The sequence below is a fragment of the Quercus lobata genome, chromosome 5 (assembly GCF_001633185.2).
Source record: "Quercus lobata isolate SW786 chromosome 5, ValleyOak3.0 Primary Assembly, whole genome shotgun sequence".
Classification (NCBI taxonomy): domain Eukaryota; kingdom Viridiplantae; phylum Streptophyta; class Magnoliopsida; order Fagales; family Fagaceae; genus Quercus; species Quercus lobata.
In genome coordinates, this window is record NC_044908.1 from 9038979 (window position 1) to 9111067 (window position 72089).

General features: G+C 34.9%; 1 protein-coding gene across 8 annotated transcripts; it reads right to left on the reverse strand.

Moving 5' to 3' along the window:
- Positions 1-3758: 3758 nt before the first annotated feature.
- Positions 3759-44803, reverse strand: LOC115989521 (midasin). 8 transcript variants are annotated; one of them, XM_031113220.1, is made up of 72 exons: positions 44471-44803; positions 43833-44146; positions 43412-43496; positions 42969-43249; positions 42644-42853; positions 42257-42426; positions 39871-39980; positions 39630-39749; positions 38901-38979; positions 36803-36922; positions 36629-36725; positions 36448-36544; positions 36205-36339; positions 35909-35965; positions 35645-35821; positions 35424-35549; positions 33541-35325; positions 33156-33223; positions 32858-33053; positions 32638-32742; positions 32224-32517; positions 31589-31782; positions 31444-31498; positions 30017-30167; positions 29716-29789; positions 28112-28259; positions 27669-27767; positions 27416-27516; positions 27212-27301; positions 27067-27132; positions 25525-25689; positions 25200-25407; positions 24206-25095; positions 22524-24032; positions 22212-22413; positions 21999-22067; positions 20412-20500; positions 20081-20332; positions 19060-19195; positions 18896-18981; positions 18688-18773; positions 18247-18388; positions 18070-18159; positions 16708-16831; positions 16169-16323; positions 15565-15678; positions 15009-15179; positions 14693-14872; positions 14424-14609; positions 14145-14246; positions 13835-14059; positions 13611-13727; positions 13004-13085; positions 12783-12910; positions 12531-12695; positions 12088-12163; positions 11891-12003; positions 11282-11361; positions 11074-11187; positions 10443-10511; positions 10189-10345; positions 9750-9916; positions 9546-9655; positions 9201-9433; positions 8841-9086; positions 8279-8497; positions 8014-8172; positions 7709-7933; positions 7283-7552; positions 7045-7188; positions 6564-6770; positions 3759-6452 (listed from the first exon to the last, which is right to left on the reverse strand). In XM_031113220.1, exons 1-72 carry the CDS (start codon positions 44573-44575, stop codon positions 3969-3971), a joined length of 16455 nt encoding a protein of 5484 aa, XP_030969080.1. In that variant the 5' UTR covers positions 44576-44803; the 3' UTR covers positions 3759-3968. The 8 variants fall into 8 exon arrangements, with proteins under 8 accessions (XP_030969080.1, XP_030969079.1, XP_030969077.1 ...); XM_031113219.1 differs by having other exon boundaries at positions 16708-16828; positions 21999-22064; positions 35403-35549; XM_031113217.1 differs by having other exon boundaries at positions 21999-22064; positions 35403-35549.
- Between the last annotated feature and the right edge of the window lie 27286 nt (positions 44804-72089).

The window sequence follows — 72089 nt, forward strand, 5'->3', positions numbered from 1 at the left end:
AGGGATTCTAATCATAGTATACTTTTGACAGTTCTTTCATTGTAGGATTAATGACATAGTCATGACACGAAGCTTAAAGGTTGACCTCATTTACGTATTGTTGATATACTGGTGGAATGTAAGGAAGATATTAATAATAAGGCTCCTCCTCCAATGGCAAGAGGACTTGTCCGTTCTTCGACCATATATCCTCCTCTAATGGTAAGCAGATTCATGCTATGCATGGCAATAAATAATTATTTTGTAAATGTAATATAATTTATAATTTTTTTTCCAAAATTTGTTGAAGATAATTTGTTCTCTTTAAAAATTAAATTATTTCTAAATTTTTTTTTAATCTTTCTATCTCTATCAATACATCATTATTTTATTTTGAGTGTGTTTCAATAATATTATTATTCCTTTATGGGGTGGTTGATACTCCATATTCTTCGAAATTAAGTTTCTATGTTCTTTACTTTTTTTTGTAAAACTAAACTTTTTAAGTTTTAAATAAATAATTCAAAATTTTCATTCTTTTCAAGGAGATTATCATGAGAATCAAATCTCATAACAAAATTACACTTAAATATTACTAAATAATTGATAAACACATTCAAATGCATAATCATGATTATGATTTATATATATATATATATATATATCAAATTTTCATTTCCAAAATAACTAAGTATCAATTTAAATAAAAATCAAACTAAAGCAATAAGAGAGATAGGGACCACTAGTGATGGGAAGCTAAAAAATACAACACCAAAACTGTATTAACCTAAAATAAAGTTTTAGAAATCACAATGTTTCATCAACCAAAAGTAGAAATGCTTGAAAAAAAAAAAAAAAAAAAATCAAGAGAGAGAGAGAGAGTAACCACTTTTCCAAGAGAGAATAATAAGAAATTTATAAAAAATAAAATGAAAAGAAAAAGAGTAAAAATTAAAAAAAAATGTATTAATAAATGCCGAATTATTGAAGTCATGATATGTAATAAAATAACAAATGTTTGAACCAAAAACTCACAAACTCTACGCAATCAAAAGTCTTTCATTAGCAGAAAAAGTCATAATAAAAAAAATAAAAAAACAAAACAAAACAACAACAACGACAACAATAACAACAACTTTTAGTAGGTAAAAGAAACACGATATATATATATAAATATATATATATATATATATATTGTGTTGTTTCTATAATTTGTAGGCTTTGAATCATTTGATTCTTTAATTTCTTGTCATTTTGGAAAACATCTATATTTTTTAGTTCTTTTTTTTTCTTTTTTGCAATATTTGGCAAATTTTAATGGCTATAGCTATTAATTAATTTTTTTTAAGATAACACTTTTTTCTCTTATGTTTCTCTATTATGTAGTGACACACACATACAGGTGTGTGTGTGTGTGTGTATATATATATATATATATTTTTTTTTTTTTTCCAATAATTTTTAGTTAGTAAATTTTTTATTCTTTAATATTTTTGGCATTTCAAAAGTTCAAATGTTTGAATGTCTAAATTTTTGAGTTTTTTTTTTTTTTTTTTTCATTGCAATATCTAAAAACATTTGGCAGATTTTTGCAAGCCCATTGTATATTCAAACAATGGTTTTTTCAAAAAAATTAAATTTTAACATAAAAAAAAATGGGGTAATTTTCGTAATGATATAGTTTCATAATCAATTTAAGATTTCCAAAAAAATTATTTTAGTTTACTATACATACAGGTTAGTTTTCATGCGTAGCATGTCCGGTTTACAACTAGTTATTACAATAACTAGGCAAACAAAAGAAGTCCATGTAATAAGGCTACAAAATCCATCTCATTCCAAAACATCTAAATTTTTTAGTTCTTTTTTTTTTTTCAATATTTGAAACTATTTGGCAAATTTCAATGGCTATAGCTATGAATTAAATTTTTTTTTTATAAGATAACACTTATTTCTTTTATTTTTCTCTATTATGTAGTCACACACACAGAGGTGTGTATATATTTTTTTCAATAATTTTTAGGCAGTGATTTTTCTTATTCTTTGATATTTTTGGCATTTCAAAAGTTCGAATGTTTGAATGTCTAAATTTTTTTTTTTTTGATTTTTTTTTCTTCGCAATATCTAAAAACATTTGGCAGATTTTTGCAAGCCCATTGTACATTCAAACAATGGTTTTTTTTTTTTTTAATCAAATTTTAACATAAAAACTTGAGTAATTTTTGTAATGATATAATTTCATAATCAATTTAAGATTTTAAAAAAATTATTTTAGTTTACTAACATACAGGTTTGTTTTCATGCGTAGCATGTCCAGTTTACAACTAGTTACTTATAACGATAGCTAGGCAAACAAAAGAAGTCCATGTAATAAGGCTACAAAATCCATCTCATTCCAAATTACAATAACTTGTTTTACATTCAACAATTGAAATCACTGGCATGTGGCATAATTTTTTTTTTCTTAGTAGAGAAACAAGGCAACCACTATCCATAATTTTCTTTTTCTTTTTTATTTAAGTTTTTTCTTTGTAGAGAAACAAAGCAACCACTATCCATAAAAAATAGATTATGAAAATTTGAAAATTAATATAACAAATAATACATGCTTTTGCTACGTTGAAAGTTTTGAGGGGAATTCACAAAAGCCTAATTTAGGCAAACCATAATTAATACAGATATCCAAAAAGCTTTAAAGACCAATTAAGCTAGCAAGTAGCAGAATAGATAGACGGACTTCACTCATAATAGGAAGGGAGAAGAATGAATGGGAGTTGGCCAACTAGGGAGCACAAAGTCGAAGACATTGAAGAGGGCGTGAGGGCAATCGTCTGGGAGATCGCGAACCACTTCCAGTGTGTTTCTTCGCAAGTTGCATGATACCACCTTAGAATTAATCCTCAAATAAAAGATATCCCGGTCATTTGGATGACATGCTAGGATTAACAAATCATCAAGATTTTTCTTGACAACGTTTGTGAGTCAAGGAGACTTTTCCGAAACTATTTGATTAATACACAGTTGGTGCTCTAAGCACCATTTGCCTCCTTCTCCTCCTTCATCTTCATCACAGTCATTGAGGTCCCAAACGCTTAAAACATCATAATAGAAGTTTCCATAAGTGAAGTATGAAAGCTGGGATAGCCTCAAGGCACCATTACATAGTCTAAGGGCATGTAAACCGAAGCTAGGGTTCCATTCTAGGGGCATCTGAAAGCATCGACAGCATCCACTATTGTAAGGATCGAGCCCAACAACGAAGTCCTCACCACACCAAAAAAGCAAGCCATTATAAGGAACAGCTTGAAAGCTGATCGTAACCAGCAACTGCGCAGCATAAGAGCAAGTCATGACACGAAGCTCGAATGCTGATATCTCGGTATTGTGGATATATTGGTGGAACGTAAGGCAGAGATTTAAAATAAGGTTCCTCCTCCAATGGCAAGAGGATATTTTTGTTCTTTGCCCACGGAGCTTCATACTGGAGGAGCAAGGTAAAGGGGCAACGATGATGATCCAAGTCCATATTTTATAAATGGCCATGACAGACCAAGCCAGTTATAGCAATGTTAATGTTCCCTCCCATTGCTGTGTCAAAAATTTAACTTAGAATTCGTTGGAGGTGAATATTATATTGGGTCCAAAGATTCCTTCCATAGTAGCCTCCGGTCCACCCTTTGACGAAATCACCAAAAAAATATAACAATGTAAATGACATTACAAGTCCAACAATATTACCAAAAAAGACCGGCTCCAAAACAAAGAAAATAGCCAAGCAATTTGACACAATAAATAACCTTTATTATTGATAACATAATTTTGTTAAGCAGCATTTGAAATACTGTACAGGTACAGGCCATCTAAAATTATAACATCATTTTTTTTTTTTTCTGGTTTTGAACACTACATTATACCGCACCTAGTGCCCGTCAAACTTTGCACATTTACAAGTAAAATTGTGTCACACTGAACTCTTCAATCCAACAAATTTATTCCCTCCAATACTGCATAAGCTCAAACCACTGTCTCAGTAAGTCAGAAAGGGTTCTAGGAAGTGCTTCAATGTTCCTTAGCACAATGTAATATGGGAAGGGAAAGGAATCCATATACTTTGAAAATTTAATGCTTCCACCCTCAAAGGATGCTTCCATGAGGTCCATGATTGACTCTTGCGGACTATCTAGAAGTAGAAATGCAACCATACGCTTCCGACTCAATGCATCTCTAACACAGCGCTTCAAGTTTTCCTTCTCATGGAACCGACCATCTGCAATGATCAAGACAAGCTGTTGTAATGGGTTCTGTCCAGATGGAAGTCGTGCCTTTGCCACAGCTACATCCAACATGTTGTTCAAATACGTCAACAGATCAACCACCGGTTCATCCGCAATGGTATTCTCTTGTTTGAAGGTCAAGCTGGAGATCATCTTGATCCCAGCCTCTCCAGTAAACGACTGATCAAAATCATGCAGTAACCTAATGTTCCCCTTCTTTCCAAAGCTTGTAACAGCCAAGTTTCCCATTTCCAGTTGAGACATGGCACGACAAACAGTTACTAGAGCCTCAATGGCAACATCACCACAGCAACTCTCAGACATACTACGGGAATCATCCACAGCAATAACAACTTGATAATCACGTTTGTTAGGTCGGGTCCGCCTCAGCCATATCTTATCTTTCCTGTAATGACTTGCAATGTATGGAATTACCTTCTTCATGTTAATACGCTTACCAGTTTTATAATCCCCTTGGAGCTTGCTGGCAAGAGTGGGCTCTAACACAAGACGCAATTGTTCTGCCAATTCCTGGGATAACCTTGTTGTCTGCAGTTCATATCTCCTCCAAAGAGCAGTAGCATTATTGTTCACATCATTGGAAACTTCGTCAGGATCTTGGGCCTTTCCCAGCTCATCATCAACAGAAAGTTTGCTGAATTGATGTATGCCTTCACTCAAGTAAGACTTCTTGACAGAGACCAAACTCTCTGAAAGGCTTCCAGGATTATCATCATCAAGACTTTGAACCTCTTCAGATCCCTCATTAGGTGACTTCTCCAAATCTGTGAGCTGCATATGCTCTTCAATCTTACTTCTTTGCATTGAGGCAGAGCTCTTGAGAGGGGGTGCTTCAGAATTTTGCTTCTCAATCTCCATATCAGCAAGGTCATCCCTATGCACCGTAAGACCATCTTCATCCAGCTTATTTCCATTGACATTTCTGTCAACCTGCTCAGATGTTGCAGGTCCCAAGGCCTGTGCTGTCCCTTTCTCAAATTCGGATACAAATCCATATTCATCTTCATTTGCATCCTCGATCTCATCTTGTGACTCTCTATTGTCTGCTTGAAGATCAACAGACACTTTGACTCTTTCTTTCCACTCTTCAAGTGCATCCCCAACATTCCGGTAAGGATTAGTTTGGGTTTTTTGAGTAGATGAAGGTTCATGTTGAGGGAACTGACTTTTTGGTTGATCATCAGTGAATCTCCCACTATTTGATGAGTCAGCAACCTCAATATCCATTTCAGTAGTATTAGTGGAAGGTAAGCCCTTTGAAGGAGCAAAGTCATTTTGAGCATCATTGCCGCTAGACCAGTTTGATTGTGGCGCTATATTTCTTGAATCTGGTGCCTGAGAGTCACCCTTTGGTTGTGTTGCAGATTCTGCATTGGGCACATGATCAGAAATAAGATCAGAAATTCCTGGCTTGAACATATCATTACTTGGTTTGGTTAAATTCTTCTCAACATTCTCTTCATGATCTCTACCAGGATCATCCCTTTCAGGACTTCCACCCACTTGTTCTGCCTCTGCCTCTCCCATAGTTTCATCTGTGGCATTTGTATTTTCTTCCTCATGGTTTCCCTTCTCATCAGACTCCTCATTCTCCACAGGATCTGCGCCCTCCACAGAATCTGCAACCTCCTTTTCATCTGTGTCCATATCTTCATCAGAACACTGATTTGACTCATCAGGATTTAACCCTGTGGGATCAGCAAATGCTTCTTCTTTGTCCAGTTTCATGTCTTCTATGTTCTCTCTGTCAGCAAGATTGTCCTCACTTCCAATCTCATCATCTTGTTTGTCAAGTTCATCAGAATTAAGCTCTGCAGGTTCATCAGCATTAAGCTCTCCAGGTTCATCAGTAGTAGCAGCACTGTCTTCCTTGGCCCTAAGCTCCCTAGAGCTTGTATCTCTATCCCTAACAGAAGACCCCGATTCATACTTCTCATTTGAATTACTGGGTGGTTCATCTTCATCCTTATCCCAAAGTTTCTCATCAACTGCTTCACTGTTAGCACCGGTTTCCCCCATTGCAGACTCTAACTGCTCGTCCTCACTATCATCATCATTGTTATCTTCTGCAGAGTCCTCACTAACGCTCTGTGCATCAGCTGCAAAATCCTGTTCCATCTCAATCCCCTTCTCATTCTTATTCGGGACTTCATTTGAGGCATCTTGCTCTTCACCTGGCTGTAGAAGCATTTAATGGAAAAAAATGAGACAATCGAAGCATTAATGAAATAGAAAGAAAAAGGCATTAATACCAAGTTATGCAAACTCAAATATGTTTCAATGCTGTACCTTATCCAATGCCCCAATTAGCTGATCTTCATCGGTTATCTGATCACTGACATCATTCATTCCAGCACCTTCTCCCATACCAGTTCCATTTGCATCTTCAGATCTATCACGAGTACCATCATCCACCTGATCTTCGGCAGAGATGCCAAATCCTTTTGAAAATAAAGAAGCAAAAACACTTGCAAGCACATGGGTCACCATAGAAACCTGCATGGAAAAATACAGATTTTAGTTATTGTATTTCATAAATTTGAAGTTTGCTTCCATGAATAATTCAGAAAATTAAAATTGCACAGGTAAAATTCGAACCTAAAAAAAGGAGTCATCCTATTGTTTGAATCTTCATTTACAATAGAAAAAAGGAACTATTGTTTTTCACATGCACAGAAAAATTGGCCAATATGACACTCAAAAGAAAAATGTTTCTTCACACAAAATTAAAAGAAATGCCAAGTTTTGAGCAAAGAGGCAACAAACTTACCGTTCTATACATAGCTAAAAGATCCTGCAGGAGTGCATCACCAAAGTTCAAAATTATGTTCACAGAGACATGTAGATGCTTAAATTGTGCTCCAATTTGGGAATTACTGCTAATATCAATGCTAGAATGATTCAGGAGTTTTTCCTGAGCACAGCCAATCAGATGATTAACCAGATTAGATATATCTACAAATGGGAAAGACCTGACAATAAATCAAAGCATGCAGCAAGTAACTTACCGCAAAGAACATAGTTTTGAGAAGCTTATCACATAATAGATCCAATCTTAAATCCACTACAAATGAGTTAAACAGAAATTCCCAAGAGGTAATATTCCCCACTGACTCTTCTGGAAGGTTTTGACCAGAACTTGATGAACCTAATCTCCGCAATGCATCAGTGATATGTTCAAAAGTACTGTTAAGGGCTTCAATAAACCCAGAACTATTGCCCTCAGTATGTTCATTGATTGACGGCAAGGAATTATACTCTTCCTCCATCAATTCTCCCTGCAAAAATTTTTAAGTAACCTTTATAAGTTCTATTTCAGACAGAAGATTAGAAGATTGGACAATCTAGTTACATTCCCGCTCAGAGCTCAAGCAACAAAAGAAGCGTAGAAGAAGACAAATAGAAAGGAGGAAAAACAAAACAAGAAAAGATACCTTTCTAAACACCACTTCAAAATGACTGAACAAAACTTCTATAACTGAGCTTGAATCCACATCTTGCTTTTGGAAAGCTAAGAGATGCTCCTCAAAATTCTTTATGGCCTGGAAGTTTTGAGACACCAACTGTTCCATTTGTTTTGTAATAACATAACAGTGTGAGGTACCAGCTAGTGTTGCTGTAGATCTGTTTTGGCCAAGAAGATAATAATCCAATGCTTCCTGTTACAGAATTATCATCAACATTGTCCAAGAAATACTGTCTTCAAAGAAAAACACAATGAGGAACAATAATATTGCACCTTAGATTTCTGAAAATCAGGAACAAATTTTCCAATGAAAGCAAGAACCCTATTTGCTGCAGTTTTGACACCATGACAAGTGTTCAAATGGGTATCTTCAAATGTTCTTAGCACCAGCGATGCTTCATTCAGCATGACACACAAACCATCAAACAGTTCCTGCAAAGAAAAATTCTCATATCTTAAGCTTAAGGGAAAGGTGAAACAAAATATCCGGAAAAATTATAACAAACTTGCCAAGCCACATTCCAGACTGAAAACTTACCTTCTGCTGCCACAGGCATTTCAAGGTGCCATGTTTATTTTTGATATGACACACACTAACAGTTTCAATATCAGTGGTTGGAGAATTTGGATAGAGATTTTCCAATGTAGATACAGATTCCCTCAAGCGCTTCAATTGCTTAGCAAAATCATTGACAGCAACCTGCTGCTTCTGCTGTATCTCAATGAGCTGGTTGAGAAAAGCCCCCGACCTATCAACCTACAAAAAAAACAAGAAATCAACACAGGAGGATTATATATACTCTTGGAACTAACTGTTTCTTAAATAATTGTGTAGAAACTGGACAGGCAAGCAAGGCCTGACCAGAGAGACAATAACAGTGATTTTTAGATGTACAAACTCATTAAAGTCTAGCATTCACCCCATAGGTAAATTAATCAGGTTTCCCATGTCAAGTAAGATATCACAAAGAAAAATGGAATTGTATCAAGTTGGCAACACTACCTAATATGGCAATGGAACATAAAGCATGAGAAATCAGTTGATTAAACGAAATCAAACTAAAAATGTCTTTTCAGTTGATATTTAGTTAGAGATCTACCTGTTCACGAGTAATATCCTTGTGGGAGTTTAGGCAAATCTGTTGCAGAAGCAGCACTGATGCTATGCTCTTAAAGTAGTACTCACTGGCGGTTTTCCATTCAGCAACCAAGGTCTCATGGGGAAAACTTTGAAATTTGCTGGCAGCGGCAACATCCAAAGCTCCAGGAGCCAGTCTACTTTGTGTCACAAGCAGATGCTGTACATCATATGATGGCTCAAGGAACCACCAAGATTTGTGTTGGCCCTATAAAGTGCCAGTCATGAAAAAGAAAACCAACATTTAGCCTTTATAATAATGCACAAACAATCTGAGCTATAGATTACAACAACTAATATCCCAGCATCCAATTTTGATTACCTCCATATATATAGACTTGTGCCTAGACATGCCACTGCTTTCTAACAGCTTTAGAAGCTCTGAAAAGGCCCTCCTCTTCCCCAGACTCTTGTTTGTGTCCTTCCATAGATCACCACAATGCACTACAGTTTGATATATATTTTCAATTGTGCACCACACATCCTTCCATTGTTCCTGGTACAAGAGGCATGTAGACTGGGAGGCCGAACATTGCCTTAAAATACTACCAACCTCTGCACAAAGTACATATTCATAAGACTGGAAATGCCAAAGTAGGAGACTAACGGAAGAAAAAAAGATATTAAGGAATATAACTCAGAAATAAGTAGGGAGGTAGGGGGGGACCTTCAGCAGGCTTAAAGTGTAAGAAAGGAGTATCAAAATCAGAATCTCTCTCAAGGTGCAACTCCTGCAAAGCATGATCTACTTTTTTTCTCCAATCAGCATAAAATAACCTAAACCAGGAAAAATGATGGTGAAGTTCCAGAATCAGGCATTTGGAGAAAAACTTAAGCACACAAAATGCCAGGAATGTATAAAAGCAAAAACCTGTCTTCATCACAGAATGCTGTCAGATCAAAAGGAGCATTGCACATCCCTATATTTTTTTCTGAAAATTCATTAAGCAGCTTTTGACCATTTAGTAATTGAGCATTTGTTCCCCTTTGTAGTGCATATTGGTTAAGAAAAGGCAATACAGGTTTTTGCAGATGGTCCTATACAAACAAAAACAACAGAGCATGTCATTACCATTATCTCCAAGAAAAGAGGCTAGATTATTTTGTGTCTTGAGAAATACGAGTACAAATTAATCACTAAATAAGAAATCACATTTGACACGAATGAGTTGGAAGGCTAAAAAAATGAAATAAAATAGAAATTTTGTAGGGTTCTACTCATGTGAACAGTCCACTGTTGACTATTACCAATCCAACAAAAGCTCATCTCATAGCATCAGTGATAAACCAATAGACCACATGTTACTTACATTGTACTTCTCTATAAGATCCCTGAGCTTATTCCGGGTACTTTTTGAGTTTTTAATTGACAGCAAGCTTTCTGAACGCTCCCATCCACATAGTTTCAGAAGTTCTTTTAGCTCTACCTCAATATTTCTTCTAATAGTTTTTATGTGCTCCAAGATGCTGGAGTAAAAACACATTATTACCAACCAAAATGAGTCCATAGATCTTTGTTAATTAAAAAAAATATTTAAATATATAACAAGAGAAAAGAACTCACGTTGGTAAGAATTGCACATAAAATCCAAATACATTGTACAAGATCTTCAGATTTTCCATATCAGAAGGGCTGGCATAATCAATTAACAATTAGTATACCATATATAAACAATAATTACCAACAAAGAACATATAATGGGCACTATGACCATTACACTATGTTTGGTTGCACGGAAGGGGGGTAGAGAAGAAAAAAGAGTGAGGGAAAGGAAAGGAAAATGAAAGGGGGGAAAAAAGATTATTTTACTGTTTTATCCACCTAAATTTTAAATTAATAATTACTTATAACAATATAAAAGTAATTTCACATTAAAAAAAATTTCCAAGGGTATAAAATTCATTTTATGGATTTGGAGGGGAAATAAAAAATAAATAAAAATTGGTGGGACCCATAGAAACTTTCCATCTACATTTTCTTTCTCCTCTTTTTCCTTCTAAATAATAAAAGGAAATTGTGTCTTTTTTTCCACTTTCTCCCCCATTCCCTCAAACAAAAGGAAGTGTTTGAGTCTTAGAGATGACATGTTAACTTTCACAGAAATGTATTGGGGAAAAGTCAGTTGATCTCCTACATGATTTTTCTTTAAATCTAAAAAGTGAAAGACAACAAAGCCACATTATTCACAACTCACCATGAATAAATATTCAGGCATCTACCAGTTTCAAATTGACCAAGGAAAGCAAAAAGAAGTTGAAGACGTTTCCTAAATTCACCAATGCTGGATGTGTTAATGAATTCCTCCAAACTGCAAGTCCCAATTGTAAATTACAAAATTATTCCATATACCTAATAAAGTAATTTCAAAATGAATTCAGGCTAGAAACTTAATTAGAACATGCCTTTGGATGGTAGATAGGTCATATCCAACTGTATCAACAGAATCTCTGGGTTGAAGAATTGTATATAGAGGACACCATAACTGCAACAGTAAAAAGACAAAAAATTAAATTAGTTAAGCAAAAGATAACACAGAGGTTCAAGATTAAAGACGAAAAGGACATTTTAGCCATTCTGCAAGCTTATGTTATATCACTTAAGTATTCTATAAGCTGTTTTAATGCATACACTGTGAAAGCTTAAACATTGGAATTAATCACAAGAACAGGAGTTTATCTTCCGATGTTACATATTGTTCACTTCTCTAACAGGATCAGCGAACCTGTACTTGCTTGATTGCACTGAAGCATAGTTCATTATGCCATGATTGTACACAAACTAAATTCACCCAGAGGAAAAAACAAAAGAAAATTGTTTACTTCAACAGTAGTTTTCCTCATTATAAAATGGCTAAAGTATTCACACTTTTTTGTGGGCAAGGAATAGTATTAACTATTAACTCTTACTGCTGTTATTTACCCTCGTCCTCTTTAGAGGTTAACAAATTTTACGCTCAACAATTGCACTGCAATTATATTGAGTCTTCACAAATATGAATAACTATGGCTTACCTTCGCAGCATTAATCTCATACTGATCCTGCACTTCATCAAGCAGGGCAGGCCAAGATCCAAATTCCAACTTTTTCCATGATGACATCAGATCAAGAATAGGCTCCAATTGATCTATAACCATTTAAAGAAAACCATAAAACGTTAATAACAACAGCAAGACCCAAGGAAAAGTGCTTAGTGGAAGCAAGTTCTAACCAGCTAGGGAGAATTTTGAGCCATTTTCATGTAATGCCTGGACCCTGTGAAGTAGAAATTGTAATCCAGAAAGAGCCTGCAAACAAGAAAAATCACATACTTATGCACTCATTGGAGGGGATAAGGTTTAGTATTGATGGATAATCAACTCGTTCATACAAACACAGACATGCAGATAGACAGAAGTTAAGGTTCCATGAGACGGATTTCAAAATTCAAGATTAAATTTAACAAATAAATTAAATAACAATCTATCAATTTAATTCACAGATTTAATACTCAGTGTTCTGTGCAACTAAGTGACACATACGATGCTAGGTTAAAGGTGCACTAGTGTTATTGGACCTATTCTGTCCACTAAAACTACTTTAATCACTTCTTGCATCATCCAAAGCCATCCATCAAGCAGTCCTGAAGAGACTGTAAAATAGTCATATCACTACCTTAGCCAATGGGGTGCTGAAAGGAATATTCACGAGCATCTTAATTACACCCATGATACTTTGGAGGCCATGATGATCCTCCCATTCATTCAAGAGGGAAAGAATCTGCTGTTGAATAGGAGAAAGCAGTTTCACCATTTTAGCCATTAGAGGAGCATTTGAATCCTAGAAAAGGGATGGTAATTCAGTTAGAAGATGATCAGATAAAAAGAAAACATTGCAATAACAAGCAACCAAAGAAGTTCGCAAAACCTTGTAAAAATTGTATTTGCAAGCAGATCTACAAGATGCAATTGTCTGCTCATGCTCCAAACAAAGACGTAATAAGTGCTCTGGCACAAGTTTAGCATCTAAACTGGACAAAAATAAACTTCCAAAACCTGGGGGTAAAGAAGAAAAGGTAATGAATGCTCTCTCCATGGCACAATATACCAAATATTCATTCAGAAAATTAGAAAATTCAACTAAATCACCTTTAATCATCCCTACTCCCAATCTATAGGAGTCAGTAAAGGAAAGCAATCTCTCTGCATCAGATATTTGGAAAGTTTCAAGCTGAATTGAACAAACAATATATTAGTGACAGCTTGTAGCATCTTGTTTAATAGACACAAACACAAACCCAAGAATAGGGTGCATTGAAGCCATAACCTTGTGTACCAAGACATATACAACCACAATGAAATATAAATACGTCACTGACTTCAATTAATACTAAGCTATCTCCCAGCGGTTTTACATTAGCAATACACAAAAACCACTAAAACATTCTTCTGAGACATCAATTTGTAGTGAAAAAGTTAAAGGAATGAACTAGTTATACAAAATCATATTCTGTTAAACAAGTTATAAATAAATACAGAATAAATTTCTATGCTATTATTATTATTATTTTTTTTTTTTTTTTTGGACTCAAAACTTGCAATCATAATTTCAAGAAATACCATATCTGTTGAAATTCATACTTCTTCTATAAAAAATAAATAAATAAATAAATAAAAATTCAGGAGCACAAGGTGACATCTCGCAGATTGACCAATATATTAAGTATTCTCAAACAAAATTTCTAATAAAACTTACAGCAACAAGATTATTTGAACCAAATAAATGATTGTGAATGTCGACCATGTTGTTCAGGATGGACTCCTCTATTACATCCCATTCTTCCTCCAAAGCTTCTTGTTCCTTAGAAGTCTCCTAAAAAGGATGAAAGGATTTTATGACCACCAAATACTAAAATATGATAAATTTACAATATGCAAATACTTGCATAGATTTGCATATAAATTTTATGAAATTACTACCATTGTAGTCAACTTTTCTTCAGAAAGCAATGCCTTCCATTCTGAAAAACTATCATTTCCCATTGACTTGCCAAGTGTTGATATATCAACTTCAATAATCCTCTCAATCTGAAATGCACGAGGCTTGAACTTGTACTGCTGAGAATCATAGTCCTTTTTGGTTTTTGCTTGAATTTTCATGCTCACCCAAAGGTTGGAAAATTCTTTAAATATTTTATGCAAAAGCTGATTCAGAACATATATTTTTTATTAGAAAATAATTGTGTAAGCAAATTCCTTTCTATTAGTTGCAATTAAAATAGACTCTGACCTTAAAGGACTCTTTATCCATCAATTGAGCATTAGCTACATGATGTGCAACACGGACAAGAACATTTTGATGAAGAGACGCTTTAAGTTGCATAACAGAGACCTGTTCCAAATGGGAAAGCAAATACATTGCATAAACACGTCAATTTGATACTACATAATAGTAAAATAGATGAAATGCTCCAAATAGATGAACTGTCAAAGAAGAAGACGTTATGATGGAGACATCAAATGAAACAATTTTATCTATTAAGAAAGAATTAAATGAAGTGCAGAACACCTTATCAACAGCAACACCATTTGAGAATGTAACCAACTTTTCTAGCAAGGTCATATCAGCAGCAGAGAAGATTGTGGGAATATCTATGTCATAGGAAAGAAGCTGAGGCTGTGTGCTGCTCAAGTTAACAGAAATCAACTTGGATGGAAATCCACGGGGAAATCTCATGAATGAATAGATAGTTCCCTGCAATACCCTCCAAGTCAGCCAATGATATGTTTAAAACATCCAAAAGAAAAAATAAATCTAAAATAAAACAGAAAAAATACCATAATGAGATCCATATCGTCCAGCTCAACCATCCTCAGCAAATCTTTCTGGAAGACACTTGCCAGAACCAGCGATGAGCCCAATTTCATTTCATAAACTGCAACTTGAACTGGTTGAACTACATCAACATATTCAGCATATTCCTCTGATAATCGGCCAACAAAACAGGTTGCTGTGTCCTGATAAACCAAGATAGAAACATGTGAAATAGGAATAATAATTTAAAATGCAACAGCAATGTGGAATGGAAAAGAAATGAATTGCTATCATACAAAATACATTCCTAACTATCTAATCATGCATAATTATTTGTACCTGCCAGTTGCACACTTGATCAACAATCTGTGGTAAGCCCATGGCTTCAATATTACTCACCATAACCTCCAAAGGTGTAATACATTTAAGAAGCCCATCACATTTTTTGAAAAATTCTTTGCAATCATGTTTTAACTTCATAAATTTCCCGGGATCAGAGCGGAACACAATCTGAGAACATGAAGAAACTTTTGTCATCAGATAAAAGACAAGAACTGACAAGAAGCATGTCCAGCCTTGGTAAACTAATATTTTTCTTTAGAACTTTATTGGATTGGATGTCTGTTTTACATTGTCATCCTCCATATTCGGTTAGTGATTTGATACTTAATAATCTCCCCTTGTATACTCCTTGTATACTTGGGTGATTTGAGTTTTTGATATTAGTAAGACTTTATTACTTATCAAAAAGGTATCATTCATACTCACAATCGCCACAAACATTTGATTTCCTCAAACACAAACAAAGTATCAATATTATCGTATACTATGAATTAGTTTATTTCATCTGCCAACGAAAATAGTAATACAAGAATAGAAGTGAAACTGATTAAACCTTTCTTTGCACCCTTCTAAGCTCCACTTCAAGATTTTCTAAAGCCAGTGTTCTTCTATTATCATCTTCTCTTGTAGAAAAGTGTCCTGCTAAGTAGCCACACTCTTGTCGCACCTACAACAACCCATATATTAAAATCTTTAAACTTATCACATCGTTTGGCTTCAAAGAAAAGCTCAACTACAAACTTCTGCCTGCACATGAGCATGCAAATTCATTCGCATATATTACAAGTTTTGAGTTTATGATCTTACAAAGAGAAATGAAATTAATTAAAACTAAACATGTCAGATTGACTTCAGAACTTGTGCACTCAACTTGTGGTTCAAATTAAGATACTTAATAACAAAAGAACCATAGATAACAACAAACACATGCAAATACGCAGCTAAAAGTAATAGTTGTGAAGAAATAAATTTGAGGAGAGGTGCTTGAAGAGCTTTAGATGTGGACAGCGATTCTATCTTTGACATTGCATTTGAGGTGCATAAATTTCACAATAAAGCCCATAAAAAATTAAACATTGTAAAACAACAAAAGAGCCCTGAGGCATGAAAGACCATTACAAAACACTTAGGCTGGTTAAATAATACAAGAAAGATACCTGGATTTCAAGCTTAAGGGATGCTATCTTCTCAGCCAACTGTGAATTCTTCCAATAGTACTTCATGGCCGGATCTAGATCATCAGAGCTAAGCAAGAGATGAAAACGTAATCCCCCAATCCGTAACCATGCACAACCAAGAATATAGTGGAAGTCTAAGAAAGAAAAAAGGATTGAAAAATTAAAATAAAAATAAATAAACTAAATTTAACAGAAAAACAAATTTTGCTTGGAACCAAAATAAATACAATTAATATTACTAGCACTTTATAAATAGGGGTCCGGTAACAAGTGCCCTTAGGGCATTTGTTAATGAACTATTTTAGAAAAGTTTTAACACCACTTTTACGGGAAATAGAAAAAAGCTGTTAAAAAATAAGATGTTTTTTTTTTAGTTTCCCATAAAACTTTCCTAAAATGGTTCACTAACAAATGTCCTTGGGGCATCCGTTGACAAAATCCTATAAATAAAATTGATACCCAAGAAAAATCTTGTAATTCTAAACACAGCACAAAATGATCAATAGAAATTTAATCACCAGTAGATTCACAGTGAAGATAGAGATCTTTTAGCAGTGGTTCAATGTACTTTTGCACCGACTCCTTCAATCTGCCATGGCTTGATGAGAGAATAAGGGAACTCATTTGCTGGAGGTCTTCCTGCTGTCACCAAAGAAAGAGATGGATAAAGGGATGGACATGATGCAGCCATGAAAGATTAGTTTTTTATTACTTCATAAATTTCTATTCAAGTTCTATTCTATGGGACCCACATGTGAAGTCTAATGGAAACAAAAACTGCGATTTTAAAGTCTAGGTATGAGTTTGTAAGGTTAAGGCTCCGATAATTTCAGCATAAATTTTTTTTAAGTAGAAAGTTTTATTGAAAATGGGAAATACTTCATGTTCACAATGATGAGCACAGAGAGTTAAAAGAATTACAAGCACAAAAATGTTTTATGTCGAAAATGTTTTCAAAAACATCTTAAAGGAAAACTGTTTGTTTTCTGGTATTTGGTTGTGTTCTTATACTTTGGGAAACATTTTCTGGTATTTGAAACGTCTGAAAAATCACAAATTTTCATATATATATATATATATATATATATATGATAAATAACATAATTTATTGAGGAAAAAAAAAAATGAATACAGGACATATACTAGAGACCATCAATCATGGTGTAGAGTACAATGATCACTGAAATCTAAAAGAGAAGAAAAAGGATAAAACCCCAATGAAGAAAGAGAAGTAAGAAAAAACATCTTTAGTTCTGGAATACTCCTTTCTTTGGTCCTCAAAACTTCTAGCATTTCATTCACGCCATAGTCCCAAAATTTTGGGGTCGGCTATGGATCCCCAACATATTAGTTAATATGTCTTCTTTGCCTCCATTCTACTCTATCTAAAGTCAAATTCTGAGTTACTCCCCTAATTGACATGTCCTATTTTATTACTTCTACTAATATGATTTTTGGTCTTCCTCTACGTTTTTTATATAGATATGAAATAAAAAGTTTGATACACCACATAAAAGTATTAATACAGAACAACTGAAAAATAACCTAAAGCACACTTAAACCAATTTCTTCTTTTTTAAAAAGTCAATCATTAAATAATATGCACAATCAAAATATGAGTGCAATAGCAATAAATAAGAGGCGTAAAACATTTCTGTTCAAAATACCTGAAAATGAGGAAAACATTTTTTGAAAAATGTTTTAAGTTGAAACAAATGGCGCCATTAAATAAATAAATAATAATAATAATAATAAAATTAAAAAAAAGAATGTAAACTGAAAATATGGAAAGTAACCATGCGAATGGTAAGACCAGTCTTTTGGAAACACTCATTTTTCAAAAGATTATTAAAGATATAGAAACTTCAGAAAAAGCATACCTTAACTGAATTCTCCGATAATGCACAAAGATTGGACTTGATTGTTGCAAAATCATTTGAATCAAAAGACTTTTTATGTGCATATATAATCTGGAAGAAGAAGAGTAACATTAAGAATGAATTCCATGAATACTAGCAGAAATAATAAAAGCATATCCAATTTGCTACATGAGCTACCTGGTGGAAAAGAGAACGAGCCATAGACAAAAGAATATGATGAAATTTTGTCCCAGTCACAGAGCTGTTCCAGAGGTTACAAGAAGCAACTCTAAGCTTCAGACATCGCACATCATATTCACGGATAGCAGATGCACCTTGCCTACATTGAGCACAAAAGTTTGAAGAGAGAGAAATGAGATATGCAAGTGTGACATCAAAAAGAAGACTTCACCAGCATCATTACATAATAATAAATGGTCAAAAATAACAAACCTCTAAAATACGGTAATTTAGTAAATGATGAAAAAATGTACAATCCAGACAACAGAATACCAAGTTTCTAATTGTTGTACTTTATTCTTTTCGTTGAATAAAGAGCCATATAGCTAATCAATTGAAATATGATAAAACAGTTTTACAAATTCAAATGGCTATCAAGCAATATATATATCATCTTACAGAATCTGGAAGACTGTTGCTGTATTCACAGGCTGTACAAGCATATCAGGTAGTGGAATATCATAATCACCAATCTTTGAGAAGTTCTGCATGTCAATCAGAAGACCACAAAACCACAAGTCTCCTCAGTCAAAAAATAAAAAACATAAAACACGCAGACCCACACGCACACATATAGACACAGAGTCACACTCAAAATGATACATACCTTGATAAAAACAGGCTGATGGATCCAAAGAGACTGATGCCACCTAAACCACATTTCAAGAACAAAACTGGCAATTTTCCCATTCACTGCATTAAAAATAAGTACAAAGATAAGCGTATGGATAATGTAACAGGCTTAACCCATAGAGATAATACTGCACTGACCTGCATCCATTGAAGTCCATGCATCCATTGTCCACAAGATCTTTTGATGTGGTAAAAACATTTGGGGAGGTCTTGATGAGAATGTCAAGGAATATTTCAAGCCAGACTCCAGCAGGTTGGTTACAGTACCCAAATCCTGTCATTAATGAAAAGCAAAAAAATAACATATTAAATAATATAACGAACACGTGGAACTATTTACTGTAACTAGCAAAAAAATAAATGAAGAGCACAAAAATACATATAAAAAAGTGTTAAATTACCGATTCTCCCAAAATCTTAAGCTATTAGGAAATGGTGGATTTATTCATTTAACCACATAATTCTAACATCCCCCCTCACGTGTGGACTCAAACACCCTTTTATAGGTGAGGCCCAACACATGGGATTTCAAATGAGAGGTAGAGTGGAGGAGACAAGGATCGAACTCAGGACCTCTAGCTCGGATACCAATTTAAATAATCAATTGTCCCAAAAGCTTAAGACATTGTGATATGGTATATTTAATCATTTAACCACATACTTCAAACAAAATGAATTTGAATTTTTTGGAATACTGTTAAAATGATAACCCTTTTTCACAGCTTAAGCTTTTGGGATTAACTAGTAATTTATCATAATGTAATAAATAAAATCCTATGGAAGACGAAAAAAATTTTAGTACCAATTGAACTATTTAAATTAAAATCATTCAATCAAATATCATTGAATACAAAATACAATCTACAATCAAATATCATTGAAATGCAAATGTACGGTTAGAGAAGCCATATTTTAAGTTGAACTAGGGCCAAAAATATACTCATGACCAAACTTAGGACATTGCAATTATGATATATGATTCTCTTGACTTCAAAAGTCTATGAATTGGTCCATCTAAAAGCAACCAGAGTAGAAAACATTATTATCTACTAAATTTAGTGATATGGAGGTGAACTTCCATTATAGGATACAATTCTATTACATTCAGCAGCCAAGTACTAACATCATACCAAGAATGTTGTTATTTAATTGATCATACCAGCTGTAATCTTTTGGGATCAAGCAAGAGGAAAGATGAGAGCTTCTGAAGTAACATTATATCAAGGAAAAGACTCGTTCTGTCAATTAAAGGAAGAGTGTCCTGCCAGCTATCAAACCCGGACTTCCTACACAATATTTCAGGGCAGAAGATACAACAAGCAGCTGAATTTGCCTCAGAACTTATATGCTCACTAAAACCTAAATTTGCCTCCAATTTGTGTTTTTCTTGTTTAAATCTTTCCGAAAGCATCTGCAAGTGGAAAAAATTATTCCCCAAACAAGGGAAAAGAAATCCATAGCAGTAACTGTAGAGAATGTAAAGGACATACCTGATGCATCTCCTCCAACTGCTGAACAACAGGGACATCATCTTCAACATCATTACATCTGCCCATAATATATAATGACATGGAAACACCTGCATAATCATGGAATTGAAAAAGAAATCACATTTGCATTGTAGAATCAAAGAGTAGTATATAAAATAGAATAAAATGTAAAAGTATATAACAAATGTAACAAAATTATCTAGTAAGATCAAGAACAAGTCAAAAACAGAATAGCCACAACATTATTATTTTAAAGATTAACCACATTTCCTTTATAGCGGCAATGGTACAACTTGTCAGCCCATGTCTTAAATACAAACCAAAATTCTGTTTTGCATAGAAAATCCTTCCCCTCCTACATTGAAATCGATTCTCAAAGGACAAATTTTAGCTACAAAATTGGATGTAGCCTAAAACTATAACCTTACTCAATATCTTTTTATTGGAGGTGAATTTTGACAAATTCACCATTGGATTACATCTTTTTCTTATATCCTCCATGCTTGCAAAATTTCTAGAAAATTAAAGATCAATAGCTATGTCATCAATAAATTGTTTAAATTGCAAGTTTTTGTAGTTTAAAATTATGCATAAAATATAAGTTTATAGATCACATAGTAAATAATATACAATTAACACAAAATTTGACATATATATTAAGTATGTAAAGAACATATAATTCAACGGTTAGATTTCCAAAATATGTAGTAATATTTATTTTATTAAAGTTATAGTCTTAGGCTGCAACTAATTTTGTAGCTAAATTTTGTCCATTCCCAAAAGAGAGCTTTGAATCTTTGATAACTAACAATAAATAAGGTATGCAACCAGCAAGAAACAACCAGGAAATAGAATGTCATAGACAAATTTGGCCAATTAAATCTGCAGAAAATTCTTATTCATCCCCTTTTTTGGTATGAAATCCGAAGTTTTATCATTATCAAGAATAACGAAAAAGAAACGGAGAAAAGTATCTAGCAAGATAACTTTAAGGAACTTGATTACTTAACCATACCAGAATTTCCCGCAACAGCCCCTTCCAGTAAGATAAGTAGAATCACAATAAGGTTAATGCAAGCCAACTAGGGGATTATAAAACAAATCATCGGAAATTAGTACCAGCCACTGAAGTTTTGAACTTTTCTAATAAACCATTGGTAAAAGAAGAAGAGTAGAAAAAGAAGTTGGACTACATTTCGAGTAGTAGAAGAGAAGGTAGGCATAAAAGTAACCTCAGGAAGACTAATGAAACGGAGAAAAATCATAAGAAAGACAAGCAACCAAAAGGTAAAGAGAACTCTAATGTTGATAACAAAGACTAAATAATATAGTAAACCCAATAAATCCTAGCCAATCAATTCCCCTCATACATGTGGCTTCAACATATATAATATTAAGAAAAATCACTCAAGTATGTGAACAAGTCCCAAATCATAGGCTAAAACATAACAAATAATAAATAACACATTACCAAACAAGCATTACATTAAACTTTATGAAACTTAAAACTACAAGACTAGCATATTCGAATATTATCCCAATATTATGTCAAAGGAATATGGTCATAAAAGAATCTGAAAATTCTACCTTGCATTGCAAGAAAACGAAGTTCGGGATTTGATGATGCAACAACCTCAATCAGACTTCTATTCACTGCTACAGCAAACATATTCAACAAAGGGAGAAAAATTCACTTCAATAATTTGAAAGAATTGTCAACTTCTTTTCTTTTTTGATAAGTAGATTTCAACAACTTAACAGTCACAGCAACCTAATACACAGTAAATAAGAATGCCATACCTTGCACCCGTGAGTTTGAATTTGTTGGCCAAAGTACCTCACAAAGCACTGAAAGTTGATGTTGTTTATGAAATAAATTAGCAGAAGGTGGCAAGAATGGATGACCCCCATGAATCCAAAGCAAGGACTTCTCACAAAGTAATGAAAGTTGATGCTCTTTATGAAATAAATTAGCGAAATTCTCCAGATTCTTGCTCTCCCTCTATCATGAACAAAAGAGTAATCAAGCCCAAAGTGCATTACAGGATCTGGCTAAAAGAAATGAATAACAAGACACAAACACAAAATGCAACATTATTGTGGTCAGCTTACCAGCACAATCTCAGCTGCTTCTGGGCAGACATCACTCAATTTTTCCTTCAATTTTGTGACATCCTTCATCAAAGAACGCCAAGAAATTCGCAACTGCTCAACATTTGACGATGTAGTTGGGTCAGAGTTAACACCATTCCAGAAAAGTATGTGATCTTCGAGAAGGTCAGTGTATAATTGAATCAGCACAGCAAAAGAAGGAGATTCCATAAACATGTATGATGAATCAACAAACTTATGAAGAATTTCCTCTTCAATTACTCGCAGAGATTTCAATACAGAACCCTGAGCTTCATCACTATGTTCATGGCTGCTCTGAGCATTCCATTGCTGACAGCTAACTCTTAATGGACCTAGGCAGTTAATGGCATTACTTAAAAATAAGCTGCATGATTCAGCCATGTCCTTTGATGCCATTAAATTAACTAATTCTAATGACAACATTGGTATGGGCAGCAAGCCAAAATCTACTTGGTGAAGAGATGCAACCTCACAGTGTCGCTGAGAAATGTATTTCCAAACAGGATGATCCATTACCCGCTTGATTAACATCAGAAAAGAACTGAAAAACTGGCAGAAGGGTTGCAATTGAGCACTAAACCAGTTAAACCAGAGAAGATAAAGCTCTAGATCATTTTCCGTGGCTTGTTCAATGGCCCAGTTGGCAGCAAATTCCAGCATCTTATTAGCCAATGCTAATTCCGTTTTCCCAAAGTTTGAAACAGTTGAATTTGAAGACTTGGGAAACATTTTCTGTTCTAACTTCTTCACATTTATCAAGTAAGCACTTTTATGGCCACTAAAAATTCCTGATTCAAATGATGCAAACTGAGCCCCCAGGAACTCCAGATACATGCAATTTTGTTTCACACAAGTTTCTTTTGAGTACCATACAAAATCCATTACTTTCAATGGCATTGGCCATCCTCCAGGCAAACACAAAGTAAAAGCTAGTGATGAATCCGACAACTCTATAACTGATAAATAAGTGCTTTTAGCATGGCCTATTATATTTCCCCCTTCAGCTTCACCAAAAGAAGAAAGATATGTATGCTCCCAACTCACATGAAGACTCCACAAAGGCTGATTACCATTCATTAGAAGCTGATGGAATAACTGCACCCAATGTGACAGCTCAAGATACGTAATGCTGATATTAAGTCTTGAACCTTCGTTCCTAGCGAAGACATGCGATTTGGCCATTGATTCAACCAATCTACCTCCAGGAATACCAGAAAGAATAAGAAATCTCTCCACATCTTTTAATTCAATCTGTACAGAACTGTAACCACTTCCTTCATCTAGTAACCAGTATGGCTGCATCATAAATATCTCAACTCCTCTATTTCGCATTGCTCGGGAAACTTCACCATAGTTTGGGTTAACTGTGAGGAACATCCGAAAATTAGGGTGTGGATGAAGAACCACTGGTTTTCCATCAACAATTCCACACTCATTAAGTGTAATTGATCCAGAAGGCTCCACTAAAGAGTTGAGTCTATCAAGAACCTATATTTCATAATTAAGAAGAAAAATTAGATTTCTATCATTTCAGTCAAAAATAAGAAGAAAAATTAGATGACCTGATAAATAGAAAATTAATAGAATCAAATTGGTCATCAGATAGAGACATAACAACAAAATATCATAAGAATGTGTTATTAATTTAACTTGTCACATACCGTGGGATTACAAAGATTTGCATTCTCTAGAACAATCCATTCTCCACGTTCAATAGCTTTTATCAGAGGTCCCATAACCCATTCAAACTTCGCAGAAAAAGACCTTTTCTGATAATCCTCTTGCAACTTTAAAATTGTCTTCATGGCTCTATCAAGATCCCTGATCGACCATGACAGAGGTAGATCATTTTTCTTAAGATCCTTTAGTTGTTCAATGATCTCAACTAACAAACTCAGGGAATCGGTGATTCTCTTCCCCTTCTCTGCATGCTCAGTAGAGCCTGATAAAAAGTTACAATCCATGCTTTTTAAAGCAATACATTTGGCTATTAACTGATCATTTCTTTCACTAATAGATGCTTCCTTCGAGGACTCCAATTGCAAACTATAATACTCCTTAACATAGCACTCAACTTGATCAACAACAAATCGAAAATTTCGGGAAGCATCATATTGCTCAAAGCATCCAAGTAACTCAGATATATCAGTTGCAGCCGAAAGATTTAATTCATTTAGTACATTGCCAGTAAGCTGAGCAAGTAACCTTATCAACGAAGTCTTACCAGATGATGATTGACCAATCAAAATGGACAGCCATTGATGCTGAATACAATGTGCAGCAGCTTCTAAACATTGACGAATTTCAGGCATAACTTTAAGCTGACTGCTTGAAATTTTAGATGATTGAAAAAGGTTCCTTTTAATGGCAGTGTTCCCCACAATTAAGTACTGGGAATTAAGCTGAACCCGTGGGTAAGGATTTATAAATGACTTCACCTCAAAAACCTGCTCAAAGAGCTGTATGACCTCTCTGCGGTCAACTTCTGTACGCATTCTTTGAATATAAAGAATGTTGAGGAAGGAATAATCTCTCAAGTTCTCCACTGCACCTAAATCAAACAAAACCATATCTTAAGAAACCAGCATAGTACGAATCTATACATGCATAAAGTTCAAAATAATCAATCAAATTTAAAGAAAGAATATAGAAAACCTTGTATGATCTGACATGACCGAATCACATCACGTAGATTAAACTCCCAAGGTGAGCCATCCTGAGCAAATTTGTGATACAACATTGTCTCTTCATGCAATCGTTTGTTAAATGATATCAGTTTTATTAGTATGGACCTGGGGATTGATGGATAAAGCGAACTACAGATGAAAAGATAGTCACCCTCAGCTAACTCATCCACATAAACCTGAAACCAATGACAAGGAAATAAATAATTGTTAATATCTTGCATTTCAAGTTAAACCATCATCTGTTTTACATAGTTTATACATCCACAGCAACAATGATGCTTAAACAAACATACCTTAGTGAAACGGTTGAGAAAGGATTTTGGAAGGCCTTTTCTGCCACCACCTTGATGCGAAGGATTTTGACATGCAAAAACTCTAAAAGATGAGGGACACTTAAAGGTGCAACCCAGCTCCGGAATAAAGACTTCAGCTCGGTGATCCAGAATAGCATTCAAACCCTAACAACAATTAAAATTCCATCAATGATTATGTTCTCATTATTAAATAAAAAAACACATAAAGAAAAGAATAAATTACAAATTACATTGTTTAACTCAGCCTTGTTTTCAATTTCATCCTTTAAGTTACATTTTTTTCAAGGGTAGCCTACTTGTATTTTGAAATTCGACACTTTACCCACTTGATGTCTACTTGTTAGGGTTCAAACCCACGTCATCACCTTCTCCATTAAAAACATATACTACCTATGTCCCAAATTGTTGGTCCTCTTTAGAAAACCCAAATTTTTAATGAAACGTCATTTATTGTCTTGTCTTTTAATTAAAAATATAGAAGTTTTCAAAATTACCCTTAAACAAAGTTCTCAAAAAGTTTTTTTTTTATTTTTAAGCGCTTGTGATTGGTAGGGGCATAATAGGAAACTCAGCAAATTAAAGGCTTTTAATTTTAGAAACAAGACAAAATTTTGGGACACCCCAAAATGGAATACAGGACCAAAAATTTGGGACAGAGGGAGTAAAACATAACAAAATCAATAAATACAAGACCAAAATGTAGCATTTGTATAAAAGGAATTATGCTTTCTCAAAAACATCAATAGAACAAGTTTCAACAAATCATCCTTAATTCCTTCAATAACCCCACGTGATTCTCAAAAGAATCAATCAACTTGAACCATTGAAACCCAAATTTCGCAACTTAATATTAGAAAACCACCATAACTCATCCCAAGTACTCAATTCGAAGTCCCACTCAGATTTTCCACGCCCCCATTCAACCAACTTCTAAATGAACAAAGATAAACCGAGAATTCAAAACTCAATTTTGTTCAAACAAAAAAACAAAGAGATGTGTCACAGAACCCTAACGAGACACACCTCATGTAGGTAAAGTACCAAATTTCAAATCACAAGTAGGCAACTTAAATTTAAGCCAAGCCACTGGAAGTAAGTTGTAATTAGCCCCCTTTTTTATAAGTTAAGTCAAATAAAACAGTAATTTGTCCCTTTTTCAATCAGTCCTTTAATTTTCATTCATTTCAGTGTAATCATCTATCCAATCTTCACTGTTAAGACCACCAAAACAATGTCATCTTCACTCTTAAGACCCACCAAAACGATGTCATTTTGTATACTGAAAACTACTAAAACTAATAGTGAGATTGGATGCTAGACACAAGGACAAAATTGAAATCAAATTAAAGTTGAAGGACTAAAATGAAAAAACGGAATCTTGTGAAAGGCTAATTGATAAAAGGTAAAAAGTTAAAGGGTGAAATTTGTAACTGAGTAAATATGCTGCGTAAATCTTGAAAACAAGCAGAAGCATCAACAAAATAATATTAGGAAAATAACGATAGAGGTTCATTACAGTACCTCTAACACAGATTGTGGAGCAAGATTAAGTTCATCAAGCAAAACCCAACAACCTTCCTTTAAAGCCTGCAAAAGAAGGAAGAATGTCAATACATGTTTAGAGTAAGTTTGAGACAATTACACCTTTAATATATGACACTTTAACCTGCAATAGGATTCCATCAGACCATGCAAACTTTATTCCTTCATCACTCTCAACAGGTAAGTCTGACCCCAACAAGTCCATTATATCAGTCTGCATAAGAACATGTTTAATACTAATACTACTAAGTGCAAAAGGTTTCAGAAACCAAAAGGAAGAGAGGGAGAGAGAGAGAACAAAGGAAAGTGTAAACTCAGAACTACTCACCTGCTCAGATAAGTTTATACGTACAACCCTATGTCCAGAAAATTTGCCCAAGGCAACAATTAAACTTGTCTTCCCAACACCTGGGCTACCTTCCAATAAAACTGGGAACCAAATGCCAATTTAGAATGTTAAAACAAAGAATTCCATAGCACCAACAGGTAGAATATGGGCAAAAGGGAAATAATGAAATAAAGTGCACGCGCACACACACACAAAAGTTAAAAAATAAAATAAAATAAAATAATAAAAAAACCTGGCTTTGGAAGTTGCATTGCCCTCAGTACCCGCAAGGCATTTCTGCAGGTCGTTGGTGCCAAAAACTCAAATTCCCCTACCTCACAGCTTTCACAACCTGTAGACATAACATGTACGTCACTGACTACTATCTATGTATTGTGGATACTTTTACAATCTAATAGTCAATTACATATGTTTAAGACTTGGTGTTAGACTGAACTTCAAAACAGGTTTACAAATTGCACAAGATCCCAAAAATAAGAAATTTTGCCTAAGGTCACAAATGAAAACTTCTGAAATTAAATAACATTTTTTAACATTAACAAACAAACAAACAGATACATACATAGACTGCACTTGATATAACAACCAAAACCCTCAAAAATAATAAAGCACAAGTTAATAGTCACTAGTGTTATCCAACAATAAGATAACACACACTACATCAAATTATGTTACCTTTTTCAATGTAGAATGGATCGATACCAAAGATATTGTCACATTGCATATTTCCAGTACAAGAAATATCAGCAGTCATTCCCAGATCACCCCACCCAAAATTTTCCATCCTTGAAAGTTTTGTGTATATCAAATTATTGGTTTCCACCTGTTGTTTCAGAAAGAGCATGCAATCTTAATCAGTTACTGTAAATAATTGAACATAACATCTCAAGACCAGACAGCATTTCACTTACTAGAGAAGCTAACAAATAAACTTGCAGTAAACGTACAAGTTCAACAACTTCTTTTGGGAAAATAAAATATTAAACCAATAGAAGTGAAATGTACAGAAAATTTTGAAGTAATATTGTAAAGGTAAGCAAACGAGAACATAGCGACTGATTTCGGATGGGTAGAAAGTTGTAAGAAAGATATGTTTTCATTTTCCAAGTACAAATAAATTTATTTAAAGACGTTAATGTCATGAAAATGAAGTTCACACATAGCATACATGAGTATACTCCTAATGACAAAAGTGAAAAGTGAAAACTAAGGAAAAGGAAATAGAATTTGACATCCACACATATTATACACACAAGCAGGACAACCAAATGTCTCACAAAAAATCTGCACCTCCTTGAAGACATACTAAAGAGTAAGTTCTTTGATTTTTTTTCCATATATAAGTATGAAAAGTTTATAGAAAAGAGACCACTTCATGCAAAAGGGCATAAAGTAGCCTAAAGAATTTCAAACAAATACAAAGAAAAAAAATAATGAAACACATTGTTTGGGATTGCTTGATTGTTAATATTTTTGTATCTTATACTTGGTAAGAGCACATTGTTTAAGACCAAGGTTTTATCAAAACCAAAAATTATAATAGATAACTAAATAATTAAAATAAATAATGAAACTTCTATGAAATTTCTTGAAACTTTGGTAAGATTTGGTTAGATAAAATGAAATTTCTTGAAACTTTGGTAATAGAGCTTTAGTTAGATAAAACTATGTAAAGTATTTATATTATGTCACATGACAAAAGCACATCATACAGTGCCTAACACTTATCATTGAGCCAAATAACACAAGTAGGACACGTAATGCCTATATCTTATAACTAAAGCAAAAAATGCTGGTTAAAGGTCAAATAATATAGTGGAACTTTATTAAAATTTCTAGAAATTTTTGGCAATAGAATTTTTTTTAAAACTAGGTTTTATAAATTCTTAAAACTTTGGCAAAAGAGTTTCATTTATAAAGAACTATATTAATAATTGTAATATACTTATAATGCATCACATATGATATGTAATATTTAAGTTAAGCCATATGGCCCAAGCACGGCATGTAAATGCCAACTTTTATTATATGGTATATAACATGTAATGCTTATCAAGGAATTTTTTTTTTATAGTAGACTTCATTACATTGTAGTAATAAACACTCCAAAAGTCAGGTCGCAACTAAAACTAAAAGTTTATATATGAAGACAAGAAAATATAAAAATACAAAAGTGATGCACCATTTAAGCATTACAGAATTTTATTTTATTCTTTAAAAAAAAGTACACAATGCTTATACCAAGAAGTAACAAAACAAGAGCATAGAAGAAAACACACCGTTAGCTTTTCTAATAGAAAATGCAAGCATCTTTGCCTCAACTCTACAGCATCCTTTTTAGAAATACCAGTCCCTGAACAAACATAAAAAATATATATGGACATAAGATAGCAAAAAATGACTTACCACTTGAGAACAAACAAAAAAATTTCCTACCATCAATAAGAAATGGTAAAAATAAATGCTTAGCCAAACTGTTTTGAAAAGAAATATGCAGTTATTCACTATTAAAGAATAGAAACTACAAGGACAAATAGAAACTACAAGGACAGGTACTGCTATAACAAAGCAAGAATGTACCTAAACTTAGTCCATCAAGCAACACAAGAAATGCCCCATGGAGAAATGCAAATTCAGGCCCTAAACTCCTCTCTGTCATGTTAATAAAAGCAACCCAAGAGAGAAGATCTCTAACAGTAAGCATCCGCCCAGGGTGTAACTGGTTGAACCACTGTATAGCATAGAAATTAAAACATAGAGTTAGAAATTGAGATTTGAGACTATTATTATTATTCCAGAACTAGCTGCCAATATATGTATATATTAGCATTTAGTAGTTTAATATACTAGATAGTCACCAATCAGCCACAGCCACAAGCCAAAAATAAAAAATCACAGGATAGACAACAAATGACCAAAACCACAAAACAAAAAATCTTTGAAAAACTCAACTCATGGTGTTATAAACTTCTGACATTCTAGCAACTAAGAGAGGAAGATTATTGCTATGATGAGCTCACATCTTTCGTCTGAGATCAAAATACAAAAATTCCTTTTATTTTACTATTTGCAAATACTAATGGCACTTCCAACCCCCACAAGAATGACAGGGTGAATGAGACCTTTGGTTCAAGTCCCATGGAGTGCATGAGTTACTCAGAAATTACCAAAGGGTATAGTAGTAAGAAATTTTGAGTTCAATGAATCAACCATTACTCTAACATTCCCCCTTCATGTGTAGGCCCAAACTCCCCTCCAATATCTAGGACCCAATGTGTGTAATTTTGAAAACTTAAATGGGGGTTAGAATGAAGAAAAAGTTTGAACCTCAAGACCACCTACTTTGTTACCATAATAAACCATCACTTGTCCCAAAAGAGTGAAATATTAGGAAAGGATGAAATTCATCATTCAACTACTATTTTAAAACTTGTCAACTAGAAAGAAAACAAAAGTTGCTCCCCTGAGAGAAACTTGGCACAAATTAACTAATGAGAGAAAATTTAAGATGCGTCAATAACATGAAACAATGGTTGCCATTCATACACCAATTCAAAGAAATCTGTTTTGCTCAAGTTGGAGGCAGCATATACTCAAGAGAAAGTCTAAACGTACGTCAACAGAGGCAAACTAGGATTTGACACAGGATATAACCAAAGATGAAACAAAATCTTATAAAAAAAGTTGAACTCAAATATATTGTACATGGTCTTAATATGCCCAACGATCAGTTGTAATGATGGCACCCTATGTATGTTAAGGGAAAACTTCTAAAAAGTGAAAGCAGCTGCCGTCTTAATAGCTTTCCACCCAAAAAAAGCTGAGGAAGAATGTGTAATTACACTTGAGATATTTATAATTTTTAGAATTGATAGGGGAAAAATGGTGAACCAGTAATCAGCATTCTCAAATAACACTCTCTATACAGCAAGACCCAAGAGTACACTACTTGATAGGAAAAAGAAATCATTGACAAAGCAGAAATGAGGAGTTGCAAAAGAACGTACTTCCCAAAAACTTAGCATAGCATCTACAATGTGCGATAGTTTTGGGTTGGAAAATCTGCACAAAAAAACTATTGAGAAACTCCGACCAAGAAAGTGTTCATTAAATGCATTATCTTCCACAAACATGTACTTCAAACTTATCTACCTCTGCAGAGCAATACTCTTAAGCTCATTTGGGTCACCAACAGGGGGAACCCATATCTCTGTAAACCGATTACGAAGAGCTGGAGATAGTTCCTTCTTGCCATAATCACCACCAGGATTCATAGTTGCAAGAACAAAAAAATTTTGATGAGCAGTAATTTTCTCCAAAACAGACCCACCTTTCTCAGCCAAAGACTGCAAACAGGAAAACATTTATCATTATGAATATATGATTTATAACATGTACATGATGAGTGATGACAAATGGGTACGAAAATGAAACACATAATGTAAATCAGAACTAGAGTGAAGAGGAATAATATATATATATATAACCCATAAAATTGCTTGCCATTTTGAACTACGTCAAGAACAAGCCATTCATGCAGAAATAACAGATTTCATTTATAAGGGTATAAAGAAACCATGCTCTTATCCTATGATTCACATCCTCCTCAAAAATTGAACATTTACCATAATGTAAAAAGGCATATAGTACTCTCTTTTTTTGGCAGGGAAAAGCAAACAATCACTATAATTCCAACCACTATAAAGACATCTGTAGACAAATAACTAATGTAAAAAGTAATTGACCTGCTTAACCAAAATCGGTTTTTAGAAAAGGAAATTACTCACTAGTTTTCTTTCTGGCTCCAATACACTGTTCAGTCTTTCAAGTACACTATCATCAGCCAAGGAAATTTCATCCACAAGGAATAAATCACCATCTTTCATTGCTTCTACAAGAGGCCCATCTTGCCACATAAAAATGGTCTGCCATTTCTGATGCAGATTAGAGAGTTCTTCTATCATATTTTCAAAATCCATTGTAACATCAGAACCCAAGGCAAGGCCTTGTTTGGAATGAGCTATCATTTTAGTCAACTGATCAAGAGTCGAAGAAGCTTGACTAATATCTGAAGAAATGGTCTAGAGTAAAAGACTTGTATTAGAATATTATGTGTACCATAAACATCAACAATCAAGCCTTATTCCCAAAATGTTACTATGTATATCATCAACGAATAAGATGAACAATAGAATACTTACAGATTCTAGAGGATGGCAGATAAAAGCCTCCAATGTCATCACCTGTTCCATTATTTCTTTATATTTTGCAATCAGTCTCGATCTCTCTCGAATAGGATAAAATCCCTATTAAACAATTCATGAGTTGTTAATTCATAAAAATTAAACACTTCCAAAAGATTTTCAAATGACATTCGAGCACACAAATAGAAAGTAAACACCACAGATAGTGATAACCAACCCCGAGAAAATCAGATGTCTCTGTGTACTGATGGCAGTTTAGTATGTGCAATTTCAAGCCCAAATCACTACTCAGTAATTGACAGACAGTGGTCTTCCCACCCCCCGTTTCACCGACAAGTAGTACAGGTTCTTTTAATTCATAGCATCGCTTAACAAGAAAGAACAGTCTCCACATACTTTTAGTCCAGATGACACTGCATTGAAGGGGTACATTAGTTGTAGTGAAATAATAGTAAGATTTAAAACAAGCTACCAAACAGTGTAAAAAGCTACAGTCTGAGGCTCTGAGCTCATACTTTTGGAAAGTCTCTGAAACCCCTGCACCATCACAAGGTCTGAAAGAAGGGTTCCCAGCAACCGTTCCCTGAACAAAAAGGAACACAAAGAAATTAGGTTCATTATTCAAAATTACTATATAAATCATTATTGTTCTTTAATAGTACGAAAAAGTAGGAAGTAGCTTGACTTTCTGTCCCACAATGCAAAAGAAATTTAGCATGCACAAAACCAGTATTTTTTGTGGGAAGCACGTACATATGAATGCATGGAGATGTAAAACAATATGCCTATACATAATACAATATCAATACACACACAAGAGGACCAACAGATAATAAGTATTATTTTATTATTATGAATATCACACAACACTTGCACTGCCACTGCCAACGCACACCATACCTGCTTGTACAATTCATCTTTGGCAAGTTTAACTCTGAGATGTCTCTCCAAAACTTCTTGGACAACATACTTCTCATCCTCATCTCGCAACCTTTCAGCTAGAAGATAATAGCCATCTCTAGCCAAATCTTCGTAAGAACTCCCAAATTTCTTGAAGCGATGAGCCCAACGGAACAAATCTCTTGGAGTAATAAACCCATGCTTTCCTGCAAATACTTTGCTCCTCTGCCTGAGCAACTGCAATTCCTTCATGACATCAACCATTTTCTTAGCATAACTTTCAGGGACTTTACACCTCTCCTCTAATATTGTGCTCAACTCATTTTCTGGGATTTCATCCACATGGATCTCCACAAAACGATTGCGAAATGCTCGAGATAGCATTTTGCGCCCACCATAGAAAGTAGGCGGATTTTGAGTGGCAAAAAGCATGAAATCTGGATGCGCTCGGATAGTTTCCTGCAGTTCAGGCACAAAAAGTTCTCTGTTGTCATCAAGCAATCTATTCAAGGCTTCCAGTACATCAGATGGTGCCAAGTTAAGCTCATCCAAAACTATCCAATAACCATTACGTACAGCCTTAACCAATACACCTTCATGAAATACAAGTTTTCCACTAGCATCAGTAATGTAGGAACCTAAATATTCCTGCAAATCAGTGTGTTCATGATTATTGATCCGTACAAATTCATGATCAGTTATTGCAGCTAGATACTGAACAAGGCTAGTTTTCCCGCTAGACGTGGGTCCCTGTAGAAGAACAGGATACCTTTTAATAAAAATTGCGCGTGCCAAGTTGCTAAGATGCTCCTTAACACTTTTAGTTAAAACATAGTTCTCCAAACCAGACTCGGATTTCTCTTTTTTTTTTATAATCAACTTGAATTTTTCTTTTAGGTTTAAGTAACCATCAAAAGGCACATGCGGAGGCATATTCCTCCCCAACAAATATGACAAAATCATTTGGTTCATTATCTCAGCACTGGGGCCATCCAAAAGAGTGAGAAAAAACATACAGAACCCATCATATATTGCTTTGGGAAACCCAAACTCCCTTTCTGCTTTCCTAGTATATTCTAATGACCGATAGAGAGACCGTAAACTGTATTGTGGTTTCTGGTTAGCCCCATCTTGCAGCCTGTCTTCTGACTCCTTTTTAGCTGCTTTGTAAAAGCGCACAATTTTATTCACTAATTCTCGATTACTTTTGCTGTCATCTATAAACTGATTAATAAATAGAGTCAAATCTTTGTCATCCAACACATCATCAACAAAGTACTCTGTAAATCTACTCCTCAAAGAAAAGGGCAAATCCCGCTTCCCAGCATCAGTTGCAGGATTCATGCAAGCAAATATACGAAAATTAGGATGTCGTTGTATATAATTGACATCCCCTCTTTCAGCTAAACAAAGTGACCCATTTTCTCCTTCAAGAACACCAATAACTCTCTGCAAAGTCTCTGGAGGTGCCAAATTCACCTCATCAAGCAAAATCCACTCGCCATTTCTAAGTGCAGTAACAAAAGCTCCTTCTACAAATGAAAACATCATGCCCGATGAAGCACCAATTTGCCCACGAGCAGTTTCAAGCTTCAATGAAAAGTTATCCCAAGCTTTGTATCTTTCTTCATTCAAAGGTTTCTTCCGCTTTTTACCAGACCTTGATCTTCCCTCTTGAACAAACTTATGGAAAGAATCAACACCTTTTTGAAACCCAGCTAGTAACATTTTCCAATTCTTATTACTAAGATGCTTTTGTAAATGGGCTAGAAAGTCAACGTTGACCTGAAAATCAGCATACAACGGCACAAGTTAGCTTCAGAGACTGTAAAACATATGACAAGCAAGCATATGAAACTTATGGGAAGAAGAAGGAAGGAAACCTTCATGGAGAATGTCTTAGAGAAAAGATCTTCAAACTCCTTATAAAGGGGGAAGCACACAAACTGCGCATCCATAGGCTTAAATCCACCTAATAAATCAGCAACATCGCTTTGCTGACTTAAGTTCTGCAACAAAAGACAAATTAAAAGTTGGTCAATATTCTGTAAGAGGTGCCCTGTATACAATATTTCATATTGAGAGAGACAGAGAGAGAACATACCAAGACAGTAAGTTTCTGGCCAAGTTTCGTGGCTAGATACTGCACAAGTGTTGTCTTCCCAGTACCCGTTTCACCAACCAAGAGAACAGGTTCATTAAACTTAACAGAGCAAGCTATTCTCTCAAGTACATGCAAAGAACTACGAATCTCAGCAAAAGGTTTCTTTTGGCTGTGTAACTACAAAATTCACATGGAAGTATCAAATAAAAAAGCTAATATGAAAGTAAACTAAATCAAGACAACGTCAAAATGTCTCCCACTTACAACTATTTGAGTGCGTTGAAGAAGAACTCGGCCAATTTTCAAATCTGTATGCAATTCCTGCAGTTCATTTCTCAACAAATGAGATGCTGAGAGGGTGTTTAGTACATGCACTTAAAAACTGAAAACATGTGTTTGAAAACATGTGTGGAAATATGTGTGGGTGAAAAAATGTGTAAAAATACGTGTAATGTTGTTTAAAAACTGAAAACATATGTTTGAGTGGGTGTACCAAATGGGGCATGAATATGCCACCTAATCAAAAAGAAATTTCACCAGAATCAAACCACAAACATAACCTGAATCATAGGTTTACTATGAGGATATAAACTCTCTGTTACTGAAGCTGGCACTGCCCACATCTTAGCAATGTCTTTCATGATAGTCAACCGGTTTTCAGCTGAAGTTGAAAAGGCCGCAAATATATCAACAGCCTGGGAACATAAAACAATGCTTCAGTTGCCAAGAGAGAGTATTTTATCACTTGACTCACAGAGGAAAGAAGAAGAAAAAGAAGCCAAAGACATAAGAATACACCAAACCTCTTGATATATGCAATTACACTCATAAGCTGACAAACCATCTCCACTGAAGCTAAAGCCTAAACCTAAGATTCGCTTGCACCATTTAAGAAGATCCCTGCCATTCAGAATCAATAGCTTCAATTATAAAATTCCAAATGAAGTCAACATGCAAATTAGCAACAATAACAGCTTTAGATACCTTAATGAGAATCTGCTGAGATAACTAACAGCAGAATTTCTGGGGTGGAATCCCGCTAGTTGATGTACAGGAGAAGAGTTAACCCTTTCAAAGGTTTCTATAAGAGAAATCATTCAATACATAGGTAAAAATCATTCTATTTGAAGCTATTAATTCACAACATATATAACCCACCTATGAGTTTCTCAGAAATTGGCTCTAAATTTGGATACCAGGCTTTTATTATATTTTGCAAGTCTTCCTTACTTGGAGGCACAATCATCACTTTCCTCCAAAAAACACCAAGTTTTCCACCTGCTTCCAAAGAAAAGCATCTTCTAATTTATATGAACAACACAATTTTTTTTTTGTACATTTATATAATATTAATAATAAACACAATAGGCACTATAAAAAGTAAAATACTATGAAGGGGGAAAAGATTGATTTACATTGGAAGGCAACAGGCAGGGTTAGGTGAATTTCTTCAAACCCATTCCCACCATGCCAATCAAACAGCCATTAGTATTCCTGTTCCATAACCAAGAGAAGACTACATTTATCCCAGCCCTACTTATCAATATATATATATATATATATATATACCCCTGCCCTACACCCACAATGAACTCTTCATCACCCCTCACCACCCCATTTGTCAAAGCAACAGATTGGGTTTATAGTAATTAACATGGAACTGGGAAAACCAAAATGATGGTATAATCATAGTGTGGTTGGAGAAACAATATCCTCTTTGAAAGACTAAGGTTAAGCCCAAGAATAAGTGTCCTTGATAATTAATTAGGTTTTTTTTTATTTTATTTGGTTTTTAAAGTCAATGGTATTTTAGTAACTCAGTAATTGTTGGGTGTGGGTCATAGTTTTGGGCCTAGGGTTTTATACATAGGTGTGTTATTATACTCAAACAAACGGAAGTTGATCAATAAAATATTGAGAGAATTGAGAATTGAGCCACATTGGCCTTATTGCTCTTTTCTTCTTCTTTTTTCTCTCTTTACTGCCTCCCAAGTTCAGTCCCATGTCTTGGTGCTTACTCTTCCTTAAAGATAGTTCCTTGTGCATGCTATTGGGTTTCCATTCCTTGCCTCACAGCAGATAAGAAGGCAAGGATCCGAAAGGGAGTACCATAGGCACAACCTGAACCAACTATCAGTATGGTAGCCAGAGAGAGGGGGGGGGGGGCATGGAACCCTTTCATAAGGCGAAGCAAGCTTTGATTACGCAAACCAAGGCCTTTGCAATAGACCCAGTGATTGGTGATAACCAAGAGAAGAAAGACCAAAAAAGACAGAACGATCTACAATCCAAAGCCTGTGCTGTGTGTGCATCCCTGTCTTTCTCTTTGATATCCCGGCCTTCTGAGTACTGTTCACAAACTGTGGACATTCAATATTAATTCCTGTAAACTCTTTGCAACCCTAAATCAATTATTTTCTCTTCCCTATAAAAAACCCTAGTCATTCTTGAAACTTAACCCTTCTTTCTAAAGGTTCTAGACCATAAATTCACAAATCCTCTTAACCCAAAGCCTACCACAAGTACACAAAGACAATTTCCACAATTTTTCCGAAGTATCAAGAAGAAGAAGTAAGTCGGATAGAAAGGTGGGGAAGTGAAAAGTAAGAGTGATGTACTGGATCTGCATTTGCAAAAAATTGAGTTGGGAAAGAAAATAAATATTGCAATGAGCTGACAAGTATCATGAAAGGGGGGGAAGTGAAAAGTAAGAGTGATGTACTGGATCTGCATTTGCAAAAAATTGAGTTGGGAAAGAAGAAAAATATTGCAATGAACTGACGAGTATCATGAAATATGGTCCATTGAAGAAATCTTTGCATAAAGAATTTGAGAGCAGTTATAGAGGCAGTTCTACAGAAACCAAAAAAACATCTTGCAAGAATTTTACAATAATTCCAAAAAGCCTATGCAGCCCAAATCTGTTCAATAGAAGGATTACTATCTTACCAGATCCCGTATCTAGTGGTAATAAGTCAGAAGAAAAATATTGCAATGAACTGAAGAATAACACAAAATATGGTCAATTGAAGAATCTTTGCATAAAGGATTTGAGAGCAGTTATAGAGGCAGTTCTACAGAAACCCAAAAAATATCTTGTAAGAATTTTACAATAATTCCAAAAACCCTCTATGCAGCCCAAATCTGTTCCATAGAAGGATTCCACACTTACCAGATCCCATATCCAATGGGAACTAGTCATAATAAAAATTGGAGACATGTACACGAAGTCCAAGAATTGCAAAGAGTAACACACCTTCTGAACTGCGTGATATATCAAATCTAGAAGTTGAAATTGTGGAAAATAGTCGAAAACTTTCTGCCACCGTTATTTCCTGCAAATGTAAGAACAATGCTTCAACATTAAGGCACTACATATGTTTTATAAATTCAATTAAGCTAAAAGCAAAGTACATTAGACTATGGGGTTATAAAACAATTCATGCTGAAAAATACCAAATAAGTAAACATTCAACTGGAATCATGAATCAAGAGAACAAAAAAATTGTGAATAAAGCAGAAGGAAAAAATGACAAATCAACTATTGAAGCAAACGCCATCCTCAGAAGCCTATCTTTCTCTTCTCTGTTTTTTTTTTTTTTTTTTGGGTGGTGTGGGGGGGGGGAGGGGGGGGATAGGTAACTTGCCCAAGCATACATGATAATTGTGATTTTTGTACCCTAATTATTTCCCTATTTATTGTGACTTGCACTACTTAGGTTACTTGTGAGAAAAATATCATGCAATTATGAAGATTAAATTAACAAGCAAAATAAAAAATTATAGTACATAATATACTCACACATAAACAGCTCCTAGTAGACAACAATTACAATTACCATTACAAGAGTTGAGTGGCATACATACTACTATGGCAACACTAAGTTTGATTCAAACACAGTTTATGTAGCATTGGAGGTTACCATCTCAGATTGAGGACAGCCCAACAGGACTTTTTTTAAGCAATAAAAAGACAAGCAGTTACCTCCCCATGCCCATTTGAAAATGATTTTGCACCTTCCAGCAAAGGTAGTATGATGGATTGCACATCAGATGGTGCTTTGTCAACATCCTCAAATACAACCCAAAATCCATTCTGAACAGCCTGTGGAAAAGAAATTTTGAGGTTACTGTACATAAAAATCTCCAATTTTAAGGTATTACACAAATATGTAACTCTATATATTTATGTATGTTTAAATGAATTCTTTGTAAAGAAAACAAACCTGGGTAAGTGACCCGGGCTGCCATCTAAATTCACCGGGTTGCTCTGTACAAACATAACTTCCCATTAAGGTTTTACCATCAATTTGATCATCCATGTGGATAGACAGAACTGTGGAACAGAGAGCAACAGAGAGGTTTTAGAGGTTTTTCCTTTTTGGAATAAGTAATAAAATATATATTGAAAAGGCCATAAGAAAGGCATAACTAAGTACAAAGAAGTACAAATGGGCAGACAGCCAACAAATTTCGAAAATAAAGAAGGAAGACTTATACTTGTTTGTGCGTGCAAGCACTTGTTTTTGTATCTAATATTTGAAACAGATAAGCTAATTAACAATTAGGTGATGTAGAATGAAATTTCTTAAAATCATAAAAGATTATGGATGTAAATCTTCTTCAGGACTAATATTATCCATTAAAACTGGGGAAATTTACACTTTTCCACCCTAAACTATATCTCATTTACACTTTGCCCCCTAAACAATCAAAATCAACACCCCAAATCGAAAACTTTCTAACACTTAAACCCCTGCCATTTCTTTTGTTGTTAAGCTAAAGGAATTTAGCATTAAAATACCAATTTATCACTCTACCATCTGTTTTTGAGAGGGGTAAATTGGTATTATAATACTTAATTCCATCGTGCTTGATACCAAACATTGAAAAGAGTTATAACTTTCTGGGATTAATCATGCATGTCTATAGTTCAAGGGCAAAGTGCAAATGAGGCATGATTTAGGGTGGAAAAGTGTAATTTCCCCTAAAATATAAGATCAACATACAATAGGTAAAGAATTTTCATGCATTTTTAATCATTTCTTTGTCATATTATGTTTTATACAATATCAAAACAAAATTACCAACTAAAAATACAATATGAAAACAAAATCACATTCATACTATTTCTTGTTAGCAATCGTTTCGCCATTGTCAAATACACATAACATCCATACTACATGTGACCTGTTATTGTGACTCACAATTCAATATTGAAATCTCCCCTCAAGAGTTTTTATTGAGAAGTTTATATTGTTTCCCTACTGCTTTTCTTTTTTTTTTTTTATAGGTATTTACCTACTGCTTTTCTAAAACATTGAAACAAACAATGTTGACATATTACAGGATATAAAATTTGATATACACCACCATATAAGAATCTAAATTTATAAGCAACAACATAAAGAATGCTGAATGATAAGAAATTACTTAGCCAGGAATAGCCAACATAAACCTACTAAATGACTTCCTACAGAAATATGTTTAGAGAAGTTCAGTCTCATTATTCCAGCACACACATTAAATACTGAGTGCTTCAAATTCACGTACTGGGCTTCTGGAACCATATTTATTAGAGCATCAAACCCAATGAGGGACTCTTCCTTTTATTTTTTACAAGTTTTTGGGGAGTGTCTATTATACACACACACTTGCATACATGGTACACACCCCAAAAACAAGGGAAATCGTGACTTCAAGTCACGATTTCGAAGTTTGAAATCGTCACTTGAAGTCACGATTTCCCTTGTTTTTGGGGAGTGTGTGTACTATGTGTGCATTAAGTGACATGCAATAGACATTTCCCTTTTTATAAAAGTACGAGTTTTATTTAAAGAAATTGAAAAGTATGCACCCAAGCATACAAGGTGTATACCTGGGTAGCAAACAACAACCAGGTAAAAACTACAGCAATCAAGAAATTCCACCATATTAGGGAAAAAAAGGCCAGTAAATGAAGCTATCCAGTCATACAACGATGGTAATAGAATCATTTTCAGTTCTGGAGGAGTTTGGTCATAATGATTTGGGGCCTTTTTTTATTGTCCCCTCTCCTATAGGGAAAAACAAATCCAACAAAACTAAACAGGCTGAACTAAACTGAACAGACCTGAGGTAAAACAGTACCAAAGATGCTCACAACTAACCCACTGAACCAGAAATAAACAAATGGGCCAAGCACTACGAGTCTAAGGAAAACCAAACTTTAATTACATATTAGAGCATCCAACCCAAAAGCAGAAGCTAATAGGTGAAGAAGCTGATGAACTAGAACATACCCCCGTAACCAAGCTCACACAGCCAATGTGAGATACTTTCTTTCGCAATATTTAGATCTATTTCCATACAATGCTATAAGCAGCATAAAATGAAATTCACTTCCAAAAATAAATATATCTAATGAAATAAATCCAAAAGGTAAAACAGAAGTCCAAATGAACCAACTGCAAGTACAAATTGACTCCCACTCAAAAATAGTCATTTACGAAGAGTTTACCAAACCACTGGAGTGGAAAGTCAGAAAGAATTTAGCAAATCATAAGGTTATATCATTGTATGCATGGTGTGTTCAATTAAACTAAAGAATGGGGAAGAAAAGAAAGGACATACCTTGGTTCCTACTATCCTGGGCCAACTTGTGAATAAGAGCAGATTTCCCAGCGCCAGCAGGACCATATAGAAGAACAGGCCACTTTTGAATTACTGCCAACATAACCATCTCAAAACTTTTCTTCACAGCAGATGTCAAAAAGAACATATTTCCAACTGATGTATCCTCCCTGAATATATAAAATAAATGATCAAATGCGAACATGAAAAACCAACAGAACTATGAAGTAGGTGACACTATCAAAAATATTTTAGGTTGGGGCAAGAAAACACAAACACACCCAAATTTATACTAAAGAAAAATTAGAAATACTAATGCACATGTTGCAAACAGATTCCAAAACCTTTTTTTAACAAGAAAAATAAGAGATCATTTCTAAATCCTACCCTTTAGCAAGCCTTTTACTCCGAGTTGGTGGTTCAATCTCATCAACCTGTGAAGAGGAAATGGCCAGAGAACAAAGGCCAGAAGAGTAAAGACAGTTCTCTTGGTTGAAATCAATGCTTCTGCTAGGAGAACTCAACTCATTTTGTTCAGATGACTTAATATACAAACCAGCCTTCTCCAGTGATGTATCTTGACAGAACTCCTTCCAGCTGAAAATGGCAAAAGCAAAATGAATATAGATATATATATATATATATATATATAAGCTGTTTAAATTTTAATTTGAGAATTAACAATTTGCTCAAAGAGTTAGACATAACCAACCGCAAAAAACATGAGAATGCTTCTGTGGCCTCAATACTGAAGTGTGGAGTTGGTATGTGGCTTGTTTTCAGAATGACTGATAGTATCTGTATCCCACACCATTTAATGTCTGCAATAACAGTATTATCTGCAGCACTGCTGCTCAGGTCAGGATTGGAGGTCTGCTTTACAAGATCCAAGAAACAGGACCAGTTCCAGTTCCTAAGTTTAGAAAAGATTTCTGAATCCACGAGGAGGAGGCGGTAAGATGTCCGAGCAGCACATAATATACAAGTTCCAACCTGACAAAACAAAATATAATTCAAATGTAGAAACAAAACAAAAAATTGCCCATGAAATAATTTTTTTTTTTCTTGAGAGAGAGAGAGAGACAAAAATTAATGGCATGTGCTGCTCAAAACAATACCAACATTGATTCCTCTGAGAAAGTTCAATTAACATACCTTATCACACAGCCAAGGATTTTTTCCTTCCTTTGAAATGCGCTCAAAAGGAGGGGGAGCAAATTCGAAATATTTTAATATAGACCTGCACCAAGTAACCAGAACGTATTTAGTGTAAAAGCATAAAAATAAAATTCCTCAAACTAAAGTCAAATATCCAATGAGCAACCTTGTAGCACATCCAAAAACATTCAAATATCAAACAGTTTAGAAATTGTGTAGCAAAATGCATACATAACTCAACCAGATATAAATAGCCACTGCCTGACCTATATCATTTTTTTCACTTCTCTAAACTCTAGGATCCATCTAGAGGGTTAGCCTTTGCCATAAAAAGGAGGGTGAAATTTTTAATTAAGTGCAATGGTGAAAGAATTACACAAAAAGCACGTAAGAATTACACAAAAAGCACGTCACTTACCCCAATAAAAAAGGAGCCAAGTCAAGGGCGCGACAGAAGGCCAAGCAAGCAAGCTCATGAAGATCAAGACGCCTCCCAGCTTGATTGTAGTGCTCAATTACCGAAACAACTTCATTCAAATCTTCCTCTTCTTCGACCTCCACTGACATGTCATTCACATTGGACTTGCCCAGATGCCAAAGCAAGCCCACAGCTTTGTCCACTATCTTTCTGGCTATTGGACGAAAACATCCCATCAAAGGAATGGTATAATTTGGGTGCAGAAACACCTCCCCCAGCACCTTTACCACCTCCTCTTCTGTCACAATGTCTCTCTGCACAAACCCAAATGAAAAAATAAATAAAAAATAAAAAATGTAACACTAAAACAAACAAACAAAAATCATTCAAATTAAAATTAAAATTAGTTCAACTAGCTCTCTCTTTGAGTTATTCCTAAGTAACCAAAATCCCATATAGATGTCCAACATTCATCTTATTCCAGCCAAAACCAAAAAAAAAAAAAAAAAAAACACAAAATTTTGAACTTTACATATCTCCAAACCACAATTTAGCTAAACCCCACAATTTCTCCAACCCAAAACAAAAAGCAGCAAATTTTTGCAATTTTCTCAGCAACCAACCAAGGAGAGAGTTACCTCATTAGCAAGCGAATCAAACTGCGGGAAAGACCGAAGCTCTGGGCAACGATCAAGGAACCTTTGGAGTGAAAATTGAAGACTGAAACTACCGTCCATGGCCATTGTATTTTTGATCACAGTGCCTTCGTGTATGTATATATATATAAAAATATATATTGAGAAAATAGATATGTATTTGTTTGTATAAACTACAAAATTTCACAGACCAAAAGCAGAAGCGATTTGAACCAAGCTCTGGTCTTTCTGGTTCCAACTTTCAATTTCGAAAGTGAAAAGTTAGGGTTTAAGGGTTTCTTCTTCTTTCAGGGGTTTCTTCTAGGGTTTTAGAGAGCCAATATTTAGGGTACGAGTGATTTTCATTTTGTGTGTTATATATAGGGGGGCTTGGCTGGCTTACTTGACGACGTGGCTGTGAAGTCGAGGATTGGGTTTGCGTTTTTAACGAGAGAGCGCTTTTAGTAAGATCACATAAAGTCGAGATTTAAACAAGCTAATTTTTGACATTCACGATACCTAAATTAACCTCATGCTTTTTCTTTACTCCCAAATTATCAAAGTAGTCATCACGTTACCGCACAACTTTTTTTTTTTTTTTTTTTTTAAGGTAAACTTTTGGTACCTATTTTATATCCTATATTTTAATTTAGTCCCTACCATTTTAATTGTATCAATTTAGTCACTAACCTTTTAGTACTGTGTCAATTTAGTCCCTTCTGTTATTTTTTTGATAAAAATTGATAACGTATCTAATGGGCAAAATAAAAAATTAGCTTTTGTTGATGTGATAATACACTAAAATTTTATTTTGGCTGTTTTTCATGTTATTAATTTTCATCCAAGATGTAACAGCATGAACTAAATTAACACGACATTGAAATATTAGAAACCAAATTGACACAATTAAAATGTTAGGAGACCAAATTAAAATATGATATAAAGAATAGGAACAAAATATGTAGTTTACCCTTTTTTCACATTCTCCTGAGTTGGAATTATATTGTTTGTTCTAATTGAATTGCAAAGAATATTTAAAAATTAGAGGGAAAAAAAGAAAAAAAAAGCCAACTCAAAAGCGTGAAACGATGCGAATTAAAGAAACCAAAAAATTACTCTCTTTTTTATTTAGACAATTTCAACCTATAGCATCCACTCCTGAATTGTGCATGTATACATAATTTATGGGCAATGTGACTTGAATTTATGGCTAATTAGTGGTTGTCATACCATTGTTACATCAACCAAACAAGGATGGAACCAAAACTTGGAGTTAGGGGGCAACTCTGTTGCTGGCTATGTATGATAACTCCAGCCTCCAACTTTTCTACTTAACACACTTATGGGTTTTTTTTCGGTCTTTAATGTGTGTGTTTGCTACTAGGTAAGGACAAAATTATTTTACTACAAATTTTTTAAAGGGCCGGGTTGTTTGTTTTGGGTAAAATTTATTGGTTAGGCTTAATATTTTTTAGTTTTGCTATTGGTAATTTTTGTTGTTGCACTAATTTTTTGGGCTTGTATTTTTTTTTTTAGATTTTAGATTTATACATTTTTTTATGGCCTTTAAAAGGAGAAAAATGTTAAAGATACAAACCTTTTTTATAAATTAATGATGTGGTGAGTGGTATTAGTAAGTAAAAAAGTGATATAAGTGGTGAACTCAAATACGAATTAATAAGAATTTGCTATCTCAACACTTTGTACAAATATTATAGAAAAGTTTGTAGTTATAGTATTACTTTTAAAAGAATCTATGATACTTTCTAAAAAAAAAAAAAAAAAAAAGAATCTATGATAATGTTAGGGGGCAAATTGTAATTTTATAAAATAAAATTGCTAAAATTAATATCCATATACTAATATTCTTTAAAAAAAAAAATGAGGGGGGCATTGCCCCCCAAACCCAAAGTCCAAGCTTAGCTCCGTCCCTGCAGCCAAATAAGAGAAAGAATAAAGGAAACTGGAAGTAATTCACTTCTAGCTATTAGCTTTTACAGCTAGCTTTTGTATATTATATTCAGGATTCGATCTGCAAGGCCATGATTTGGAATTGTTTGATTCTCTTTTTCCGTGGAAGAGGCGAAACATAGTCATCTTGCTTGGACGTGGAAGAAGCTACAACTACCTTACCAAATAAAAAATATAGCAAATGAATGCATCAAGATTAAGCATAACCTTTCTCAAAAAAAAAAAAAAAAAAAAAAAAAAGATTAAGCATAACCAGTTGGGATAAAGATGTCATCTCGACCTTAATTTCTTTCACGTCAATCAGACATGTTAAACTTTATAAGTAGTGTTTTTTTTCTAGTCCATAATTTCATATGACTTCAGCGAAGCAATCTACTTACAATTCTTAGCAATGGCGACTCTAAGAATTTTTTGAAGGTGATCATTAAGAAACTTAGATTATACAAAATCTAATAATAAGAAAACTTCATATATTGACAACAAAAAAGAACACACATGCAAACACATAAAGTTTTACAATTTTCTTCTACGAATTTTCTTATTTTGCAATCTTTACATGATAATCTCATTATCCATGTTGCAAGCTACACTTATTTCAAAATTTTAGTTAAATAAAAATTTTCTTGGACTTTTTCTTTTTGTTTATAAGGACCTAATATATTGTTAAGGGAACCAAAGTTTAAAGACAAAATTTGACTACAAATTAACATTGCTACATATTTTGAAAATCTAACCGTTAAATTGCATATTCTTTATATTCTTAAAACACATGTCAAATTTCATATCAATCAGAGAAGGGAATCTGACTTGACAAGACTAGTGGGTCCCATGTATGAGTGTTTAATTACCAAAATACCATCATAACTCTGTTTCTATAACTTGAAAACACCTAAAATGTGTTTTCAGTTTTCATAACTCATCATTCAAAAATCAAAGAATTGAGTGATGGAAACAAAAACTGGAAACACACTTTTCAGCCGTGGGACCCACATATTTTGAGTTATGGGTGATGGAAACTGAAAATCCAAACAGTCTCTAAGTATCTTGGAATGGATTGCTAAGTTCAAATCTTTAGAATTATTAAACTTTCCTACAAATTCCTTCAATTTATCAAACCAATGGCAAAAAGTGAATAAACTTCCAAGGGGGATTTCAAGATGAACTTTTTACAACCTTGGAGTATCAAAAGAATAGAAGGGCAATTTATTCTTCCTGCAATAAAGTGACACTAAATTCTGGGTATCAACTTCCAACACTTCAAGATCTTTGCAATACTCTAAATATAATACCTAATTAGTGGTCTACAAGAGATTTTGATACTTTCCATTTGGATGTTAAGATGTGCAAAACCTTTTTTTTTAGAGTTTCAACCTATGGCGTCCACTCCTGATGATAGCTCTTTATCATCAGGCTAAAACACCAATTAATTTTTGGTATAGGCGGGAACCTTATACAACTATCAAAAACTTTATCAGTTGGGCTAACTGGAACCTTTGAACTTAAGTTTTGAAGCAACTTAAGTGTCATGCTATTATACCCAACTGATTCATGTCTTTTCAAATTTTTACATGTTTCCAAGTAAATTTCACATTGCACGTTCTTAAGTTCACCATATAAATGCATATTCTCATAGCAAAAAGTTTGTAAATTTGGCACTTCAATTTCAATCCTTGAGATCTCTCTACAAGCTGAAACCTTAACAAGACTGAGTTGAGGAAGACTTGATACCTTTAACTATTCGAGCCATAACGCTTTCGCTATGACCTCTCGTTCTAAGCCCTGTGGTCTATCTAGAGAAGAGGAAGTAGAACTTGCCAGGAGCAATAAAAAGGTCAAGGATGGTCATCACGCCGGCTTCAAAGATGGATCCAGTGAGAGTGGCTACTCTCAGGACCAGCAGACCGAGTGGGGTTCCCTGAGGAAATCTTTCAGAGACAAGCTGGTGGGAGTAATACTAGGTGCTTGCGCCAAAGCTTTCGACTTTATAGATTTTATGGAAGCAGGAGATGAAGCGGAGTCAGATGAAGAGGTAGAGGACCTTCGCGAAGGCCTTGCTGCCGTCACTCTGACCAGAGAAATCAAACGCCGTATTAAGGGTCCCTGGTCAAAAGCGCTGATTATAAAGCTTTATGGGAAACCCATGGGTCTTCAATACCTTCATGACAAGGTAAATCTTCTCTGGAAGCCTTTGGGGAGAATAGTCTGCGTGGATTTGGGGAATGGGTTCTACTCAGTCCGTTTTTCACAAAAAGAAAACATGGATGCAGTTCTAGAGAAAGGGCCATGGTTCATCGGTGGGCATTTCTTGTCCATTAGCCCATGGGAGCCATCCTTTAAACCTTCCACAGCAAATGTTTCATTGATAGTGGTATGGGTTAGACTCCACGAACTTCCTATGGAGCTATATGAAACTGAGGTCCTTAAACAAGTTGGTACATCCATAGGCAAGGTGCTTCGAATTGACACTCACACTGCCATGGAAGTTAGAGGGAGGTATGCTAGATTATGTATTCAAGTTAATATTAATAAACCTCTTATAGACACTATTCTCATCAGCAAGTTTGAGCAGCCCGTTATGTATGAAGGAATACATGAGTTTTGTTTTTCCTATGGTAGAATAGGCCACAAAAAAGCCTCATGTCCGTACACCGTTAAAAATCTAGAAACGCCTTTGGTAGAACCTCAGGCAAGTGAAGGTGGAGCTGCTAGTAGGAAGCAAGCCACAAGCTCACATGGGTTGCATGAAGCAACCAGCACCACGCCTAGCAGTGGTACGAAAAAGGACAAAGGAGCAGATTTGGAGGATGGTAGGTATGGTCCGTGGATGATTGTGACACGTAGAAGGCCAAGGCAGAGGAGGTACAAAAATTCCGTTAGCTCAGAGGTCCCCACAGGACAGGTGTCAGGCATGGAGTCTAAAGATAATAGACACGATCCTACCAATAATTTTACCATGTTGGGCCGAAATGAGGAAGTGGGCACTAAACCAAAAGAGAAATTCTTATATAGTGGGCCAATGAATCTGGGTCTTGAGCTCAAAATCAACTCTGATGAGAAAACCCAAGTGGAGCCTTTTACTCGGTCAAGCCCGTTTGTCAAGGGCAAAAAGGAAATTGCAAGGAGCAGGGCTTCCAAGACTATCACTAGCTCAACTGCAAGGAGAGTTGGTAAACAACACCCAAATTCCTCTTCAACCGAGTCTTTGTTGAGTAGCAATAGTACCAGAGTTGGCTTAGATGGGTCTTTCCAATTTTCTGCCTCAGCCAACGCAAAAGTGGATCACCAAGTTCATAGTAATACCCATGGTGTTCCAGACAGGGAGGTGCGAGGAAATTGGTGCGAAAACTATGGTCGCAATGGGCTACTTTGGAAGGAAAAGAAGGATGATTGTGTCAATAGAGATGGGGGTTTTGTGGAAGAAGGTACCTTATCTCTTATTGAGCCTACCATTGAGCAAGATCAGCATATTCTATATAGCGAGGGGGATGATCGCCAGAGAAATGGAGCAAACCTGGTCCCTATGGTTGGAGAGAGGACAGGTAAAGGAATTAATGGTGAAGAACAGATGGAAGTGGAGGAAGAAAGCGGCCCCACCATCCTCGCATGATGAGTCTTCTTACCTTCTCTATTTATTTTATCATGAACATTGTTATTTGGAATAGTAGGGGTGTTTTGAAACCCAGTTTTGAAACTCATGTCAGGGAGCTTACTCAAAGTCACAATCCTGCTTTGTTGGTAATTACGGAAACCCAGCTAGAGGGTGACAGAGCTAAAGAGATAACTGGTCGTCTTCCTTTTGAAGGAGCCATCCACTCTGAGACGATTGGCCACTATGGAGGTATCTGGTTACTGTGGAATTCAAATATGGTTGAGGTGGTGCAACTTGCTAGCACGGAGCAAGAAATTCATGTGGAAGTAAAGGTACTTTCCTCTAGCTTATCTTGGATTTTCTCTGCTATATATGCTAGCCCTAGGAGTGCAAAGAGATGTGTCCTTTGGGAAAATTTAGCCAAAGTTGCGGAGTTGCATAATAAACCTTGGGTGATTGCCGGGGACTTTAATGAGCCTCTCTTAGAGGGTGATAAATTTGGGGGCAGGCCAATGAGTTTTTCTCGATCCCTCCTATTTAAGGAGTGCCTGGACAAATGTAACATGGTGGATATGGGTTTCAATGGGTCGAGATTTACCTGGTCTAACAGAAGAGATGTCACTAATCTGATTCAAGAGAGAATAGATAGGTTCTTTATGAACCCAAGCTGATGTTTGCTGTATCCAGATGCCAAAGTATCTCACCTTACTAGATGTCATTCAGACCATTGTCCCGTTCTCTTGGAAACCAGCCCTAGGAAAGCCATTCACCTGAGCAGACCCTTTAGGTTCCAAAGTTTCTGGCTCTCTGACCCCTCATTCCCAAATGTGGTAAATCAAGCTTGGAGACAGCAAAGAAAGCTCCCAGAGGCTATTGAAAATTTCTCTAAAGAATCTAGCTCATGGAACAAAAATCATTTCAGGAACATTTTTGGCAAGAAGAGAAGAATTCTGGCCCGATTAAGGGGTGTCCAATCTGCAATGGCTTCCAATCCCTCTTCCTCCCTTATTGATCTCGAAAACCACTTATTGAGAGAGTTGGATGTTGTGCTTGATCAAGAAGCTGAATTATGGGCTCTTAAATCCAGGATTAACTGGATGGTGTTGGGTGATAGAAACACTTCCTTCTACCATGTTTCTGCGCTTGCCAGAAGAGAGAGAAATCTCATTTCAATAGTTAAAAATGAGTTGGGAGATTGGCTGCTGGAGGAAAGAAAGGTGATGAATCATTTTAGGGAGGGTTTTATGAGCCTGTACTCCATTTCTCAAGAGTCTGTTGGCTGGGGAATTGATTATCATTTGCAATGGCAATCAAAACTCACAGACGAAGAGAAGGACAGCATTAATCACATGGTGACAGATGAGGAAATCTCTACAGCTCTTTGGTCCATGAAGGCATATAAGGCCCCTGGACCTGATGGTCTCCATGCTGGCTTCTTCCAGAGGTTTTGGCTCATTGTATGGGATTCGGTTAAAGAGGAGATAAAGCAAAATTTTGAGAGTAGGAAAATCCCGGAGTACCTGAACAGAACTAACATTGTGTTTATCCCGAAGGTGCAAGGGCCAGAGTCCATTAATAACTATCGCCCTATAAGCCTTTGCAACTCGGTCTACAAGATCATTACTAAAATTATTGTCAATAGAATAAGACCTTTCTTGGATAGGCTTATTTCTCCCTGACAATGTGCTTTCATCCCAGGTAGAAGGGGAGTGGATAACGCGATCATCGTGCAAGAGATTATTCACACTATTGGCAAAACAAAAGGGCGAGTGGGATACATGGCTGTGAAGATTGATTTGGAAAAGGCCTATGATAGACTCGAATGGAGTTTTATAAGGGGAATGTTAAGAAGATACAATCTGCCTGATAATCTTATTGAGCTAATTATGAGTTGTATTTCAATAGTCTCTACTTCTATTCTTTTTAATGGGGGCAATTTAGACTCTTTCTGCCCATCTAAAGGTATAAGACACGGCGATCCTATTTCCCCTTATATCTTTATCCTCTGTATGGACTTCCTTGGTCAGCTTATCTAAGAGAAATGCGAGGCTAAGAAATGGTGTCCAATGAAAGCTTCAAGGAGTGGCCCTTCTTTCTCTCACCTCTTTTTCGCCGACGACCTTGTTCTTTTTGCCAAAGCCAACTCCGACAACTGTACAGCCATCAGGGAGGTCCTAGATACGTTCCGCAAACTTTCAGGACAATCTTTGAGTGTAACTAAATCTAGAGTGTTCTTCTCCCCAAATGTCAGCCAAGGAAACAGAGAGGTTTTAAGTGACATTCTTGAATTCCAACAAACATCTTGTTTAGGGAGATACCTTGGTTTTCCCATCAAGCACCAAGGAAGGGCGAATCAGGATTTCAACTTTGTCTTAGATAGGGTGAAGAGGAAGCTTGTGGGTTGGAAGGCAAATTTGTTGTCCATGGCAGGTAGAGCAGTCCTTATTCAAGCATCATCCTCAACCATCCCCGCTTATGTCATGCAAAGCAATTTACTGCCTGAGAAGGTGTTGGAAGGAATTGACAGAGTTAACAGAAACTTTCTGTGGGGGTCTACAGAAAACAGCAAAAAGATGCACTGGGTAGGATGGAAGAAGGTAACTAGACCAAAGGAGAATGGTGGACTGGGGCTCCAAACAGCAAAAGGGAGAAACACAGCACTCCTTGCTAAATTAAATTGGAGATTTCACACAGAAAGTAATGCTTCTTGGGCAAGAGTATTGAAGCTGAAATATTGCAACCGCCAATGCCTTAATTCCAGGAATGAGAACAAGCTGCTTAGCTCTAGAACTTGGACAAGTTTAAAAAAGGGAGAAGTCATCTTTAAGAAGGGGGCTAAATGGACTCCGGGGTTTGAAAGCAACCTTGATTTCTGGAATGATAGCTGGTCCAATTTTGGTCCATTAAGGAATGTCATTCAAGGCCCCCTAACCTGTAGCTCCTCCAGTTTGAAAGTTAAGGATGTGAGAGTCTCAGGAAGTTGGAATTGGCCAATCATCCAAATGGACCTCCCTATTGATATCATAAGGGAGCTTCAAGCCACTTTGATTCCCATTACTACCAGGGTAGAGGATAGACTGGCCTGGAAATTCTCTTCCCAAGGAGAATTTGATCTTAAAAGTGCCTATCTTCTAACCTTAGAGCCCACGGTGGAGGTACCCTTCAGGGGGAAGTGGGTTTGGAAATTGAAAACCTTGCCGAGAATCCAAGCCTTTGTGTGGAGATGTATGCACCAAAGTATTGGGGTCAAATAGTGTCTCTTGGCAAGAGGAATTCCAACTGACCCCAGGTGCCCCTGTTGCCATGATGAACCTGAGACTATTTTACATACCCTTCGAGACTGTCCGGTAAGTAAGAATGTCTGGGTCTAGCTGGGGAAACAGACTACAGACTCTTCTTTCTTCTCTGCTAATCTTCAATATTGGCTTATAGCTAATGCCAACTCTCAAGCTATGCATCATCAAGGCCCAGGTCAGTGCCCGTGGTATCAAATTTTCCTTTTTGCAATCTGGTTGATTTGGAAAAGTAGAAATCAATGCTTGTTCAATAACAAAAACCCAAATCCCAATATTGCTAAAGAGATTGTAGACCGTGCTTTTGAATTCACTCACTGTGCTTGTACTACTCTGGAAAAAAAAAAGGAGGATTATGATGAGCATCCGCTGGGAGAAGCCGTGTAGTGGATGGCTTAAACTTAATACGGATGGTTCGTCTCTAGGAAATCCAGGCTTAGCTGGTGGAGGGGGCCTGATTAGAGATGATAATGGTGATTGGGTAGTTGGTTTTGCAAGGAAAATTGGGTTCACTAGCAGCTTTATGGCTGAACTGTGGGCCCTTGGGGATGGACTCCTCCTATGTCTTCAAACCCATGCCCAAGCAGTCATAGTCGAGATGGATTCCAAAGTTATTGTTGATACCTTCTCTACTCATGCTGAAGCTAGCACTACCGTATCTGCTATTATGGAAGATTGCAAGCAGTTGGTTGCTCAAATTCCCCAAGTAAGGTTCAACCATGTCTACAGAGAAGCAAATAAGTGTGCAGACTTTCTCGCTAAACTAGGTGTCTCTCTTGATGTTGATTTTAATGTCTTTTCAAGCCCGCCTGTGGACCTTGTTAACTTGTGGGAGGCAGATGCCTGTGGTCTGTACTGTAACAGATTGTGCCCTGCCCCTGGTTTTGCTGTTTAGTTTCTCTGTTTTATTTTCCTTTTAACCAAAAAGAAAAAAAAAAAAACTATTCGAGCCCCCCACATTTATGTAGTCGAAAAGCCTCAATCAAAGGGCAGCTAAGTGTCAGATTCTGAATTACTTGCTCATCTAGATGGACAATATTCAAAGCCAAAATTTTAAGATGAGAACAGTAAAATTTGCAATTAGGCTCTAACTTACGTTTGGCTAATCTGAGCGCAGATATTGTTTCGGCCTCAAGCACTACCTGAGGTAAACTATAACGTATCCTCTTTGCAATTCTACGTTCATAATTAAAATATATCATCACAGACATGAGATTCAACACCTTGACATTTCTCTCTTAGTTAGAAAGGTTAACCATTTGACAACAAGAGGCAATAATAACTTTTCATCATGGTTGGTTAACTTGAGAGTGAATTCCTCTGCGCTTAAGTTGTGTTCAAGGTGGATTCGAAGGAAGTTATCTATGGAAATAATGAAAGCTTACTTCTTCCTCCTGAATTTTTGGTTAATTCCAGGAGTAAAACTTAGACATTCAGTTCCTTCTGCATCAAAATCCATTTCGTCGAAAACAAAACTATGGAGTGAAGTCCATACACATTGCCAAGTCTCGGAAAAAGCACTTGTTCTGGCTGCAGCTTTTGTGTCAAGAAGAGACAGGATTCGGTGAATAATGGGTTCGGGCAGATCAGATATCCGATCACCTTCTTGTTTATTTTGTAGTTCCATTCTTTCTCTTCTAGAACCTGGTCCCAAGAACCTCAAAGCTGTACTTTATTATATACATATATCATCCAAAAAAAAAAAAAGATATTAATAATAGAGATGAGAATGGACATGAAAGCTACTTCATGCACAATCAGTATCATAGCTAGAGATTTTCAAGAGTTGAACGAAAGCATATCTAATTCAGATTTGCAGAGCTCGCAAAATGATAAATTAGCACATATGGTGAATTAATTAGATTGAAGCAACAGAAAGTGATTGAGAAGGTTTGATTGAGGTGAGAGTATTGAAAACCAGACATTGTCTCTCTTAATTAATCTCCGAAACAAAGTTTCTTGATATCCAAACATGTTGTCCCTAATATAAAAAATAAACAACAACGTATCTAAAATACTAATAAATCAAACAAAAGAAGATATAATGCAACAAACATGTTCTAAACCCAAAAATGAGAAAAGCCACAATTCAAAAAAAAAAAAAAAAATTCATATTGTCAATAATTTTGTAACTCAATTGGTTAGCACTTGTCTCATAGGGCACAACATAAAAAGATAGAATTAAAGGCCCAAAGTCTTCTATTTTTATACATAGTATGGAGTTTTTAACTAAAATTCAAGGTAAAACCGAACAGGTTTAAGGCAATTTTGATTTTAATTCCATCCATTTTCATCTTTCCATCTATTTTCGTTTATAGATATCACCCTTAAATACCAGCTAAGAATATATTGTATAGTAGTATTGCAAATTAAAGCATGCCAATTTAGTTATTAAAAAAATGCAAGTTTAAATAAATAGAAAAAAACTATAAAAAATTAAAACTAATTCTCAAAAATTTAAATAAACTAAAAAAAATAACTCTACTTCTTTCCTTATTGAATTTTGTTGACATCCAACGTGAAATCTGACAAGTGACAACCCCACATCTTCAAACAGTTTAGCGCTTAGGGGTATAGAAGCTAAGGAAATTTCACAAACATAAATTGTTCTGAGTAATTGAAATTGACAATAACCAAATAGAAAATACAAACATATCAATGCAAGAAGATCTAGCATAAAGTGTTGTGATCCAGATGTCATCTAACCCTTTTCCACATCAATCATTCTTCCAATCAATTTTAAAATTTGTTGTCTGGTAGTCCACAGCTTTATAAGACTTCAACAAGGCAATCCATTTGGAATATTTAGGATCTTCTTCCCCATCTATCTTCTCAACCTTCACATCAAAAAAGGACTCATGTTGATGTAGCCCTTCTGATTTGAATAGCTTCTTAAGTAGCTTCTCATTCAGGACCTATATAAAAAGGTAATGCAATTACACAAAATGATGTTCACAAGAACTCAGTGATTATGGTACAATATATAATTGTGTAAAAGCATGATGTGAGAAAGAGAGAGGATCAATAACATACCTCTAGTAATTTGCTAGAATTCGACAATATTGATAGGGTCTCTACAGAATAATCAAGCAGCATTCTTTCTACCAAATCTGATGAACTCATTGAAGATATAATAACTATTGCTGGCCTCAAGTCCTTGAGATCAATTCCCGAAGAAAGCACCCTTTCATTCAATCCATCTAGTAGAATGACTTTGCTCTAGTAGGGAAAAAAGAAATGCACCAAAATTAAAGATATACATATATTATTTATAAAAACTTTAAAAATTCAAAAGAAAAGAGAAAATATGTACCTCAGAGTGGATAACCAAGTTTAAACCTTCAGTACTATTAAACTTTCCAACAAGTTCCTTCAATTTATCAAACCAAAGAATGATACAACTTCCAAGATCCAATTCAAGCTAAACTCCTTGCAAACTTGGAGCATTGAAAGAATGGAAGAGACATTTATTCAATCTGTACTGAAGTGAAACTAAATTGGGGGTATCAACTTCCACCACCTCAAGATCTGTACACTTCTCTAATTTGAGCATCTTAAGCGTTTGTGAAGAGATTTTGACACTTGCCATCTTGCATGTTGGGATTTCCAAGACCTCAAGAGTGGGAAACTTTGAACTTAAGGTCTGAAGCAACTCAATTGTCCTGTTACTAAGCCCAACTAGTTCAAGTCTTTTCAAATTTTTACAAGCTTCCAAGTAAATATCACAATGCACATTCACAGATTGCAATCGGTAGGAATCCTTACTCCAGTAGTAAAAGGTTTGTAAACTTGGCGCTTTAATTTCAATCCTCGAAACCTTTCTTCTAGCTAATACATGAAGCAGGTTAAGCCGAGGAAGATTTGACACCTTTAAATGTTTGAGACCATGACAGCATATTAGTCGAAAATCCTCAACCAAAGGGCATCTTAGTGTCAGATTCTGAATTACCTGCTCATCTAGACGAACATTATTCAAAACCAAAGTTTTCAGATGACAAAATTTGAACTCATTACAAGGCTCTAACTTGCAAATTTTAATCGGAGCTCAGTTATTGTTTTGGCCTCAAGCACTACCTGAGGTAAACTATAATATATCGGTTTTACAGATTCATTTCCTTCACTAAAATGTATTATTGACAAGAAGATACCCAGGGCCTTGACTTTTCTCTCAGTTGCAATGGTTAACCATTCAACAACACGAGGCAACAGCAACACCTTGTCATGGTGGGTTAACTGAAGAGCGAATTCCTCCACACTTGAGTCGCGGCTACGAAGGGTTTTATTTATGTAAGTCATGAAAGCATTCTTCTTTATCCTGATTCTTCCGTTCTCTTCTGGGGAGTTATCGGGGCTTTCACTGCTTCTCGCATCGAAATCCCATTCGTTAAAAACAACACAAGGGAATGAAGCCCATGCACGTTGCCAAGTCTTGGACAAAACACTAGTTCTGGCTGCAGCTTTAGTGTCATGAAGATGAGAGAGGATTTCGTGAATAATGGGTTCTGGCAAAACAGATATCCGATCATCACCTTCTTGTTTGTTTTGTTTCCTTTGTTTTTCCATATTGAAAGGTTTCTTGCTCACAAAGCAATTAACTCAGCGTTCCAGAACTTGAAAGTTGTAAATTCTTGGAGTTGGACAAACAGATATATCATCCACACACACATAAAAAAAGGTTATAGCTTGAGATTATTCACCATAGTTGAAGGCATACATACCTGCTTGAGAATTGTAGAGTTCTCTCTTTGAGGTTTCTTGTTTCTTTTGTGATTGTGTTTGCGGAGCTTCCTCTGTTTGTAGCCATCTAAAGTGTTTGTCTTCGACTAGGATTTGGTTTAAAAAATAATTTAAAGTTTTTTTTTTTTTTTTTTTGAGAAGGAAATAATTTAAAGTTAGAAAATAAAAATAAATAGATAGGTTTATTCGGTGGCCCATGTCAGTGAGACACTTGTACACTTCTACAATTAAAACAATATAAAATCCGGTCTTCACTTGGCCTTATCAAATCTGGTTTTTCCAGAAGATTACACGGTTTTTTTTTTGTTTTTTGTTTTTAAACAAACACACACAAAAGGTGATGGAGAGAGATTCTAAAGATTTTTCCTATACCAAAATACTAAAAAATGCAATTACTTTTTCTTTATACCTCAATAATTAGGGGTGAGAGAATTTAAACATTAAATATCTCACTTAAATTGTGCTAATTGAATTATAAAACTCTTGTGTGTGTGTGTGTGTTTCAGTCCTGTGTCTATCTCAAAAAAAAATAATAATAAATAAATAAAACATGACAATTTAATTAAATAGTAAGATTGAACTAGTGTAGTGCAAGCTGAGCAATCACCCAGGTGCCTGAGCAAGGTGAGGCACCACAAAGGCGCCTTTAAGGCTCTAAAGCAAGGCGCTCGCCTTTAGAGCCTAGGCAAGCAAGGCGACCACCTTAAGCCATGAAAAAGGTGCTAAGGCGAGAGCCCTAAGGTTTTTTTTTTTTTTTTTTTTAATTTTTTATAGAAGTTTGTTGTGAAACCTATTTTTAGATTATTAATTTCAAAAGGCATGTTATAAAACCTATTGTTAGTTTAAGTTAATTTACAAAATTGTTTTGTAAGACTTATTGTTATATAGAAGCTCGTTGTAAAACACATTGTTAGAACTAACTAATAGAGCCTAAACCATGTTAATCCTATTTTGAAATAATTTGATAGACCTAATTTCTTCATGCTGCACATTGAAAAACACCTCATTAGTATAACACACTAGGTACATATGATTTAAGTTATATATGTATAATAAATATATTAAGAATTTGACGCCTTGCTTTACTCAATGCAAAACTCGATTTTTAGAATATCGAGTTATAGCCAAATTAAACTTAAAAAAAAAAAAATGTGGAACTTGAGTTCCATTCAAGGAGCTCGAGTTCCACTTGAATATTTTCAAGGAACTCGAGTAAAAATAAAAAAATAAAATAAAATAAAAAATTTGTGGAACTCAAGTTCCTTTCCATGAACTCCGAGTTCCTTGAAAGAAACTCGAGTTCATGGAACTCAAGTTCTACTTGAATATTTTCAAGGAACTCAAGTTCTATGAACTCGAGTTCCACACTAAAACTCGATTTTGATAAAATTGAGTTTCAAAATAGGGGCATATCTCTAAATAGTTTCAGACAGGGGGCATTTTGCTGGAACTTTTCGGTGAAAGGGGTATTTTGCCTTTTTGGCCAACAACTCGTCATGGATCACAAGTACTAGATGGATTAAGATCTGACTGATTGACCATGTCAAGAGTGAATTCTTTGTCCCACTTGGAACAACATGTTGCAAAGAAAGAATAAAAATCCAAGGGTTGTATGGTGCTAACATCGTCACAAAATAATAGGGAGATGAAATTTTTTTTTTTCTATATTTTATTGTTAAGCTAAGATATTGAACATCAATGATGTCTCAAGGGTGGTTTGAGGATTTATAATTTAGGGTTATGTGGTTTTAAGGATTTAGGATTTAGGGGTATAAGATGATTAGCATAAGATAGATCTAAAAAAAAAAAAAATTTATTTTGACATATCAAAAAGTTACTTTATCTTTTTTTTAACTAATCACTTTACAATACACTCTATATCACACAATGGCGGCTCCAAAAATTCTTTTCAGGGTGGTCATTAAAATCAATTAAATTAAAAAAATTAATAATAATAAAAAACTTGAATATATTAACATCACAAAATAAAAACATACATAAATAGATAAAGTTTTAAAATTTTCTTTCACAAGTTTTCATATTTTGAAATCATTGTGAGATATGATAGTTTCACACTTTCACTATCAATGTTATTAGCTATATCTTTTTCAAATGTACATAACCAAGCAATTATTAAGTTACTGATCTCTCATTTAATTACTAACATATTGCCTAAATAAGTACTAATATAAAAAAAATGCATGCATTATCTTTTTGAAAAAAATATATACATAAATCCAACAAATTCGGCTAAAGACTAAAGTAAGCACTAACAGACTAGCTATTTATAGAGTGTGCATTTTTTTTATATATAAAAAATAGCGATTTTAAAATATACCATTTAAAAACACAATTTAAAAAATCACAATCAAATGTTTGATTTGAGATTTTAGGCTAATTTTTTTGTTTGAACAATTTTTGAGAAGTGTTATGTCCACAATATTTTTGCAACACTTTCACAGCAAAGCCTAGTTGGTAAGTTTTTACTAGTTCTAATTTGAACTTACCATTGAAATTATTTTTTTGTTTACTAGTAACAACTTGCAATTTAGGATTTGTCACAAAAATATTGTAAAAATATTGTGAACATTGCATTTCTTGCAATTTTTTTGTTCAACATTCAATGGACCAAAATTTTGGAGAGGTTGAATTTTATTTTTAATGGGCTTAATTGTTGTTGAGGGTGTTCAAGCTTTTTTTTAGGGTGGTTAAGTCTTTTTTCTAGGGTGGTCAAAAGACTCATATTAATTTAAAACTCAAAATTTTTTAAGGTATATTAAAAAAAAAAAAAAATTAAGGTGATCCTATGACCACCCTCATTAGTACTTGGTGCCGCCCCTGACATCACACCTTCTATTTTAAGATTCCAACACATTAAAATAATCTAAAACAAACCTCGTATATATTAAAAAATTAACAAAACAAATATATTTTATCATGTAGCCCCAAGAGAGAGAGAGAGAGAGAGAGAGAGAGAGATAGAGAGAGAGAGAGAGAGAGAGAGAGAGAGAGAGAATTGAATAAAAATACCAAACTATGTTTAGCGCATATAACAATACCATCTTATTATTAGAAGAGTATTGTATTTGGCATTTGACACATCTCATGAAGGTGATTTTTTTTTTTTTTTTTTTGTTTGGTGTGCTAAATGCTAAAAATTAATTTAGCATTTGGCACACCTAATGCAAATACTTTAAGGGTTTAGTGCTTAGGGGTTGAGGGTTTTAAGGGTGTAAGGGTTAGGGGTTTAAGGGACTAAGAATTTAAGGGTTTAGGGGTTTTGAGGTTTTAGAGTTTAGGGTAAATCCTTATGATTTAGGGTCTTGGGCTTTGACTATTTTAGGATTTAGGATTATCAAGAGTTTTCAATGATAGGAGGTATAGGGGTTTAGAGGTTTAGGGTTCGTTTGGTTAGAGTGGTGGAAAAGTGGGAGGATAGTAAAAGGTGGGAGGATGGAAAAGTGAGAGAATATAAAAGATTTTAATTTCCTTCCTTTTTGTTTGGTTGGGAGTGAAAAAAGTGGAGAGATAAAAAAAGTGACAGAAAAAAAAAACACAAAAGAAAGCAAAAGAGAAAAAAAAGAAAAAGAAAAAAGAATATGAGCAACGTACACTTAAATCAAAAGAAAAAGAAAAAAAAGGAAGAAGAGGCAATTAGGGAAGAAAGAAAGAAGAAGAAGAAGAGGAGGAGGCAGCGTCCAAGAGGAAGGAAATAAAAAATTTAAAAAAATATAAAAAAAGAAAGAAAGAAAGAGGTGAGAAGAGCAATGTATAGACAAAGCTCATGTGCAAGTGCATAATGGCATTTTTGTCCATTAAGCAGCCTCATTTTCTCCCTTTAGTTTTCTCTCCATTTTGAGGAGAAAACTTTTTGGTGGGCTCAGGAAGAAAACACCTGGGCCCCACCGTTTATTTTCCTTCCTCCCTACCCAACCAAACACACTCCAAAAATGTTTTTCTTCTCATTTTCTCTCCAAAGTTTTCCATCCACCCTTTTCACCTCCAAACAAGCACACCCTTAGGGTTTATAGTTTTGTATACCATTATTACATTGAGCCAATATACAAGAGGATATACAAGGGACAGGAAGACAATTTTATGACAAAATGTCATAACATAGATTTTTCTAGTGATTGGAATTGACAATAACCAAATAGAAAATACAACAAATTAATGCAAAAAGATCTAGCATTTATTGTTCCATTCAAGTTTAAAACTACTTTTTTGGTAGCCCATTGTTTCATATGACTTCAACAAAGCAATCCACTTGGAATATTCATAATCTTCTTCCCCATCTAAGGTATGAACCTTTACATTAGACAAAGAATCTTGTAGACACCTTGATTTGAATAGCACATTAAGTAGCTTCTCATTTAGGACCTATAACAAGGCAAGGCAAACACAAAATAATTGTTAGGTTCTAAAGATTTAGATTTAAATATTTAGAATCATTGTTGTATTGTGTTGGCAAAGCAAGAACAAAACATGTCTAGTCTAGGTGTTTAAGGCAATGCTTAAAAGTGTTTGTTTCAAGGTTCAAGTCCAGATGATTGCAGAAAAAGGGAGTGCAGTTCTGTCTTGCTCGATCAATCGAGAATTAGGCTCGACTGACCGAAAATCGTAGGTCCAGTTTTTTTTGTAGAATTTTAAACATGCCCAAGCTTGCGAAAACATTTAGGGTTTCATCTAAACTTCTCCACATATAAAAGGGAAACCCTAGCCACATTTTGAAGAGTCTGGAGAAGACTTGTGTGTTACTCTTTGTGAGATTTAAGAGGTTTTGTACTTTCTAACTACACAAGAATCTACTGGAGCCAAAACTACAATCAAGCATTGGTAGAACATAGTTGCTGCATCAAGATCAGTACTGAGGGTGATCTGAAACCTTTGAGTGGGTTCTCAAAGTCACAAGCAATGCGGCTTGTGTTGGTGTAGATCCAAGAAGAGAAGGAGTCCGTGGATTTGGAGCTTGCACGTGGTCGTGTTAGTAAGTTACTATTGGAAGTAGCATTAGATTTAGGGTTAAATCTTTTGTAAAAACTTCAATTCTCTTATAGTGGATTTACTTTAACATAAAGATAGTTAGGTCAAATCTTCCCCAGGTTTTTACCTTGAAATGGTTAGTTTCATCGATTTTCCTGGGTCATCATATCGCGGTGTTTTTACTTTTTCGCATCTTTGCATGATATGATTTATTTGTGTTTAAACTAGATCTGAAATTTAATCTACATAATCACTTGGTTAATATATTAGGTTAAACAATCTAGTTTGAGGGGTCTAAACGAACAAACAATGATATTCACAAGTTTTCAGTGATTATGTACCATAATTGTGTAAAAGCATGATGTGAGAGATAGGGAGGATCAATAACATACCTCTAGTAATTTTCTGGACCTTGACAATATTGATAGGGTCTCTAGACTCTATACACAAAAATCAAGCAGAACTTGTTCTACCAAATTAGATAAACTCATTGAAGATATCACTATTGTTGGCCTCAATTCCTTGTGATCATTTAGTGAAGAAAGTAGACTTTCATTCAATCCATCTAGTAGAAAGCCATCGCACTAGTAGGGAAAAAGGAATGCCGCAAAATTAAGGATATAGCTATATTTATAACAACTTAAAAAGTTCAAAAGAAAAGAGAAAACGTGTACCTTAGAGTGGATAACCAAGTTCAAACCTTCAAAATTATTAAACTCTTCAACAAGTTCCTTCAATTTATCAAACCGAAGAGTGAAACAATTTTGAAGAACAAATTTAAGCTCAACTTCTTGCAAACTTGGAGTATTGAAAGAACAGAAGGGAAATTTAAACATCTTGCAATGAAGTGAAACTAGGTTGGGGGTATCAACTTCAACCACATTAAGAGACCTCAAGAGTGGGAAACTTTGAACTTATATTTTGAAGCAACTCATCTGCCATGAGATCATGGACAAATAATCCTTTCAAATTTTTGCATGCTTCCAAGTAAAATCCACAATGCTCATTCTGAAACTAATTTGTATTATTATTCCGATAGGAAAAAGTTTGCAAACTTGGTGCTTCGATTTCAATCCTTGAGACCATTATTCTAGATTCTACATAAAACAAATTAAGTTGAGGAAGATTCAAGATCTTTAAATTAAATGTTTGAATCCATGATAGTTATATAGTTGGAAATCCTCGATCAAAGGACAGCTAAGTGTCAGATTCGGAATTACCTGTTCATCTAGATAGACATCATCCAAATTCAAACTTATCAGATGAAAAAAGTTAAACTGGTTACATGGCTCCAACTTGCAATGTGCTAACTGGAGCTCAAATACTGTTTTGGCCTCAAGCACTACCTGAGGTAAACTGTAATATATTTGTTTCTCCTACTAATATATGTTCACTAGTAAAATGCTTTATCGACAAGCAGAGTCTTAGTACCTTCACATTTCTCTCAGTCACAAATTAAGGTTATCTATTTGACAACACGAGGCAAAACAAACTCTTTGTCATGGTAGGTTAACTTGAGAGTGAATTCCTCTACCTCTAGGCTTGAGGTGTGTTCAAGGCGACTTTGAAGGGTGTCATCTATGTAAGTCATGAAAGCATTCTTCTTCTTCCTGATTTCTTCTTTCTTTAGTGGATAATTATTGGGATGTTCAATGCTTTTTGCATTAAAATCACTTTCATCCAAGTGAATACAAGGTAATGAAGCCAATGCACATTGCCAAGTTTTTAATAGAAACCTAGTTAACTTGAGAGTGAATTCCTCTACCTCTAGGCTCACTACAACAAACTTGAGTTTTTTCAACAAATTTATATCTATGGTCACTAAAAAATGTAGACAAAAGCTTAATTTTCTATGGTTGAGTACAACTGTAGGGTAAAAATAAGGAAATTTATAAACTTATTTCTGCAGTTGTTATAACTGTTGAAAAAAATATTAAAAAGTATTTGGTTTTAGTTTTTTTCTTCAGGCACCGTAGTAAAAGGGGGTAAAAAAAATATTAAAAAGAGAATAGTTTTATCAACAGCTTCATCAACTGTAGATAAAACAAATTAAATTTTGTATCAACGGTTGTAAAACGTTGGAAATCAATAACACTCTATTGTATTGTATAAAAGCTCATTTTAAATTCAGAGTTTAAAATGCTGTAGGCTCTCTCTCGCTCTCTCTTCCGCTCTCTTTCATAGCTCACATCTCTCTCGACCTAAACACAAGTTCTCAGCTCCTCACAGGTTCTTTCTCTCTCTCTCTCTCTTCCTTCGCTGTGTTTTTCTGTTATTTTCTTGGCAACCAAACCGAGTTTTTGACTTTGGTTGATTTTTATTTGCTTCAAATTCCCCAAGTTGGTACAATCGCATCCAAATCTTGTATATATCCACACTTTTACCTATCCAAACCTCTAATTAGGTATCTTATATACATTGATGAATTCAATTTCACATTCTCCTTGAAAACCTAACCTTCAATTTTGTATTTCTTTGTTTTTCCATAGATAGCATAAAGGTTTTGTTTTTTATTTGGATTTTTTATATATAACTTGTATAATTAAACCAAAAAATATATATAAATAATATTTTGATTTCAAGCGCTTGAGGTGTGTTCAAGGCGGCTTTGAAGGGTGTTATCTATGTAAGTCATGAAAGCATTCTTCTTCTTCCTGATTTCTTCTTTCTTTAGTGGATAATTATTGGGATGTTCAATGCTTTTTGCATTAAAATCACTTTCATCCTAGTGAATACAAGGGAATGAAGCCAATGCACGTTGCCAAGTTTTTGATAGAAACCTAGTTTTGCCTACATCCTTAGTCTCAAGGACAGAGAGTATTTTGTGAATAATGTGTCAGGCAAATAATATTTTTGATCACCTTCTATTTGGTTTTGTTTCCTTTGTAGTTCCATTCTCCCTTGACAGACTTTCTGCTCACATATTAAACTTGGGTCCTAAGAACCTGTAAGTTAGACATACATATATATCATCCAAGAAAACCTCACACACACACACATATATATAAAGACTAATCTGGACAATAAAAGGCTACTCATGTGAATTCTAAGAAACATTGAATAATAAAAAACCCATAAAAAGATTAGCATAATTAACCATTATATTCTGTTAATTTGTTAGGCTTGTTGTACAAATTATATTGGTTTTTTTTTTTTTTTTTTTTTTTTTTTTTTTAAACTCATAAAATGATTACTCTATATATTTTAATTGAGAAGTGATGATGCAAAAAACTTTCACTTGTCCAAATCCAGATTGAAGTGACTCCATAATGTGTTCGATTTGGAGAGCCTTTGATACTTAAGTAAGTAATTATTGTCTTTTTTACGAAAATAGAATTTTTAGGGTTTGTTCTCATTCATAAATTGTAATTCTAATTCCCCGTATAGATAGGGTTGATATTGTAGCCGTTATGCTCATAAATGTCCCAATTTTCCATAATTATAGGGGATTATTATTCTAAATATAACCGTCATTGGCTTAATGAGAGTTATGGTCGTTAAGTACGGTCATCATCTAAGGCTCTTAACGACTTTTTTGGGGTTGTTGTGTGGGTTATAAATTTCTCTTTTTAAAATTTGGGAGTGTTCAGATCGGATCAACATTAGCAATGAGAACATGTGGTAGGAGAGAGAGAGAGAGAGAGTAAACACTACAAAACATGCGGGCTATAGCCGCATTTTTTTAGCCACGTTTACCAAAACGTGGCTATAGGTTGGCTATAGCCGGCTTTTAGCAAACACAGCTTAAACTATTGGCCTATAGTTTAAGTTATTGGCTAAGTACAAACTTAAATAAGTAGATATAATTTGAGTACCATATTTGTCATCCCAGCACGTTGTAGTATTATACTACTGATTCTGTATAAATGCTAAGTACCTGAAAGAGGCAACAAGTCAACAAGTCACCGAATTTGGACAACTGCATATAGCCTTTATTACATAAAAATTGTGGTGCACTGAGGAATAAGGATAACAATGCAAAGATATTGATCAACAAGACACCGAAAAGTTTCAGTGTGGTTTCTCTGTAGTGAAGAAGTTTGGTTTCTAACTTCTCCAGTGTAGTAGAATTGTTTGTCCCTTCTCTAAGAAGGTGTGGTTAGTTTCCTTGGAGTAACAAGGTTATTCCTCAAGTTGGGATTTCTCTTCTGGGGTTTGGGAAACAGGAGAGTGTTGTCATGGAGGATCTCGCACAGAACTGGAGTTGACTTACTCTGTCTGACAGGGAGGGTCCTGGCTGCAACCTTACAAAAGATCATGGACACGAAGATTTCTCCATAGCTACTAAGTTTCTTAGTAAGAGAGCTTTAAACGTGGATGTTATTGCAAGAACCTTCACTCCATTATAGAGGTCTCGAAATGGTTTTAAGATTAAAAACCTTGGAGAACACAAAATCCTATTTACTTTTGATAACAAATAGGATGTTGATCGCATACTAATGAGTGAACCTTGGAGCTTCGATAAGCACCTAGTGGTGATGCAGCAGTATGAGAAAGGCACTCCGATACATGAACTTTAGTTTGACAGGGTGAGCTTCTGGGTTCAAGTCCATGGGATTCCGCTGTGATATATGACAATGGAGGCTGTTGAAAAAATATGTGTAGTGATTGGAGATGTGTCTCGACCTACGGATCCTAGGTATGTTTCTACGCCTCAAAATTTCAATTGACCTATCTCTACCTCTGTGTCATGGACGCCTAATCTCTTTAGAGAATGGGAAGCAAACATGGGTGAGCTTCAAGTATGAAGACTTCCCGAATTTGTGTTACTGGTATGGCCGACTCACTCACGATGAGAAGGACTATGAAATTTGGCTACAGAGTGAAGGTACCTTAACGTCCAGAAGAACGCCAATTTGGTTCAGGACTACGTGCACCTGCCTTCGTTGCATCAAGGAAGCATGTAATCATGGTGCCAGGATTCTATGCAGCAAGGAAAAAGCCTAATAACAATGGCCCTACCCTCCCTGACGGCAATATCTCAGGCCATCCCACGATGACTGTTGGACTTACAGAGGTTGCAGGTGACAGTAACGGTAGTACTGAAGAAGTTAATGCTAATATGGCCACTCACAAGTTTGATTGTAGAGTCCAAATCTTCTATCCCACTTTTCCTACTCCATTCTATACTCCACTAATAAAAACTTGTCACGTGTTCACCTAATTAATTAAATACTATCATTATTGACTTATTAATACTACCGTTATTAATTAATAGTAGTATTTAATTAATTAGGTGAACACGTGACAAGTTAAACTGGTTACATGGCTCCAACTTGCAATGTGCTAATTGGAGCTCAGATACTGTTTTGGCCTTAAGCACTACTTGAGGTAAACTGTAATATATTTGTTCTCCTTCTAATATATGTTCACCAGTAAAATGCTTTATCTACAAGCAGAGTCTCAGTACCTTCACATTTCTCTTAGTCACAAATTAAGGTTATCCATTTGACAACACGAGGCAAAACAAACTCTTTGCCATGGTAGGTTAACTTGAGAGTGAATTCCTCTACCTCTAGGCTTGAGGTGTGTTCAAGGCAGCTTTGAGGGGTGTTCTCTGTGTAAGTCATGAAAGCATTCTTCTTCTTCTTGATTTCTTTGTTCTGTAGTGGATAATTATTGGGATGTTCAATGCTTTTCGCATTAAAAATACTAGTCCTTCTTCGAAGCCAGAGATCAATTGCATTCACTAATCAGTACTAGCCAGTGGTCCTTATTCACAAATTGTTGGACCAACAAATTAATGCTTCCCAGTTCATAATAGAATTCCCAACCCTATTCCCACCTCAATGAAGCGTATCATTTATTGTTGCTATGCTACAGTTGAGCCACATTAGTGTTCACGTCATTTTTTTTTTCCAATTTTCCTATAATTGTTTTTAATATTTACACTTCTCCAACCTTTCTCCTTCATTTATCTTTTCATTTCTCCACTACTTTTTCAACATTTTTCCCTTCCTTACCTTTTCATCTTCCCACTTCTCTCTAAATTAATATCATTCTTCCTATTTCCTTTCATCTTCCTTTATTTTTGTCTTTTCCCATTCACACCCTCTTACTATAAAATTGTCGCTCTCTTCCATTCTATGCATAGTTTTCCCTCACAACAAAAATATTGTCTCTCTCTCTCTCAAAATTTTGGTGGATTTTTTATTTTTCTTGCATATTTGCTTTAGGTTGATAATTTTTTATATTCTTTAAAACTCTACTTTGGGTTAATGCAATTTAGTTTTGTTTTTAATTTTTTTAATTTTTCTTTTTTTGGTTCTCTTTGATTGTTAAATGTTATCCTATTGCGTTGTAAAGAATTAAATATAGCATATAAATATATAATATTATTCTATTACATAGCATGATTTGGATAATTTGGTATGTATTATAAATTGATATTTCTTCTACTACATAGCATGATTTTTTATAGTGCTCAATTTAGATGTTAAAACTATGAGACTTTACTAATTTTTGTTTATTTATTAATCCTTTGTGGGGCCCTAAATCTGAAGTCCCAGACCATTTTTTATTAAAAGCCCAAGCCCAGGCCGAGGAGCCCTATTGCTGAGAACGCGCAATGAAAGCTTCTTGAAGGTCCAAAGATGTGGCCGAGGACGACTTTATGCCCAACATCTCACAAAATGGCCTGAGGAAAAGGACAAAATCAGTACAAGAGTAGTACAAGGGAGAAGGCTGCCGACACTTTAATGTGGAGCCCATCGCCTGACAAACCCATACTCATACCATGCTATCCAGCTTTCCCCAACCACTCTGATGTGAGGATTGATAAGACAAGTAACCACCCTGAACAAGGGGAAACAGACACGTAGGTGAAGATTGGAAAGGAAATACTAGTATAAAAGGGAAGCTCGTTGCATTGAAGAGGGGCTCTCTGGAGGAACCAGAGAAAAAGGGGGAGAACGAACTCATAAAGAAGAAGGATGGCAAGGACGAGACGCTCCTCGGAATAATTCCAACAAATGCATAAATCCAACAAATTCGGCTAAAGACTAAAGTAAGCACTAACAGACTAGCTATTTATAGAGTGTGCATTTTTTTTATATATAAAAAATAGCGATTTTAAAATATACCATTTAAAAACACAATTTAAAAAATCACAATCAAATGTTTGATTTGAGATTTTAGGCTAATTTTTTTGTTTGAACAATTTTTGAGAAGTGTTATGTCCACAATATTTTTGCAACACTTTCACAGCAAAGCCTAGTTGGTAAGTTTTTACTAGTTCTAATTTGAACTTACCATTGAAATTATTTTTTTGTTTACTAGTAACAACTTGCAATTTAGGATTTGTCACAAAAATATTGTAAAAATATTGTGAACATTGCATTTCTTGCAATTTTTTTGTTCAACATTCAATGGACCAAAATTTTGGAGAGGTTGAATTTTATTTTTAATGGGCTTAATTGTTGTTGAGGGTGTTCAAGCTTTTTTTTAGGGTGGTTAAGTCTTTTTTCTAGGGTGGTCAAAAGACTCATATTAATTTAAAACTCAAAATTTTTTAAGGTATATTAAAAAAAAAAAAAAATTAAGGTGATCCTATGACCACCCTCATTAGTACTTGGTGCCGCCCCTGACATCACACCTTCTATTTTAAGATTCCAACACATTAAAATAATCTAAAACAAACCTCGTATATATTAAAAAATTAACAAAACAAATATATTTTATCATGTAGCCCCAAGAGAGAGAGAGAGAGAGAGAGAGAGAGAGATAGAGAGAGAGAGAGAGAGAGAGAGAGAGAGAGAGAATTGAATAAAAATACCAAACTATGTTTAGCGCATATAACAATACCATCTTATTATTAGAAGAGTATTGTATTTGGCATTTGACACATCTCATGAAGGTGATTTTTTTTTTTTTTTTTTTGTTTGGTGTGCTAAATGCTAAAAATTAATTTAGCATTTGGCACACCTAATGCAAATACTTTAAGGGTTTAGTGCTTAGGGGTTGAGGGTTTTAAGGGTGTAAGGGTTAGGGGTTTAAGGGACTAAGAATTTAAGGGTTTAGGGGTTTTGAGGTTTTAGAGTTTAGGGTAAATCCTTATGATTTAGGGTCTTGGGCTTTGACTATTTTAGGATTTAGGATTATCAAGAGTTTTCAATGATAGGAGGTATAGGGGTTTAGAGGTTTAGGGTTCGTTTGGTTAGAGTGGTGGAAAAGTGGGAGGATAGTAAAAGGTGGGAGGATGGAAAAGTGAGAGAATATAAAAGATTTTAATTTCCTTCCTTTTTGTTTGGTTGGGAGTGAAAAAAGTGGAGAGATAAAAAAAGTGACAGAAAAAAAAAACACAAAAGAAAGCAAAAGAGAAAAAAAAGAAAAAGAAAAAAGAATATGAGCAACGTACACTTAAATCAAAAGAAAAAGAAAAAAAAGGAAGAAGAGGCAATTAGGGAAGAAAGAAAGAAGAAGAAGAAGAGGAGGAGGCAGCGTCCAAGAGGAAGGAAATAAAAAATTTAAAAAAATATAAAAAAAGAAAGAAAGAAAGAGGTGAGAAGAGCAATGTATAGACAAAGCTCATGTGCAAGTGCATAATGGCATTTTTGTCCATTAAGCAGCCTCATTTTCTCCCTTTAGTTTTCTCTCCATTTTGAGGAGAAAACTTTTTGGTGGGCTCAGGAAGAAAACACCTGGGCCCCACCGTTTATTTTCCTTCCTCCCTACCCAACCAAACACACTCCAAAAATGTTTTTCTTCTCATTTTCTCTCCAAAGTTTTCCATCCACCCTTTTCACCTCCAAACAAGCACACCCTTAGGGTTTATAGTTTTGTATACCATTATTACATTGAGCCAATATACAAGAGGATATACAAGGGACAGGAAGACAATTTTATGACAAAATGTCATAACATAGATTTTTCTAGTGATTGGAATTGACAATAACCAAATAGAAAATACAACAAATTAATGCAAAAAGATCTAGCATTTATTGTTCCATTCAAGTTTAAAACTACTTTTTTGGTAGCCCATTGTTTCATATGACTTCAACAAAGCAATCCACTTGGAATATTCATAATCTTCTTCCCCATCTAAGGTATG

Excerpts from the sequence above, each read along its gene's own strand:
- LOC115989521 (XM_031113216.1), bottom strand. The coding sequence starts at position 44,575 with ATGGCCATGGACGGTAGTTTCAGTCTTCAATTTTCACTCCAAAGGTTC. Across the intron at positions 20,333-20,411 it reads AGTTGGAGGAGATGCATCAG|ATGCTTTCGGAAAGATTTAA; the intron begins GTATGTCCTTTA and ends TTCCACTTGCAG. Across the intron at positions 12,164-12,530 it reads TCAGCACCCCATTGGCTAAG|GCTCTTTCTGGATTACAATT; the intron begins GTAGTGATATGA and ends TCTTGTTTGCAG.